Source organism: Rattus norvegicus, chromosome 4 (genome assembly GCF_036323735.1).
Source record: "Rattus norvegicus strain BN/NHsdMcwi chromosome 4, GRCr8, whole genome shotgun sequence".
NCBI lineage: Eukaryota > Metazoa > Chordata > Mammalia > Rodentia > Muridae > Rattus > Rattus norvegicus.
The window spans coordinates 107,507,514-107,579,602 of NC_086022.1; the positions used below are offsets into that span (position 1 = coordinate 107,507,514).

General features: G+C 39.2%; 1 long non-coding RNA gene and 1 pseudogene across 1 annotated transcript; both read left to right on the forward strand.

The window, feature by feature from the left end:
• The first annotated feature begins 7,913 nt into the window (after positions 1-7,913).
• LOC108350866 (uncharacterized) lies at positions 7,914-32,411 on the forward strand. The gene is made up of 5 exons (XR_001837824.3): positions 7,914-7,999; positions 18,386-18,593; positions 30,121-30,190; positions 31,311-31,387; positions 32,298-32,411. It is a non-coding gene; the product is annotated as an uncharacterized LOC108350866 (long non-coding RNA).
• A 7,521-nt stretch (positions 32,412-39,932) lies between these two features.
• Positions 39,933-42,470, forward strand: Shc1-ps1 (SHC adaptor protein 1, pseudogene 1; annotated as a pseudogene).
• Positions 42,471-72,089: the final 29,619 nt, after the last annotated feature.

The following is a 72,089-nucleotide window of genomic DNA, read 5'->3' on the forward strand; positions in this document are numbered from 1 at the left end:
ACACCTCCCGAATGTGCCCTTGCTAAGGTTGTGGCAGTCAGCACTGTCTGCCTCAACAAACTTCACTTTCCCACTGCAGACCTCAATATGATCTTACAGCCATATTAGAAATGGAAATTATTGTCCCCCTTTAGTGTCTTTATTTATATAAGCACAGGTTTTCTTTTCTTTCAAGCTGGGCACAGTAATACACACAGGAGCAGGTGTTCCACTGAAACTTTTCATGCGGTATTCAAGCCCTGAAGCCTATTTTACATTGTAGCACCCTGAAACTTCCTGACCTTGAGGGCAAGTATTCATGAAGTTTCCACCAAAGTTGCTTGCTAAACTTGAATGGAATTCATGTTTCATTATTCCTGTTTAAATAAACTGAAAGTTTAAAATCCTAGGCTGCAGAAAAGTTATAAAAAACATCTTCTAGGTAGAAATGCCTATAAGCAAGTCCCCACACCAGGTGGAGGTGGGGCTGTCAGTGTGAGTTTGTTGGTAACTGACCTTGTGGAGGCTCCCAGGCTGCACCAGAGTCTTCAGAGTGAGACTAGCTATTGACTTCACTGAAGGAAATCTCAGGCTTCTTGTGATCAAGGTGAGCTGCAGCTTCTTCCCCACCTTGAATCCAAAGTTTATTTGTACTGTGATAGGAGTCACTAATATTAATTTTTTTGTTGTTTTCGGTTTTGCCAAGAGCAGATATTGTAGAAAGAACTCAAAATAAGCAATCTATGCTAATGTTCACAATATCAATTTAAATTACACATTATTATATATTTTTATGAATGAGACTACTGTTTTCTACATGAATTAATGAGTGAGACTATTTCTTTCAGGGTGAAGAGTTAAATTTCAAAGAGTTAGTCACAAAGTCCGAACATGCCTGAGAGAATTTGAGATAGGGCTCACCGGCTGGAGCCACCCCCTCCCCTTCCTTCACTCCCTGAGGATGAGTCATCCCCCTGCTGAGTGTGATAAATCATCCCACCCCACATTGTTAAGCAGCTAGATAGCACGTTCTCTTTGCTGATGTAGTCCCTCGCCAAAAGTAACTGTGAGTCCTTTGAATTAGCCAATCCTGTGTAACCGCGCGAAATCCCCTGGCTTCCCCTATATAAACCCCTGCCTGAAGAGGCTCTTGGTCGGCTCCTCTATCTCCTTCGTGAGATGTGTGTCGGCCCGAGACCTCGGTGTTGGCCCGAAATCTCGTTAATAAAACTACCTCTTGATGTTACATCAAGATCGCCTTCTCGAGTTTCCTGGGGCACGCCGCCATCCCGAGACTGGAGCGAGAGTCTCCCCAAATTTTGAAGTTCTTTCAAGGGGAATCAATGATCTACTCACGAGGAAAGCGGGTAAGCAATAGTGTCAGGATCCATGTCTGCTATGTCTGATTCCAGACCCTGTACTCTGAACAATATATAGGGTAACTTTGTTTCCTATGAACATTGTGGCTCAGATTTTGAGAGAGCTGAAGCAGCAGGAGTTACTGAGCACCTGAGAGAAGACATGAGCTCCTATTCTGCTATTTATAAAAGTACCCATGTTCCTTCCTGAATCAGTGTTGCTGACCCTGACTCCAAGGAGGGCAGGTAGCCTATTTTTTCCCTCTAGTGTTGGCTGCAGAAAGGGATGCTCATGGATTTCTATTGTTGGTGCCTCCCATTCGCTCCTCCCTATAACCTCCCTCTCTCCCTCTGTCAACCACAAAAGCAGGCACTCAGTGTGGTCAGCAATCCACTTCTTCATCTCCCAAGTGAGTGACTCGTCCAGATTCATTAAGACTAACAGTGGCTCTTCTCTTATTTAATGAAATGATTAACCAAGGAAGACTTATTTTTTAAATGACTACACAAGACAAACGATTCACTTCTAATTTCTGAAAGTTTTCTACCTCTGAAATGGACTACCCTATCTGGATATCTCTGTTACTCAGAAGAAGGCAACAGGGAAACAAATATAAATTACAAAATAGGTGGGTTAGTATTGTGTGATGTACATATTTATTTTACTTTCATGAATTTGTATAAACAAATAAAACCAAAATACATAGAGCTGCTTGACACAATTATAAGAAGAAACAGGTGATTGCAGAAGCATAGAAAGGTATTTAATAAATCTTTACTGAAATTAATGCATTACAACCAAACAATTACAAAGAAATAAGAATATTTTAAAATAATTGTATAAGCACTCAGTTGTTTGTGCTCATCATATTTTTACTGATTAGTAAATATAAATTTTATTTTTTATGTTACCGAAGATAGATTTTTTTTCATACACTATATTCTGATTGTGGTTTCCCTTTCCCCTACTCCTCCCAGTTTCTCTCCACTTCCCTTCTCTCTTTTTTTTTTTTTTTGGTTCTTTTTTTTTTTCGGAGCTGGGGACCGAACCCAGGGCCTTGCGCTTCCTAGGTAAGCGCTCTACCACTGAGCTAAATCCCCAACCCCTCCACTTCCCTTCTCATCCAGACCAAAACCCTTTCTGTCTCTCCTTAGAAAACAATAATAAAATAAGGTAAATAAAAATACATAAATCCGAGTACGTCGAAACAACCCAACAAGAAAAAAAGCCAAAGCAAAAACAACATGGTTAAGGAGGTATACACATTCACACACAGGAATCTCAAAAACACAAAACAAAAGTCTTAGTATACATGAAAGGACATAAAAGAGAAAAAGAACTCCAAATTGTCACTGAGTTCATTTTGGGTTCCAGCTACTGTTAGACATGGGCCTAGCCTGAAGAGTGGTTTGTTTCCCCAGTGAGGCTTCCTTGGAGAAAACAAGATTTTAATTTGCAAGTGTTTATCAGTTGGAGGTGGCTTCTGGGTTAGGGATGGGGATATGTGTCTCCTTTTTTCAGCTCTAGGACAACATTTGGTGTAGACCCATGCAGGTCCTGTGCATGTTGCTACAGTCTCTGTGGTTCACATGTGTACCAGCCCTGGTGTGTGTAGAAGACCTTGATTGTGTGGGGTCCTCCATCCTTTCCAGCTCTTACATTTCCATCTGCTCTTCTCTGAGGCCTGAGAGGAGATATTTGATGGAGACATCCCTTTGAGTGCTGAGTGTTCCAAGGTCTCTCCCTTTCTGTGTATTAGCAGCCTCTGGGTCTCTGTATTTGTTCTCATTTGTTGCAGGAAACTTCTCTGATGATAATGGAGCATGGACACAGAACTACAAAAACAGTAGAATACTGTTAGGATGCTTTATTGCGACACCGTTTAGTAGAACAGTATTCGCTGTCCCGCTATGTTCCTTTATCTATATAGTTTCAGACTCTTTGGCCAAGCAACATTGGATTTTGGTTCTATCTCATGGAGGGGACCCTAACTCACTCAGATATTAGTTGGCTACTCCCACAAGTATGTGCCATGCTTGCATTAGTGTACAGCCAGGTCACTGTTGTTGACTGAAAAGTTTGTAGCTTGGTCAGTGTTTATTTCTCTCCTTCGGTAGCATTCACACTAGTTCATAGGGGTTAAGGCTCCATGTAGGTACCATACTGATCTGTGTTCAATGACTTATGTAGATGCTGTCTTCAGGAATAGGGGAGTAAGTTTGGGGAGGGTCACCAATAGCCTTGGCAGTAGTCTGGGTTGTTTAGACACCCATAGGATTGTTTGCTAACAACTTCATTAGGTTTAACACAGTTTTGAAATAGGAAACTTCATTTGGTGATGTGAGATATCCAGTTAGGAACTCTGTCTCCCTTGTCATTTGATAATTTCATTTAGATCACCTCCCTATATGCATACATTTAAAAAGGCTTCTATGGCATTATGTTTCCATGTGACCCCTCACATGACCCTTAGTTCCTTCACTTCCCTTGCCATCCCTGTTGGATTTTCTCATTCTAGTCTAACCACCTCACCATCCATAACTACCTATTCTCTTTCCTGAGGAGATATATATCTCCTTGCTAGTCCCTTACTATCTACCTAACTGCTGTGGTTATATGGGCCATAGCTTGCTTATCTATGACTTAACAACTAATATCCACATATAAACAAATATATACCATATTTGTCTTTCTGGGTTGAGTTAACTCACTCACGGTGATTTTTTCCAGTTCCATCCATTTACTTCTATTTTCATGATTTAATTTTTTTTAACAAATGAGTAGTATTCCCATGTATACATGTACCACCTTTTTAATGCATTTATCTATTAACAGCCATCTAGGTTGCTTCTAATTTCTGGATTTTATGAATAGAGCAGCAAAAGAATTCAAGAGAAGATAGTGATAATTTTTCATGCCAGATTCTTAACTGAAACTTTAACAATGAAAGTACAATTAAGTAATACCTTTAAGTACTGGAGAAAACAGATGACTGTTGATAAATAGATCAATGAATCAAATCATCTGTGTCTAAGGAAAATTTTGACTCAGTTTTGGTTTGTAAACCCTGTGACTAAAGGGACAGGGTGAGGGGAGAAAGCAGAGCCTTAGTACTGCAAGCATGGAGCAGTGGGAAGGTAGAGAGGATCCTGTTCTGGGCCCCGAGAACCACAGGCACAAACAATGAGGAGGAGCGGAAGAAGGATGGAAGGGATATTTATCTGCCTCATGTCTTTCCCAAGAGGAGGCAGATCCTTTAGGTTCCTGGGGAACATCTGCTTCTGTGTTCATCTTTTTGGACAATGCTTCAATATGTATCCTGGATGGCCTTGAACTTCTGGCTTGATGCCCAGATGTTGGTAGTGTATGTGTGTGCCCCATGCCATAATGCCGTGTGTGTGTGTGTGTGTGTGTGTGTGTGTGTGTGTGTACACACCCAGAAGGTTTCAAGTTCATGGCCTACCTACAGTAGAGCTGCTCTAAATCAATGGGTTTCTTAGTGGGTCCTGTGTCAAAATAGAAAGTGAAGAGAGGGTTGGAATTCTAGGTCAGTGCTTGCTTAGCATGAATAAGAAATAATTAAATTTTCTTTTAAATGTTCACAATAAATTCAATTAAAAAAAACAAATCATGCAAGTTCATACTTCCTTTCTGAACATAAAAAGAATTTAGAGTGATTCCTCATTGATTTTTTTTTTTTTTTTAGTTTGAAGGATTTGGGGTTTGTTTGGATTTTCATATCTGAGGACTGAATCCAGAACTTAATCATGATATATAAATAAATGTTTTCAAGTTGTTCAGCGAAGAGCTGGAAGAGACAAAGCTGCATCTTGGCAAGTGCAGATTATAAGGTAACTGCATGAACACATTTAATTCAGGGGTAAGTCTTAGTAAGAATCACATATAAAACCACCTAGTCCTATTAGGCATTTGGTAGCAAAGTCATGTGAATGACCATCCTTTAGACAAAATTCAATTAGATGTTTTATATTGAAAGTCTTAATTTGTGTCATTCAGTGTCATGTTTCTCCTCAGTCCATTTAATTTTCTGTTACTCATAACTAATGCATATTTTGGGAGGAGGTACCATGAGACCTTATAAATGTCCCATTCTTCATAAAAATTCTATTCACTATTTTAGCATTCAACCATTTAAATAAATCATTACTCTCTCTGATTGTCAAACTAAAATTTCCTAATTCACCTATGCCTTCTATTTCACTTCTTAGTATTTATTCAAAAACATATTGACCCGGTTTTCTTTATCTATATGAGGATGGACTCATACCTTAACAGATAGGTCGTATTTTACTATTGCCCTGTTTCTCAGTTTGTAGATCAAACAATTTCAAATGTGCTTACTGGGAGATGTACTGACATGGTGAATTAAATTCTAGATTTTTTGATATGCTTCATTGTTATAAACACAGGTCTTCATTTTGATCACATGACTTTCTTTCTCATAAAATGTAGAATGCAGCCATTTTTCACAAAATTCCTTGCTGTTAAATAATTTAATTGATAGAATGAAGAAATGCATGTGTATGTGCATGTGTGTGTGTGTTTGTATATTTACATGTCTTAGTAAAGTTTATTAAAACACAACTAGTTGATTTTTTACAAAACTTTCCAGTTTTCAACATACAAATTATTTACTCTGTTAAGATTATCCTTAAAATAATTTATTATTTATTATTTTTATTATACCTGCAATTTGTTTCTTTTTAGTTTTTCTTAGTAAAATTTTATTGGTAGTTGTATAATAATTTAAGGTCCCACCATGTGCCCAGGTGTCTCTTTACTATCAGGAAAAATGACAGAGGATAAAGAAGAGGCAGGATAGAGTCATGTTAATCTTTTAGGACATGCACCCTCTTCCTAACTGCTGTCTCAGACTGAGACCCAGATATGGGGCAGAGAGACTTACACACACACACAGGTACCACTTGCACAGGGAGTTATCGCTTCACCTTGGAGTCCTTACAGTTCTGCTAGCAGTTCCTGCTCTGGTTCTGGTGTGGGAAGTGGCTGGCAGAGTAGTATTTGACTCTTGATGTCTTTAGTCATGATGCTGACTCCTGAAGACAGCCCTGGAGCAGTGAGGAAGTTCAATGTTTGGTTTCTTAATTTTATCCTGATCCTTTATATCAAATATGTATAATTATGATTAATCATATACTTTATATATCATATATGTTATATATTTACATATATTAGATATATATTTAAATAAGCAACTAATTTAGCAAGCAGATTGTAGGATATATATGTATATATATTAAATTAGTTACTGATTTTAACATTTTAGCTGTTCTTCAGGACTTTTTACATTGTGTAATTTTCTGGGTTAATTTTGTTTCTTTCTTTTAGATCCTGATACTTCTTTCTTCTTTTCTTTCTTTCTTTCTTTCTTTCCTTCTTTCTTTCTTTCTACAATTTCTCTGACTAGGAACAATAAATTCAGCAGAAAGTAACCATTATTTTCCATTAAGATGCATAGTAAGCTATGTATGCATTTATGTAAATTATGCCTGTATATATGTACATATGAGTGTGAGTGCCTGTGGAGGTCAGATGATAGCATAGAATCCTCTGAAACTGTAGTCACAGATGGTTGTGAACTGCAGAAATGGGTGGTGGAAGTAGAACTTGGGTCTTCTGGAAGAGGAGAAAACACTCTTCGCTTCTGTGTCATCTCTCATTACATAATTCTAATATATACATTATAAATAATATAATACATATAAATGTTATATATACATATTAAATATATTATATAGACATGTATAAATATTATATATTTAATGTACTCTTATATAATTGCAATTATGCTTATACTTTACCATGGTGGAAGCTATTTGTCTTAGTTACTGTTCTGTTGCTGTGAAGAGCTACTGGTCAGGAGACTGTGATAAAGAAAAGCATTGATTTGGGGCCTTGCTTCAAGTTTGAGACAGTTATCTCCTGGTCATTACAGCAGGAAGCAGATAGGTACCATGCTGAAACAGTAGCTAAGGATTTCACACGGTGACCCATAAGCCTCTGGAAGAGAGAAAGCCATGCCACTAGGCATGGGCTCTTGACACCTCCAAGTTCCTTCCTAGGGACATATGTCCTTCAGGAAGACAGCTCCTCTTCTAGCAAGGCTGCACCTACTAATCCTTCCCAAACAGGTCCACTAACTGTGGGTGGGAGGAGAGGGTGGCCAGGCATTCAAATATAGACGCTATGGGGCCATCCCCATTCTCATTCAAACCACCACACGCCACTCCTTGGCCCAAAAGGCTTGTAGCCACAACATCATGCAAAATGAGTTCCATCTTAATGTTAAAGGGTCCTTCACAGACCAACACTGTGTTAATGTCCAAAGTCTCTTCTGAGACTCAAGGCAATCTCTTACATGTAATCTGTAAAATCAAAAGGCAAATTGCATCTTTCCAACATACAATGGCACAGAATATATAATACCATCCGAAAGGGAAAATAAAGGGAGTCGCTTGGGAACAATGGACCAAAGCAAGATGAAAAAAACCAAGGAAAACTCTACATTCTGTGTCTTGTGTGATGTCAAAGCACTCCAGATCTTTTCAGCTCTGTTATCTACGACCCAATTCTCTCTCTTGGGTTGGTTCCATACCCAGTCTGCGGCTCTGCTTGGCAGGTATTCTATTTTTCTGAAATCTCTATCATCTCGGGGTCTCATTGCAATGCAGGCTTCACCTTACCACCTTCAAGCAATGGCCTCTCTGGGCCTCCACACAGGGATTACCATGCCATGTCTGGCCTCTGAAGCTTTCCTTAACTATAGAGGAAGATTCCACAAAACCTTTCCCGTATCCTTCTTGACTCCAAAGCTATACACACATGGACAAAGCTCTGCTACAGGGGTTATACACTGTCTGCCTCCTTGAACTCCATTTGTAAAACAACTTTCCACTGTTTTGGCCTTTTCCTTTCTCAGGTTGCACAGTTACGTGGGTGGGGCAATGCCCTGAGGGCAATACTTCCTTTATTCCATTTAACACCAGATCCTTCTTCAAACTTTTCATTTGTTTAAGCAAAGGACTTGGCCCCACTATTCCATTGTCCTTTTCTTCTCAGATTGTACATTTTATATTTCCTTTGCCCAGCTTGCTGTTCTTCATTGTAGTGACAAAGTCAAACTAAATTGTCTTAAAATCTCCTTTGCTAATAACATTACTCTAAAACTCTTCAATTTAGCCTCAGGCAGATTTTTAGGATAAGGGCAAATTGCAGCTACATTCCCAACCAAACTATTACAAGAATGGTCTTTATATTGGCTGCTAATATTCTTCCCTTTGAAACCTTTTCAGCTGGTCCCCCACAGTTCACATTTCCTTCAGCAATATTGCCTTCCATGCTCCCACTAAAATGGTCCATTATGCTCCACTTAAATTGTTCAACTGCTTTTCTAGTCCAAAGTTCCACAGTCTTCTATATTCCTCCAACAGTGTGGCCAAGCCTGTCAGTAATACCTCATTCCCTTTACCAACATCAGTCTTAGTTTCTGCTTCATTGTTGTGAAAAAGAAATAATTTTGCTTACAGCTTTAGAGGGTTAGTTTATGATCACCATGGCATGAAGTAGGCATGTCCCTGAACAATAGGTAAGAGGGTTAGGTGGGTAAGGGCACCCTGTCACAGATTTTTGAAACTTTAAAGCCCATTTCCAGGGGTATATTTTCTCTAGCAAAGCCACATCTACTAATTCTAACTCAGGACAAATCATTCAAACACATGACCCTATGGGACCTATTTGTATTCAAAACATAAGCAAGCTTTTATGTGAAAGAGTATTGGATATTTGTTGTCAAATGTATTTTCAGTCTCTTTGGAGATGATCCTGTGACTTGATTTGTATTGACATCACTTATTATGTTAATTAAATTCACATACTAAATTAATCTTGCACTATAGAAATAAATCTCATACTGTCTTCACATTTTTTATTACATTGTTGCATTAGTGAGAGTACACACACACACACACACACACACACACACACACACACACAGAGTGAATAGAAGGAAGAGAAGTAGGAAGGTAGAGCAGAGAAAAATTAGGAGCAGTAGATTCTTCAAGTCACATGATAGGGAGGTCCACCATGAAAGTTCCTGGTATAATTCAGTCTGTGTTTAAAAGCTTGAGAACCAAGTGCTGTAACATGGATAAGGCCTTCTTCATGTTCTATAAACCAAACTTCTGGGTTTGCACATGGCTAGTATTTGGATATTGAACTCTTAGATGGTAATTAGGGCTATACAAAAAATCCCACGATGCAGTTGGAGTCTTAAGAAAATGAAGTGAGATCTGTACATGAGTTTGCATCTTCAAATATTTTCATGTATATATTTTATATACAATATTGTCTGTCTATCTATCTATCTATCTATCTATCTATCTATCTATCTATCTATCTATCTATCTACAATTCCTTTTTGTGCCATTCATTGTCAGTGATTTGCTTAATTTTGACATGGCTTTGAGTTTCTGAATTTATTTTTGTTCTTGATTTATATTTTCATTTAATTATGATAAGAAGACAAAAGTTTGATTATTATATTGTATCCAGTACTTATGCATGTTTGTAGCTTAATATAACTGTCTCTCCTAAGGAAGACTCCTGCTGTACTTGAAAAGATTATATATGGTGCCTGGTATTTCTGTCTTATGCGTTTTTGTGAAACTCTTGCTTCACTTGTTCCATCTATTATTAAAAGTGAAATCTGAGGACTGGAGGATGGCTCAGTCAGTGAGAAGACTGGCAGTTATTGCAGAGGGTCTGGGTTTGAGACCCAGCATACACATGGCAGCTCACAGCTATCAATAACTCCAGTTCCTAGGGATCTGGAACTGTTCCCCATGGGCACCAGGTATGCATTAACATATATGTGGGGAAAACATCCATACTCATAAAATAAAATCGTAGAATATAAAGAAGATCTTGGGTTGGCTAACTGTTCTCACTGAATGGTTCATTTTCTTTCATTCTCATGGCTTCTTAGGCTTGTTCATCTGCTGCTAGATATACATGTATTTATCATGTGTATTCTGGGTCCTGCTTTCTGAGAGGTTAGCTTACACCTGGAGTACCAATTTTGTTTTATGACTATATTAGCTTTATACCAATATATACATTAAAACTTTCTTTGGGAATTCATCCTATTGATAATATTTCATTTCCCTTTATTTGTATTTGAGTGTAACGCTCATTTTCTTAAACAATATATAGTTGGGACAATACTTTGAAATCCAGTTTGGTAATGTGGGGTCTGTGGTTGGCTTGTTTCATCCATTCAATTTAACATAGTATCGATGCAATTCACCTTGCACCCAAATTTTTCTTTTTTTTATCTTTATAAATTTTTAATTTTATTTTTCTTTGATTACTGCTATATGTGTGTGTTTATATAACCACATATGTATGTATGCATGTATGTATATATATATATTGTTATCAGAGTCAGATATAGATTAACAGTAACTTACTCTAGTGACATAGATTCATTATTGTTACATCTCTGTTTACCTTTTTTCTTCTGCTTTCTATGGTATAATCTGCAGTACAATGTGTGTTTAAAAGTTACTAAGCCACTAAAATATCCAGATCACTGTAAGTATTACTTCACATAATGACATCATGGAAAGACTCTAATAGAAGAAAACAGGACAAAATGTATAGGTTGTATCATAATTATTAATAGGATTATGATTGCTTATCTGTCCTTCTTCTAGTGTTTTGTGGGTTCTAGTTACCTCATGGAATGCCTTCCTTTTCCCATTAGTTTTGTGATGACTCAACTTTTAATTACTACAATAGAAGAACACTATTTACATTTTTACATAAGCCTGAGTTCAGCAGTGAGAAGGGATATGACAGCAAAACTGCAATATTTACTCTTTTTGATGTTATAGAAAGAAATTGTTTTGTTTTGTTTTGTTCTGTTTTTTTATCAGTACTTGCTTACTAACCAGATCTATTCTGTGGAATCTCCATGGGTTGGAGAGGGCCCATTGGACACTGGATATCTATCATTGTGCAATCTTAAGAGCTTATGCTTTGGGACACAATGTACTTCACTTTTTGTCCTTGCCACACATTATATAATCCTCAAAATAATTCTAAATGATGGATGTCAGGGCTCACCTGTAATAAGAACTCATTTCTTTCAGAGGGCAGGAGTTGAGTTCCAAGCACCCAGGTCAGAAAGCTCAGAATGTCTAGCAACTATAAGTCTTGCATATGCAACTTCCTCTTCTGGGCTCTACATGCACATGTTCACATAGAACTACACATAATTAAAAAGAAAAGTAATTTTTTAAAACTTATTAATCATTATATTTGTTTTACATTTCAAATGTTATCCCCTTTCCTGGTCTCTCCTCCACGAGTCCCACTCCATCCCCTCCCTTTGCCTCTAAGAGGGTGCTCCCCATTGCACCCACCCACTTATGCCTCACAACTCTACCATCCCCCTTCTCTGAGCCATCAAGCCTCCACAGGACCAAGCAACTCCTCTCCACAGATGCAGAGGCCATCCTCAGAAAATAATTTTTAAAAGATGTATATCATCCTATAAGTAGATATTACAGAGTGCAGAGGATCTTAGAAATATTTTGGGTTGAATTTCTACTTTAACATTACCTTTGAAGCCACAGTCATGACTGGATGACTTTTTGAGCTTGGTGCAAAATAAGGGACTATCTTTCTCAGCAGGACTTCTGTCTCTGCCATGTTTGTCTGGAGAGTGTCTCTGAATACAGGCGGCTGGCCTTGTCTGAAAAGTGACCTTGTACAGAGCTCTCTGTAAGGTTGCATAACTCGGCACACCTTTCACTCTGGCTTCCTACCCAGATGATAATTAGGTGCTGTACTATGACTAATCAATCCTTCCCACCTGCATGATAATTAGATATTATATTATGGCCAGACTTCATAGCCCTCTCCACCCATACCCTTAAAAAAGCCTTATACATCCTACCCCTCAAAAGATGAAGTAGATGTGTCTCGCTGCAGCAGTCTCCAGAGGTCATTCTCGCCATACTCACAACTGCTGTTTGAACCCTGCTGTCCACCTCTGCTCCCTCTCTCAGCTCAGGCTGGTGGCTAACAGCCTTTCAGGAGAAAGTGGGGAGCAAATCAAGGTATTTATTAACAGCAGTTTTCTTTTCTTTTCTTTCTTTTGTTCATGCTTTGGTTCACTTTTTGCATTGATGTGAAGTTTAAGTAAGTTAATATATGTAAAACACTTAAATCAGTGCCTGGCTCAAAGAACTATATAAATGTTATAATTACTTCGAAGACAGGAAGATGTGAAGTCATAAAATTAGATCATTTACTTCACGTAATTAAACTAGAAATTGATGTCTTTGATATTGCAAAAGAGATCTGTGTTCATGCTCCCAATAGCTAGACTTCCTATCTACCCAGATGCTTACTTAGATCATTAATTTTGTTGTTTTATGGGGAGTTGGTGATGCTTGCCTTGAAAAAATTTCCATCAAAACTCTTTCAGTTTAGGGCCCATGAGATGGCCTGCTGGGTAAAGGCTCTTCCTGCATGGTACCCAGACCTGATTCTGCAAAGTTGTCCTCTGACCTCTGCACACATACACATACCAGGGCATGTACATCTAAACAAATATATCATATGAGCATGCATAGACACATACAGATACACTAAATGTACTTTAAAATCAATTCATAAGTTTCAGAGGGGGACTCAGGAGTTGAATGGAGAGGGAGGGCAGGAATGTATATAGATGCAATGTTCGTGTATAAAATTCTCAAAATAAAATTAATAAAAAATAATTGTATACTTAAAATTTATAATCACTCCTAAATAAATGTCTTTCACAGATGTGAATTAAAAAAGAATCTCAGTTCCATCTAAATGATCAATAATGTCTTCAAGGCAATCAACAACAGTTACTGTTTTGTTGTTGTTGATTTGTGTGTTTTATTTTGATGTTGTTTTATTTGTTTGCTTTTCCCCAGAAATGCGTTGTTGTAGGATTAAGGTGCTAAGTCGAGGAAGGAATTAAGTCTTCTATTTATTTAGTTTGTACATAATGAAGCAGTATGAAATAAGCCTTTACCATGTTGGGAAAATATCATTAAAAAGAGAACTATTAATTAAAAACTATCAGATTATAGGTTCTGCAGAGATGGTACAACATTTAAGGGCACTGGGTGCCCTTCCAGAGGACCTGAGAGTTTGATTCCCAGTACTGAGAGATTATCTCACAACCATCCTGTAACTCTAGTTCCAGGGACCCATCCCCTTTTCCGGCCTTTGTGGGCACTGCATGTATGTGGTGCACAGGCAGGCTTTCAGGCAAACAGCCATGCATATAGAATAAACAAAATCTCAAAATAATCAAATCAAAAGCTGTGAGGAAGAATAACTTCACCAGAAGTGTCTTCATGGGGAACTCCAGGGCTTATCCCCTATAAAAGTAAACAATGAACTCCCCAAAATATCAGAATTAATTTTGTGGAGGCATGACAGAAGCTTATAATACCCACTTGAATGTTCAGGTTAAACTGAAGTTGCTGTATTTATCGAGTGTCCTGAGGTATCTGAAAGTTTTGGTTTTGTCTCTCCTGTACCTGCAGATCAGCAGTGGCTATGAAAAAGCAGTTTATATTTGTGGCAGGGTCTTTAGAGATAGAGAAAAGCTGGTGTACAGTACCCTAGTCCTTCCTCCAGGTCCTACATTCTTTCAGCCATTTGCTTAGCAATGATCCCTGAGCCTTGGAGGGGGTTACTACAGATGTCCACTTATGGCTCCAATTAGGCCATGTGTTGTAGTTACCTTTTAAGAGGGACCTCACCAGTGGTTATGACAACAATGGTGAACTATAGGTGTAAACACAAATATTAGAAGGCAGTTTGACAGACACACACATCACACCCATTTAGTAAAAGGATAGAAATTGCTTTTCTATTGAGACCTATGATTTCCCCAGCCTAAAGCCTTTGTCCAGGCTTAAATATTTAAATTCCTTTCTAAGTCTAACTGAAAGGCTGTTGGTTTTAACCCATGATAACTGATCCACAAATGCACAAGCAAATACATTCTGCTTGGCATGTCAGTATTTTAGCATCTGGACTTCATAGTCAAGCAGGAATGCTGGTGACAGTTCTCTATCACCAGCCTGTATGGCCCCTTCAGGTAGTACAAAAGCCAGCCAGGAGGGTGGAAATTTCCCATTCAGTTCTAGCTTAATTTCTATATGTTCTACATTCAAAGAATTACCTACAACTATCTGGTTTGCACCATTGTCTTATCATCTAGTTGTGGTATATTATCAACAGTACTAGTAATTAATGGCTTTAGTGGTTTGTGGGGTCTTAGGGGCTCCTTGGGCCAGCAATCCACAAGTTTTTACTTAAATAACATTATGGCCTATTTCATAAATGTAATGAACATTTTGGCTTTTTTTTAATTTTATTTGGCACAGCACCAGTAGGACTATAAGACAGGTAGGTATAATGTCTGGTCAGTGTTCTATTACTGTGAAGAAACACAATGACCAAGGTAATTCTTATAGAAGGAAACAGTTCAGTGGAGGCTGTCTTACAGGTTCAGAAGCTTAGTTCATTATCATTATGGCAGGGAGCGTGGTGAAATGCAGGCAGACACGGCATTGGAGAAGAAGCTGAGAGTTCTACATCTAGATCTGCAGGCAGCAGGAAGAGATAGCCACTGGGTTTGTCTGGGGCTTGTAAAATCTTAAAGCCCACCCTTAGTAATACACTTCCTCCAACAAGGTCCCATCCCCTCCAGCAAAGCTACACCCCCTCATCCTCCCCAAGTAGCACCACTCTTCCTGATGACTAAGCATTCAAATATAAGAGCCTAGGGGAGCCATTTCTATCCAAATGTATAAGCTGCTTGCCATGCTTTTAGACTCTCCTATGGATTGCATTTTCACTCTGCTAACTCTCTTGGCATGGTGGACTGAGTCACTGAGATCTACTAAACCTTTCCCACTTTATAAAGATTTTACTACACCGAAGAGTTCAGGAAACTAACTAGAGCTTCATATCATTCTTTATGTTCCCATTGGATCAATCTTTTCTTTCACTTCTCATTGAATATAATATATTTGGCCTGATAAATTGGTGTTCCAACACAGATTCTGTGTTTGACCTGGAAATAGTTTAGACAAACTGAGCCACTTGGAGAAACATTCTCCAGCCTGTGAGCTGCCTGCAGATTGTTCAGTGTGTTCCAGGTTCCCAGCTATTGGGGTAAGCTTTGGTGATGCAATTGTCTTTGAATTATCTCTGCTCTTATAATTAACCTATTTTTCCTATAAGTGACCCCAATAAAACTCACTAATCATCAAGTTGGACTTTAGCATTAACTCTACTTTGTCTGTCCAGGGTCCATATCTGAGATGAATACCATGTGTAGCATCTCTCCAGAATGTAGGACCGTGAACAGGGTTGACTTTTAAAAGTTTGGCTCATGGTACTCTTGGGCTTAAAGCTCCCTGGGGCATTTAATGGGAACTTCTAAGGATTACCCCAAGGAGAACATTCCACAGAAGAAATAACCTAGAATTTCAGGAAAGGCAGGGCTAGGGGAGTGCCTACACTAAGGATAAAGGCTTTTCCAGAATTCAAGTGTACACTAGAGAAAAAAGGACATATATGTGCAAAACTCTATAACCATCACAAAATGTCTGAGAAGATCACAAGATTTAATCTCTTGTTAACTCTATGCAAACAGGACTATAGAGTCAAAGCAACTTGTAAATGACTTATCTAAGTGTCAGGAATGTCCAAACAAAGAGCCAAGCTGTAAAACCTGGGTAGGGATTCTTTTCTTTCTTTTCTTTTTCATTTGATTCCATTTGGTTTACAAAAGTTCTCCTGAAAATATTTAACCATGAAGCAAATAGAATAGCTATCAGTGGTCATTTACAAGAAGGACTATAGAATGCATAAGGTATAGGGGCATCTGTTAGGAATACATATAATCTTTCAGGAACCATATCTTGAAATAAACCTGATTCTGCCACTCTAAGAAACCATAGTGCCAAGCTAGGAGTGGCATTTTATGAGCTCTTCCACCATTCGTGCCAGGATTTTGGCTGGCTTGATACTGTGCTGAGCTGTGTCTGTAGTCACAGATGCTGTGAATTCATGTGTGCAGCAGCCCTGCAAGTGTCCAGAGCACTGTTTGGTTATAGATCTACACTAAACAGACAAAATGAATTTAAAAACAGAAGCAGAGAGAGGGGAGAGGGAGAAGGAGAGGGAGAGGGGAGAGGGAGAGGGAGAGGGAGAGACAGAGACAGAGACAGAGATACAGAGAGATACAGAGAGACACAAAGAGAGACACACAGAGAGAGACAGAGAGACAGAGAGCACATATGAAAAGTTTGGAAGAAAAGTAGTGGATATAAATGAGGCATTGGGGGTATGTTTGATCAAACCACATTATATCCATATACCCATTTCTCAAATGATGATAAAATTGAAACAAAAGTTAAGTGAAGCCACTAAACAAGCAACCAACAAGCCATAACCAACAGCAATAACTTATAGGAAGGGTTGATCACTGAATATAGTGCTGTCCTATTTATCATATTAAAACATGCTACTTAAACAAAGCACAAACCACATTTAATAAATCAAATAAAAATGAATTTGTATGAATTTAAAAGAGCGTAACACAAACATTGAAACATTCCCCAGGATTCCCAAGGGGTAGACTCTTTTCAAAGTCTTTGAATCCACATTGTGAATGGGCTCAAAATCCCCAAATAAAACATGCAAAAAGTAACAGTATAGGACAGTATGTCTCATCAAATGCATGGTACAATTAAAGCAGACTTGTAGAGATAGGTATCTCCTGTTAAGAGGTCCCCATTCTACAGCTGAAGGATGGCTGTGAACTGGGGTTGGAAATCAGAAGGCCCAGCTTCGAACTCCCCTTGCTCTGAGCTGAGGACACCTAGAGAGGGAAGGCCCCAGTCCCAACAGGTTTGAGAACTAATGGTCCTTACTGTGCAGATGTCAGTGGAGATCACAGAAGGTTGGCTTTGGAGGACTTCTGTAAGAATTTCTCTAATTCATTCATTAGACAGGGAGTAGTTGAAATTATGTTATCATATTGAAGTCTGAGCCAACAAAAGGTCATTGTAAGGGGCTCTTGCTCATTTCAGTATTAAAAAATAATATTTTTCTAAAAATATTTTCTATTAAGTCTTTTCATTGAAAACCATGTTATAGGACATTAGGAAATATAACCAGAATTGTGCTTCATTCCTACCAACTATGACAAATGATTGATATATTCCTTGTTATCTTATTGAGTTTACTCCTCCATGTATATGTGTCTTTTTTGGTTCTCTCTCTCTCTCTCTCTCTCTCTCTCTCTCTCTCTCTCTCTCTCTCCCTCCCTCCCTCCCTCCCTTTCCCTCTCACTCTGTGTGTGTCTGCCTCTCTCTTTTTCTCTCCATCCCTCTGCCGTGTGTGTGTGTGTGTGTGTGTGTGTGTGTGTGTGTGTGCAGTGTGCATGTGTATGTGCAGATGCATTTGCCTGTCCAGCCCCACAATGCTGGGTTTGCATGTATATATCGGACCACACAGGCTTTTGAAGTGTATTGTAAAGGATTAAAGACATGTCCTTCTGATTTCACGCAAGTACTTTACTAAATTAGCCAAATACCCCTCCCCTTTGTATTAATTTCTTAAATAACAGGTTTGTAACTCTTAGTTTTCTCTTGTTTCATTACAGTATTTTGACAATTGCTATAAGCTCAAATTCAATTTGGGGATTAGTTAAGGAATGAAAGGCTTTATATTATTAGTACCCTTTCGTTGACACTCCCAGATTATGCTCATAGGATACATTATCTTGGGTGTTCATGTGTGACAAATACTTTATTTTAAAGCTGTCTCTTCTTATGCATATATTCTTACATTCTGTAGAGCAGTGTGCTCCTTGAAATATACGCTGGAAAATTTCTGTCTTAGCTGCTTGTTCTCTGTTGTGTCTCACCAGATTCCCTAAGCTGCCAAGACACCTTTATCACCAGAGGAAGGGCGAAGGACCTCCATCAACAGAGGAAGTGATTCCACATGATTGTGATGGTTTGTTTCAAAGCAAGAGAGTGGGGCACTTGACACCCAGGAACACTTGCTTCTCTTACAGCTCAAGGCTTCATATGTGGCATTTCTCCACTTTTACATTTTTGTTTAAAGCAGAATATGTAAGTAAGAGAACAAAGGTAACCCATGGCCTGAAGGTTAATTACCTCTTGAACAGAAGCTGAAATGAACAAACTCGAAGAACAAAACAAAACGAGCACATTAGATGCTTAGTAGAAAGAATGCAAAATATTACCAAGTAATATAAAGCTATAATTTTCTAAAGCAAACTACTTTTTTTTAAAAGTGTTCATTAATTTGAAAGAGAACAAGGAGAGACATATGGGAGAACGTGGAAGGAAGAGAGGGAAGGTAGAAATGTTATTATATTAAAATGTCAACAAAAAATTAAGTAGGAATGAAAAGCTAACATGCTAATATTCAAATATACATTGGTGTGTGTATATGTTTATAGATAAATGTCGGTAGATGATGATCAATCATTCATTTACATTTTCTTCCTGTAAAATATGCATTGTATTAAACATGACTTATAAAATATGTAATTATGAAAAATGACTATTTCATCATTACTTATAGATTTAAAGTTTATTTATATATAAGTGTCTGTGTGAGTGTATGCCATGCGTACTAGTGCCCATGGATATCAAAAGAGACAGTGGAACCTTTCTTTTTTTTTTTTTATTTTTTTTATTAACTTGAGTATTTCTTATATACATTTCGAGTGTTATTCCCTTTCCCGGTTTCCGGGCAAACATCCCCCTCCCCCCTCCCCTTCCTTATGGGTGTTCCCCTCCCAACCCTCCCCCCATTGCCGCCCTCCCCCCATAGACTAGTTCACTGGGGGTTCAGTCTTAGCAGGACCCAGGGCTTCCCCTTCCACTGGTGCTCTTACTAGGATATTCATTGCTACCTATGGGGTCAGAGTCCAGGGTCAGTCCATGTATAGTCTTTAGGTAGTGGCTTAGTCCCTGGAAGCTCTGGTTGCTTGGCATTGTTGGACTTTTGGGGTCTCGAGCCCCTTCAAGCTCTTCCAGTTCTTTCTCTGATTCCTTCAATAGGGAACCTATTCTCAGTTCAGTGGTTTGCTGCTGGCATTCGCCTCTATATTTGCTGTATTCTGGCTGTGTCTCTCAGGAGCGATCTACATCCGGCTCCTGTCAGTCTGCACTTCTTTGCTTCATCCATCTTGTCTAATTGGGTGGCTGTATATGTATGGGCCACATGTGGGGCAGGCTCTGAATGGGTGTTCCTTCAGTCTCTGTTTTAATCTTTGCCTCTCCCTTCCCTGCCAAGGGTATTCTTTTTCCTCATTTAAAGAAGGAGTGAAGCATTCACATTTTGATCATCCGTCTTGAGTTTCGTTTGTTCTAGGGATCTAGGGTAATTCAAGCATTTGGGCTAATAGCCACTTATCAATGAGTGCATACCATGTATGTCTTTCTGTGATTGGGTTAGCTCACTCAGGATGATATTTTCCAGTTCCAACCATTTGCCTACGAATTTCATAAACTCGTTGTTTTTGATAGCTGAGTAATATTCCATTGTGTAGATGTACCACATTTTCTGTATCCATTCCTCTGTTGAAAGGCATCTGGGTTCTTTCCAGCTTCTGGCTATTACAAATAGGGCTGCGATGAACTGTAAAATATGCATTGTATTAAACATGACTTATAAAATATGTAATTATGAAAAATGACTATTTCATCATTGCTTATAGATTTAAAGTTTATTTATATATAAGTGTCTGTGTGAGTGTATGCCATGTGTACTAGTGCCCATGGATATCAAAAGAGACAGTGGAACCTTTCAAGCTGGACTTACGTAGTCTCCAGAGCAGCAAGCATAATTAATCCAACAGCCTTTAAATTTCATTGTTTGGGGGTTACATGTATTACCATAAAGGGAAAACATTATCTGTCCTGTTCCAAAAGTCTTGCTGTATTTTTATGTTATACTGATGCGATAAATTCCCACTAATAGAAATTCTAAGTTAAAATACATGGGCATAAAAATAATCGATATCTTTACACATAACAGAAGCAAAAGTCAATATAAACACATAAATAACATTGAGGCACATTCACTTTCACACAGCAAAGGAAACAGCTGGCAGAGCAAAAGTCTGCCCAGGGAACAGGAAGGAACATTCTGGAAACAGATATTCGATATGAGGATAATGTTCAGAATAAATTGGTGTTTGCAACAACTCAACAGCAAGAAAACAAATAACCTGATTTTACAAATGGCAAAATAGTGGAAAGCATAGTACTACCTCAGAGAATATGTACGTGTCCAGCAGTAAATGGAAACATGTTGAGCATGTCTCATTCACAGGGCAATTCAGATCACTGACACATGTTAGGACAGCTACTGTGAAAAATCCAGGAGATGAGAACTGTTGGTGAGAATGTGGGCAAAAGGGAATCCTGGTGTGAAGAAATGGCTTAGTGGGTAAGAGAACCGGCTGTTCTTTCAGAGGACCTGAGCACCCAGATTATGTGGCTAACAACAACTCAGGCTACAGAAGATCTGATACTGTTTCTGGCCCCCATGAGCACTACAGTCATGTGGTATAAATCCCCACACAAATGCATAAATAAAAGTTAAAGATCTTAAGAAAAAATTAGACAAACGAGTCTTCATATATTATTGGTGCAAATGTAATTTGATATAACCATTATGAAAAATCTAACACAAACCTGTCATGTGATCCAGAAATTTCTATTATGAGTATCTTTTCATGGAATAAAATCACATCTGCATATCAAGCAGTTATCTTCACTTCCTGTCCATTAGTCAGAAAAGACAAAATTACCTAAGTAAATGGATATGAATGGAAAAGCAAATAAGGAATATGTAGTACTATACACAATGGAATATTATTAAAGCATAAGAATATATAACAAGGTTATTTTCAACCCAGGGCATTAAGCTATGTCAAGCAAGATAGACGCAAATGCTGTGGGTTATTAATCATGTGTATAAAGTGTCAAATTCAGATACTACACAATAGAACAATGCCTGTTCATGGGCAGTAAAATTACAGATGGTAGTGCAGAGTTTTAGCCAGACAGGAATAAATTCAAACCATCTATGTACCTATTACATTAGTACTGATGTATTACGTACTGGAAAATTGCTTAAGAGTGTTACTTTTCTATGTCTTCACCTCAAAAGAGATTATGATAGGTGCATCTTGAGTTATTCAGGTTTTATCTTTTCTTCAAAGTGTGTGTATATGAGAAAACATCTTTTAATAAACATTTACAGTTTGTCAATTTAAAATGTGATGGAAAATTAAATAAAAACACCAATTTCACTATGTGCAAAATGAAGTAACTCAAAGTATATTGTACTAAATAAATAATGACTCCCATTGACACATCGCCTAAACATATATATAAAAATTGCATTTATTTGAAATCTGTCATCACGTTTAGAAGAGATACTGTGAAACCACTTCACACTTTCCAAATGTGCTGAAAGCTTAAGGAAATAAGACCACACAGAAGATAAGCTTGAGGTGTTGATTCTCATGCTAGAAAAGGTAACATTTTACAACCTTGTCTTAAAGTATGAATGAAAACAGGCCAATGTTTGTTAATTTCTTCTGTAATTTACTTTTCTTTCTTTTTGTTTGTTTTTTTCTGTTGATATTTTTTATTTTTTCCCTTTTTATTAATTATTTACATTTTGAATGTTGTTCCCATTCACAGTCTCCTCTCTGCAAACCCCCACCCTTCCCCCTCCTCTTTGCCACTAAGAGGGTGCTCACCTGCTGGAGTCTTCAGGCCTGGAGTGGGTAGTGGTAGGGCATAGAGTAGGACTCTGGTATGGTTTTAAGGTCTGAGGATCTCCGGAATTCTTAAAAGTTCTAAAACCTTTCTTGCTCTATCTGAGGGTAAAAGGCTTAGGCAATTGATACCTAGAGCCTAACAGCAGGGGATGTGGAGGTGGGATTAAGTAATGTGGCCTTTGTTTTATCTCAGCAGGAACTGTGCAGCCCTAACTTTCAGCCTGCTAGTAGGAAATTGCAGGGAGAAAAATGGGACACTTTGAAAGTGACTATAGAGTTTATTACTAAGTTGTAAAAAGTTTCCTATGAAAGCTACCTAAGGGGGAAAAGGGCAAAGATCTTGAATGGGAAAAGGGAAAAAATTCTTCTAGGTGGGGAAGGAAAATTTTCTACTCTAAGCTGGAAAAGGCAAAAAAATTCTCTTAAGGGGAAAAACATTTCTTTCTCTTCTCTTTGTCCTCAGTATTTATACATCTTTCAGAATACATGATCACATGTTACCAAGTTCATCGTAAGTTTACACAAAAAATCAAATCATAAATTAAAGTGGAAGTTTACAACAGAGAATGTTTACATGTCTACCCATCAGGAGTAATTATCTGGCTAAACATCCATCACCTGTCACAGCCCCACAGGTTCACTGAAGGTTTAAAACTATAACTATTAGTGAAATTTTGCATAGATAAACCCAGTCAATATTTCATCTTCTGTCCTAGAACCTGTAATAAATCATCAGTTCCCTTTTTATGACCTTTGGTTAATTGTTTTACAACCTCTTGGCATGTGCTCTGAATAGGAGAATGTCTGCTTACTATCTAAGAGCAATTAACTGGTGACACATGGGAGACTGGCAGAGTTCTCATCGCAGGTTTGACTATCAGAAAACTACCTAATAGCTGTCCCACTATAAAAGAGCTTAGTAATCACTGATGTAATTTTAGGAATTTTTATAAGATCATCTTTAAGACTTAAGAAGTCATCTATTTGAATATATAGCATCATTACAAGATAGTACATCTTCGTTAATCTGCAGAGATCTGCTCCAAAGGGTGGGCTATTACTTAGTGATTGTTATATATGTTTAATAATAACAGGAAAAGCATATTAATAGCAGGAATCTTTCCTAAAATGAACTCTCCTATGGCCTTGCCAACAAGAGGAAACCTGGCACATTTATATAATAATCAGAAGCAGGCCATCTCAAGAAGATCACCTGCTAGTTATTAGTTTGTCCCATTATGGCTCCTGACACTCACCACCCCCAACTCCTGCCTCACCCCTCTAGCATCCCCATTATAAATAAGGCTGCTATGAACATGGTGTAACATATGTCCTTGTTATATGTTGGAGCATCTTTTGGGTATATGCCCAGAAGTGGTAAAGCCAGGTCCTCAGGTAGTGAAATGTCCAATTTTCTGAGGTACCTCCAGACTAATTTCCAGAGTGGTTGTACCAGTTTGCAATCCCACAAACAATGGAGTAGTGTTCCTCTCTCTCCACATTCTTGCCAGCATCTGTTGTCATCTGAGTTTTTGATCTTAGTCATTCTGACTGGTGTGAGGTCGAATCTCAGGGTTGTTTTGATTTGCATTTCCCTGATGTCTATGGATGCTGCATATTTCTTTAGGTGTTTCTCAGCCATTTGAGATTCCTCAGTGGAGAATTTTTTTGTTTAGGACTATACCCCATTTTTAATTGGGTTGTTTGGAATCTAATTTCTTGAGTTCTTTGTATATATTGGATATTGGCCCTCTATCAAATGAAGGGTTAGTAAAGATCTTTTCCCAATCTGTAGGTTGTTGTTTGTCCTATTGACAGTGCCCTTTGCCTTAAAGATGCTTTGCAATTTTATGAGGTCCCATTTGTTGATTCTTGATCTTAGAGCATAAGCCATTGGTGTTCTGTTCAGGAACTTTTCCCCTGTGCCTATGTGTTCAAGGTTCTTTTCCACTTTCTCTTCTGATAGATTCGATGTATCTGGTTTTATGCAGAGGTCCTTAATCCACTTCAACATGGGTTTTGTGCAAAGAGATAAGAATGGGTTGATTTGCATTTTTCCATAAGTCGACTGCCACTTGAACCAGAACCATTTGTTGAAAAAGCTTTTTTCCACTAGATAGCTTTGGCTTCTTTGTCAAAGATAAGGTAACTGTAGGAATGTCCGTTTATTTCTGGGTTATCAACTCTATTTCATTGGTCTACCTGCCTGTCTCTGTATTAAAGGCATGTAGTTTGATCACTATTGCTCTGTAGTGTAGCTTGAGTTCAGGAATGGTGATTACCCAAAAGTACTTTTATGGTTGAGAATTGTTTTCACTATCCTGTTTTTGTTTGTTTTTTTGTTTTGTTTCATTTTGTTGTTGTTGTTATTCCAGATGAAGTCGAGAATTGTTCTTTCTATTTCTGTGAATAACTTAGTTGGAATTTTGACGGGGATTGTGTTGAATCTGTAGATTGCTTTTGGTTAGATATCTATTTTTACTATATTAATCTTGCCCATCCATGAGCATGGGAAATCTTTCCATCTTCCGAGGTCTGAAATTCTTGTCACACAGATCTTTCACTTGCTTGGTTAGAGTCACACCAAGGTATTTAATATTATTTGTGAGTATTGTGAATGGAGTCATTTCTCTAATTTCTTTCTTAGCCATTTTATCCTTTGAGTAGAGGAAGGCTACTGTTGTTTGAGTTAACTTTATATCCAGCCACTTTGCTGAAGTTGTTTATCAGCGCTAGGAGTTCTCTGGTGGAGTTTTTGGGGTCACTTATCGGTAGTATCATATCATCCACAAATAGTGATACTTTGAATTCTTTCTTTCTGATATGCATCCCTCTGAACTTTTGTTATCTAATTTCTCTAGCTAGAACCTTGTTCACTATATTGAATAGTTAGGGAGAGAGTGGGCAGTCTTGTCTTGTTTCTGGTATTAGTGGGATTGCTTCACTTTTCTCTCCATTCAGTTTGATGATGACTATTGGCTTGCTGTATATTGCTTTTATTATATTTAGGTATGTGCTTTGAATTCCTGATATTTCCAAAACTTTTAACATTTTATTTTTGTATTTTGTTGAAGGCTTTTTCAACATATAAGGAGATAATAATGTGATTTTTTTTTAGTTTACTTATATAGTGGATTATGTTGATGGATTTCCATATGTTGAACTGTCCCTGCATTGCTGGGATGAAGCCTGCTTGACCATGGTAAATGATCTTTTTGATGTTTTCTTGGATTTGGTTTGTGAGAAGTTTTTTCTTTTTTAATTGGATTTTTTATTTACATTTTTCATCAATATTCATATGGGAAATTGGTCTGAAATTTTCCTTATTGGGTCTTTGTGTGGCTTTGGTATCAGAGTAATTGTGGTTTCATAAAATGAATTAAGTAGTGTTTCTTCTGTTTCTATTTTGTGGAATAGTTTGAGGAGTATTAGTATTAATTCTTCTTTGAAGGCTTTGCAGAATTCTTCACTAAAGCCTTCTGGCCCTTGGCTTTTTGGGGAGACTTTTAATGAATGCCTGCTTCTATTTCCTTATGGGTTATGGTACTGTTTTGATAGTTTATCTGAACTTCCTTTAATATTGGGACATGGTATCTGTCTAGGACATCATTCATTTCATCTAAATTTTCCAGTTTTGATGAGTATAGGCTTTGGTAGTAAGAGCTGATTATTTTTTTTGAATTTCCTTAGTTTCTCTTGTTATGTTTCCCTTTTCATTTCTGATTTTGTTAATTTGGATACTGTGTCTGTGCCTGTTAGTTAAGTTTGGCTAAGGGCTTATAGATCTTGCTGATTTCTCAGAGAAACACCTCTTGGTTTTGTTGAGTCTTTGTATTGTTCCCTTTGTTTCTAATTGGTTGATTTCTGCCCTGAGTTTGATTATTTCTTGCTGTCTACTTTTGGATTTGTTTGCTTCTTTTTGTTTTAGAGCTTTCAGGTGTGCTCTTAAGTTGCTTGTATTGGATCTTCTCAATGTCTTTATGAAGGCACTTAGTGTTATGTATTTTCCTCTTAACACTGCTTTCATTGTGTCCTATAAATTTGGGTAATGATATATCTTCATTTTTATTGAATTCTATCATGTCTTTGATTTCTTTATTTCTTTTCTGACCAAGTTATTATTGAGCAGAGAGCTGTTCAGTTTCAATGAGTATGAAGGCTTTCTGATGTTTTTGTTGTTATTGAAAACCAGCCTTATTCCTTGGTGATTTGATAGAATGCATGGGGTTATTTCAATCTTCTTTTATCTGTTTAGGCTTGATTTTTTGGGTGTTTCCATGATCAAATTTAGAGAAGGTTCCATGAGGTGCTTAGAAGAAGGCATATTTTTTTTTGTTTTATGGCAAATACCTGTTAAATCCATTTGGGTCATACCTTCTGTTAGTTTCATTGTATCTCTGTTTAGTTTTTATTTCCATGATCTGTCTATCAGTGAGAGTGGGATGTTGAAATCTCCCATTATTATTATTATGTAAGAACCAATGTGTGTTTGAGCTTTAGTGATACTATTTTACAAATTTGGGTTTCATTGTATTTGGGGCATAGATGTTTAGATGTTCAGAATTGAGAGTTCATCTTGGTGGGTTTTCCTTTGATGAGTATGCAGTGTTCTTCCCCATCTCTTTTGATAAGTTTTTGCTGGAAATCTAATTTATTGAATATTAGAATGGCAACTCCAGTTTGTTTTTTGGGATCATTTACTTGAAAATTATTTTCTAGTCTTTTCCTCTGAGGTAGTGCCTGTAATTGTCAGTGAGGTGCATTTCCTTTTTGCATGAAAATGCTGGGTTCTGTTTACATAGCTATGTTTTTTAATTGGTGAATTGACTCCAGTGATCTAGAGAGATATTAAGGAGCAATGATTGTTGCTTCCTGTTATTTTTGTTGTTAGAGGTGGTATTGTGTTTGTGTGGTTCTCTTCTTCTGGGTTTGTTGTGGGATGATTAATTACTTGGTTTCCCTTGGGTGTCATTTCTCCTCTTGTGTTGGAGTTTTCCTTCTATCGTCCTTTGTAGGGCTATATTAATGGAAAGATTATGCTTGGTTTTGACATGTAACATCTTGTTTTCTCCATCTATGGTTAATCAGAGTTTGCTGAGTAGAGTAGTCTGGGCTATCATTTGTGCTCTCTTATGGTCTGCATGTCCAAGATCTTCTGGCTTTTAGAGTCTCTGTTGAGAAGTTAGTGTAATTCTTGTAGATTTGTCTTTATATGTTAGTAGGCATTTTTTCTTACTGCTTTTAAAATTATTTCTTTGTTCTGTCTATATAGTGCTGTAATTATGTGATGGGAGTGATTTCTTTTTGTGTTCCAATCTATTTGGTGTTTTGTAGGCTTCTTGTATATTTATGGCCATCTCTTTCTTTGGGTTAGAGATGTTTTCTTCCATGATTTTGTTGAACATGTTTTCTGGCCCTTTGAACTAGGAATCTTCACTCTCTTCTATTCCTACTATTATTAGGTTTGGTCTATACATTATGTACTGAATTTTCTTGATGTTTTGGCTTAGAAGATTTTGCTCTTTGTATTTTGTTTGACTGGTGTTTCAATATCCTCTATGGTATTTTCTATGCCTGAAATTCTCTCTTATATCACTTGTATTCTGTTGGTGATGCTTGCATTTTTAATCCCTGCTCTCTTTCCTAGTCTTTCCATGTCCAGGGCTGCCTCCCTTTGTGTTTCCTTTATTGTTTCCATTTCCATTTTATTTTCCATTTTTCCATTGTAGATGTTTTTCCTCAATTTCTTCATCAGTTTGCTTGTGTTTTCCTGTAGTTCTTTAAGGGATTTAAGTGTGTCCTTTTTAAGGGTTTCTATCTGTTAACCTGTGTTCTTCTGTCTTCGTCTTCTTTTTTTTAAAAAAGGGAGTTATTCATGTCTTCCTTAAGGTTCTCTATCATTTATTTGAGATGGGATTTAGGTTAAAAATCTTAGTTTTCCCATGTGTTAGGGTATCTAGAACTTGATGTTGTGGGAGAACTGGGTTCTGATGTTGCCAAGTGGCATTGATTTATGTTGCTTATGTTCTTGCCCTTGCTTCTCGTCATCTAGTTATCTCTCATGTTAACTGACCTTGCTGTCTCTGAGCCTATCCCTGCTGTGAGCCTGCAATTCTGGTTATGATAGAACTCTTGGGAATAAAACTATTTCTGGTTGTGAGCTTTGTGAGGGAGTGCTAGAACCGTGATCTGCCCCCATTGGCAGTTGTGAACCAGAAGGATGGTATGTTTCCTGCAAGGCTGATAATTCCTTTCTCCAGTGGACCCTGTGGTGGTCCCAGTTAGGCTAAATATTTGGAGAGAGGGATTACCTGTGCACCTTCTGGGAGTTAACCTGTCTCTGGGTATTGGAGGGGGTCAGAGCACCAGCAGATTTGTGGGACAGAAGGAAGACCCCATTATTTACTTTTCAAGAAAAAATAATTGTTCTAAACTTTGCCTCCCTATTCCCTGCCAAGGGTATTCTTGTTCCCCTTTTAAAGAAGGAGTGAAGCATTTACATTTTGGTCATCCTTCTTGAGTTTCATGTGTTCTGTGCATCTAGGGTAATTCAAGCATTTGGGCTAATATCCACTTATCAATGAGTGCATACCATGTGTGTTTTTCTGTGATTAGTTACCAGTGAACATGATTGTTGGGGGGAGGGTGGTAATAGGGGGAGGATGGGGAGGGGAGGGGGAGGGGTTAGGGGGATGTTGGCCTGGAAACCGGGAAGGGGAATAACAATAGAAATGTAAATAAGAAATACTCAAGTTAATAAAGATAAAAAAATAATTGCAACATGTTTTCTAATCACTGAATTTTAGGATATTTAGAAAACTATTACATATAGTTAATGATGAACTATCTATTATGGTTCTTCTATAATTATCAGGTTTTTTACTCCAAGTTGACAGGTTGCCTAGTTATATCCCTTTAATCTTCAAAGACTCTTTTCTCTATTTTTTTTAACTTCCTTTGGAATGGCCAATGTTTAAAGAGGATTAAAAGAAACCATACATGTTTCACTCTCTAAAGACCAGGAGGTGGACTCTTATTCTTATTTCTTTACAAACTTAGAAGAAAAAGAACTCTGATGGATGGCTCTGATGGCAGAGGTGGGGGTTGTGGTAAAAAGTGTATAAAGAAAAGCACATTTTATCTTTTTTTTTTTTACTTTAAAGGAGTGACTAGACAGGCCTTGGAGTTGATCTCTCTCTCTCTCTCTCTCTCTCTCTCTCTCTCTCTCTCTCTCTGTGTGTGTGTGTGTGTGTGTGTGTGTGTGTGTGTGTGTTCTGGCAAGTGAAGGCATTTGTGTGGAGGTATGCAGAAAACATGTAACCAGAAGTCAGTGAATGTGGAAACGATAGGTGACTCAAGGCTAAAGTTGAGTTTCATAGATTGGACTCCTGAAGACAAAAGTCACTCATTACTTAACTACTTCTGCAGCTAGGTGGTAATTTTCTCACCCTATCCACATTTCCTTATGAAGCCAAGCAGAATTCTTCCCACAATTTCTAGCCCAAGGTTAGAAGTTTGTCCTTATGTAAGAACAGGGGTAAGAAGATTCACAAACCGGCTCAAGAACAGCTGAGTTTGAAAGTAAGATCAGGTTTTATCACCTGCCTTTCCACAGTGGGGTTAAGGTGTCATAGGGAACATAAAAGCCATGAAAAAGAAATAAGGAACAATTAAGTGTAACAAGCAAAAATTTCAGTTCTTTATGGCATTACATGTTGTAACCTTCATGACTCATGGTGGCATAAACATTTTGAACTCTCAAAAGCAACATCTCTACTGCTCTCATTTTATTGGAAACCGGCAAAGCCATTTTATTTGTTTCCCTTCAGAGACACTTCAATGTTTCAAGAATGAAAGTGAAAATACAAGAGAAAAGCTATATCACAAGTTAAACTTCAGGTGGGTTACCTTGGATGAAGGGTTTTGAATTCACATGGAGGGTGTTTGGGGATGTTAGCTGTGAAGGTTGTGATTCACTTACTCTCTTTGCCTACTTCTGTTTGCTGCTGAATTCTTACTCAGTAATGCTCACTCAAGAGTAAAACTTTGAAAAAAGTTACCCCGGATCACAATCTACTTTTGATGGACCTGTTTTATGAAGCAGTATATTTAAGAAACAAAATAAAGGGGTTGGGGATTTAGCTCAGTGGTAGAGCGCTTGCCTAGCAAGCGCAAGGCCCTGGGTTCGGTCCCCAGCTCTGGGAAAAAAAAAAGGAAAAAAAAAGGAAAAAAAAAGAAAAAAGAAAAAAAGAAACAAAATAAAAATTCATTTCCATTTCAAGAAAGATGTAATAGGCACTCACTCTTTGATTTAAGTAGTATGTATACCTTAGGCTTTGAATGTGAATCCTCCTTTTTTGACATAAGAAAACAGAACTCAGGACATGATGACTGATACTGACAATAGCATTGACTTATCTGATATCTCAGCCTGGTTCATAAGGGTTACAAATTCACGATCTTTCACTTATAGTTTCATAATCCTTGAGACATTGTCTATTCTACAATGCTCAACAACATAAAAATAAATTTTCTAGGGTCACATCATGCAGGAATATTTCCAAGATCAAGGATTTTTCTCATACATTTTATATTTGTTGATGTACCATTAACATATTTAACTCAGAGATTTTTGAACTTGGTCTTAGTAATGTTTCTATTGCTATGATAAAATACTGGGACAGTGGCCCAGCTACATATGTAGCAGATGATGGCCTTATCTGGCATCAGTAGGAGGGGAAGTCCTTGGTCCTGTGGAGACTCGTTGCCCCAGCATAGGGGGATGCTAGTGAAGTAAAGCAGAGTAGGTAGGTGGGTGGGGAAGCAACCTCTAAGAGGCAAAGGAGAGGGCAGATAGGATGGGGGAAGGGTTGCAGAGGTAAGACCTGGAAAAAGGGATATTTGAAATGTAACTAAATAAAATAACCAATTAATAAACAAACAAAATAACAAAAAAATACTGTGGCAAAAAGCAAATTAGGGAGGAAAGGATTAATCTGACTCCACTTCCCCTTTACAGTCAGTCTTGGAAGGAGGTCAATGCAGAAACTTACGGCAGGAATTGAAGCAGAAATCATGGAAGAATGCAGCTTATGGGTTTGTTCATGTTGATTTCTTATAACTCAAGACTATCTGCCTCAGAGATGGCACAGTCTATAGTGGGCTGGGCCCTCTCACATTGATCATTTAAAAAAGATCCATTTTATGTAGTTTTTCCTCAGTTTGGAGTCCCTCTTCCAAAGTAACTGAAGTTTGTGTCAAGCTGAAACACAAAAGCAAAAACAAAAACAAACAAACAAGCCAGGATAATGTAAGATGTAATAATATATATGGACAGAAAGGCAGATCCAACAAGAGAATGAGTGGTAGCAAGTGTCCTGTTTGATCATCCAGTGCCAGGCCACTTTTGCTCATGTCCATATGATCCTTGATAGTACTTTGTTCAAGTCCAGTGATTCATAAGTGCTATGCGCTTCCCTTTTTGCATATCTCTTCTTCTCCTAAGTGGAAAGGGGAAGACAGTAAACAATGAAGAGATAGTTGAACCTCATAAGGGAAAAATATCATTTTTTCATCCTACTGCATATAAAATATTCTGCTAGAATAGTATCTATACTAATTACTTTCTCCTTGTGACAAAATACCTGAGATAAACATCATCAGCTTCACCACAGAAGACTTTATTGTAACTTATTATTCAAGGATATAGTCCATCGTGGCAGAAAAGCACAGCGGGCATAAACACCAAGTATCTGGCCACAGTGTATACAATGCCTGGAAGCAGAAAGCAGTGTTTATCTTATATTGTCCTTCCATTTCTTTGAAGATCACCATCAATGGGATGGTTCTACCTGTATTTGGTAGGTTCTCCCACCTAACTTAACCTCACCAAGAAATTCCTTCACACACATGCTTGCCCAGATTTTTGTTTCAATGGTGATTCTAAGTCCCATCAAACTGACTTTCAAGGTGAACCACTATAATAGCTCAATTTTTTTATTTATAGGTTTTCCAGTTCTTTGAAAATATACAAAAGTTCTCCTCGTTCACTGTGTACAAGAAATTTGATAAAACTATGAAAAATTGAAAAAAGGAAAAATAAAAACAGAAACACTAATGACTAGCCATGGGTATTATTTTTAATTATTGTTTTATATTATGGTATAATTATGTTATTTATTGTCGTCTCCGTCTCCGTCCCGCAGAAAGGAGCAACACCACAACATTCTTCCCAAAGCAGTTTATTCAGGAACCTTTCTTTCTGCATGCAAGCAGCAATCTCTCTTTTCTTTTCTTCTCTTCATCCTCCCCCCAGCCCCCAGCACACTCCCTTATATCCTCTCTCAACTCTACCTCCTCCGTCCAGACTGCGTAATCTCAGTTCATAGGTCCATGTCACATGGCCTGATCTTGCGTCATGGTGCGCCTGCGCAGCTCTCACAATGGACATGGCTAGTTTCAGGTGTGTGAGGAAGTCAGGTACTAGTCATGAGACTTAGCTGCAGTCCCGGGCGCCATCTTGGGACTGCCACCACACCTGCTCCCCACATCCTTTGTGACTGTATAGCTCAGAATGGCTCCCTACAATTTATACCCTCTCTTTTCTCCTCCAAATCCTGTCTCTCCAGTTTTATTCTGTGATATTTCCATATTAAAGTCCCAAGTGTGGTAGAATTTGTCATACACAGTTGCTGTGTAATGTATTTGTTTCCAAATAAAAGATGGCTTAAACTGACACATTTTGTTTTTATCCAAAGAAAGAATATTTATTTCCCACTTTAAAGAACATTATTTATTCGTTTTCTACCTGCAATGCAAGAAGGGTGAGATTTAAATTTTGTTGTTATTGCTTATAATGTTTCCAACTATTAATTAATTTTATCAAGTAAATCTGCATTGCCCTTAAATTTTTGTCCATATGTTGTGAAGCAGTAATATATGAAAAAATATGCTACATTAGCTATGCCCAACAAAGGAAGAACTAATCCACAACAGCCCTTTCTTTTATTATGCTGTTTCTTCTGTTATCAAGGTTAGAGTTTTCGTCCTGATTTGTAACATGTTATAATAGTTGCTGGATATAAATTTATGTTCCTGAAGGAAGAATAAAGAAGTGGTAAATAGGTTTTTTCATTGTCTGACAGCTTGATTTATGAGAACAACATACTAGTAGAGAGTTATTTAGAAACTCATGTATCCTTTAACACATGCATACACCCACACCCACGCCCATACACACCACCCTACACACACACACAGACACACACACACAGACACACAGACACACACACACAGACACACAGACACACACACACATACAGACACACACTCACATTAAAACAGTCTTCTCTTACATCAGATGTGAGGTCATAACATCACCTAGATATAACATTCTAAAACGCAGGCCAGGCTTAATTTAGTAGACAAGGGACATCATCTTTTGAGATTAAATTTGATTGATTCATTTTGGGTCTATGTTCTCTGCTAGGCACTTAGAAATCTGAGGGCAATTCCTCATTCATTATTTTAGTGTGGGTTCCCATGGCACCCTTGATCTACCCATACCTCCATTCTAAGTATAGTCTATTTCCAGGTTAGTGCTTCTGGCCCTCGAACTTTCCAATCTGCCTTTTTCCTAATTATCATAATAAAATGTGAAGGCCCAAATGTACTTCCTTTGCTATTATTTTATTGTCTTGCTCGTCTGATGGATTCAAATAACAAGACTGGTTGATGTCTTACTGCTAATATGAAGCCTTTGTGAACAATCCATAGAAGGCTAACCTCAATAATGAAGGAAGGTCACGACTGGGTATATGGCTCAGTGGCTAAAGTGCTTACTCTGCAAGCATGAAGATCTAAGCTCATCTAATCCAATACGTAAAAGCTGCATGTGGTTGTGAATACCTATAATCCCAGTGCTGAGGAGTGGAAGCACAAGGATCTCTGGAGCTTGTTGGTCTGCTAGTCTTGTCAAATCAGCGAGCTGTAGATTCAGTGAGATGCCCCATCTCAGGAAATATGCTGAAGAACATTATAGAAGAAGACACTTGAAATTGACTTTTGTCTGCCACATGCATACACTCACATATGCATGTGCAACCATTCACATCCATGCATGTGTATAATGTTTATAACACACACACACACACACACACACACACACACACACACACACACACGATCTCACCCAAGTCCTGCCTTTCCCTCTAAAAATCTAAACATATAAACAATAACAAAATGAGGGAAAAATGCATCAAACATATGATCAAAAATGTTCCTGAAAGGAGCAGTATTTTCATCTTAATAGTGGCTTGACGAGATGATTTTTATATTCAAATAGTAATTAGGCTTATAGTTTCATCATCAGGCAACTCTTATGGGTAAAATAGCTGGATATTTATCAGAAGGGGCAAATGAGTTGCCTGACAGAGCATATGACTTCAGATAACTGCTTGCTTTGGTCTGTTATTAAGAGTGCTCTTCACAGTTGTATTAACATAATCACAGCACCTGCAGTTATCCATGAAGCACACAATGGGGTCCACCACCTTCCATCATGCATGAGATGGAAGCTTATAAGAAAGACTACTGCTCCCTAAGGTGCTCAAGAGCTACTGAGGAGTGTCAAGAGTGTCACATCTTCTTCAGTGTTGTAGCTCTGGCTAGCTGAGTGCTCTGGCTGATAACCCTTCAGTCACGATCAAGCAAGCAGCCTTAGTTAAACTTGGTATGTCACTAGACACTTAAAAATATGAGGCTTAGTGCAAAAGGGTATCTAGTTTGGAAGAATGGGCTCAGGAGAGTGTGGAGTGAGACAGGAGAAAGTGATGGGGATGAATGTGACTAATACATTGTATATATACATGTGACATTGTAAAATTACTTAAACAACAATTTCCAAATTTTACTTGAGATATTATGTCTTCTAGAAAAAGTGTTGTCAGATCCAATCCAGCATTACTGATATTGAAACAAATAAAATCATTTTTCCTTACATCCATATATGGTGGCATACACCTATAAATCTAGTACCTGTAAAGTAGAAGCAGGAAGATTTCAGTTAGTTCAAGGCTAGTGTGGTCTACAAAGTAAGTTCTAGGCCAGCCAGCCATGTATCAGGAAACTTTTTTAAAGAACCTCTGTGTGTGTGTGTGTGTGTGTGTGTGTGTGTGTGTGTGTGTGTGAGAGAGAGAGAGAGAGAGAGAGAGAGAGAGAGAGAGAGAGAGAGAGGCAGAGACAGAAACAGAGACAGAGACAGGGAGACCTATAGTCAGTTTATTCATTACCTGGCTTCTTTTTAGTTCCTTCACTAAAGTCAATATCAGGACCAAGATGCTTGGATTCTCTAAAAAGTTTCCTGAATCCCAGGGCCATGGGTGACACTTCTGTCATTAACACTTCTGTTATTTCTAAGGTAAAGACAGAACAGAAGGGCTGCGGCAGCAGGGCACCATGCTATGGACTGTGATCTCTGCCCCTTGTAGAGAGATATAAACAAAGCTGTGGGCCCAGGCCTCAACCTTTCCATTCATCTATGGAAGAACAAGCAGTCCTGAAACATCCTGGACCCTCTCCAGCGAGGCAGCTGTGCCTCTCATTGCACAGATTGATGCCAGCCATGAAATTCTTGACAAGATATTTTTCTGCCATATGGTCTGGGAGTGCCCAGGGCATCAGGCTTGCAGAGACAAGGTAATTTAATGGCTTAAGACTATCTTAACCATATTTTCTAGCAGAATCTCCACCTTGGGAGATGAAATCTGCTTATGAATACTGGCTATTTATTTACTCAAACCATTCATTACCTGCTTCTGTTCCATACATAGTGCTCACTTGGGATCCTGATATTTCTGAGTTATTTTATTTCCTTAGACAGTATGACATAGAGTATTAATATGCCTATTAACCATCCCTGCAAAAGTAAAGTGAAATGGTAGAGAAAGAGAAATACTAGAGTTGCATATATCACTGCCGTTGCTTTGTTTGTAAAAGACTATAGAATGTAAGGATGGGAACATGTCAGCCCTCAGTTACCACATATGGTAGGTCTTATCTTCTGTCCTTTATCTCCTGAGATTTATTTCCTGAAATTTTGACAGTACATTTCAAGATAATCATAACCACGGCACCGTCCTCTGTAAGCACTTCTAATGATCCGCTCTAGTAGAAGTTGAATAACATTCTCACCCTGTTGCAGGAAATACATGATGGTACTCGATTGGGACAAAAACGTCTTCTGACATGCCTAACTCCATGTTCCTTCTTCACATCACATCCATTAGGATGTTCCGTCACAGTTCTCTTATCTTTATGCATTTGCTCACAGCCTTTGTTGAAACGTGTTTGCCTGATGATCATTTTGACAGCATATATGGTAAAGTGGAAATAATGCAGAGATCAGCATGGCTTCTGTGGTAGAAAAAACAGATTCATGAATTGTTCCATATCCCGTTGAATGGAATAAATCAGTCTTAAGAATGTAAGTATCAATTTTTTCTCTCATATGAAGTTCAGTGGAAGTAGACTACCAGACTATAGAAGGATGAAAGGGGGAGTCAAGAAAGGACAATAAAGAGGGCTAAGAGGAAATTATAGTACATTCAAAAATGACAACGTTAATGAACCTCATTATTTTGTACAATTAGTGTGTGAGAAAAGAGACACATTTTCCTACATATCAGACTAATGAATGGATTTTTTACAAAATAATCTCACAGTCCCTCAGTCACCTGAATGTCTTCCCCACCGACTCTCCCTGTTACATACTCATAATTTATCTGAATTAATTATTTGTCCATGGGAGGGCTTTTGGGAATTGCTCAATGGAACAGATGCCTCCAATAGAGTCTTATGACTGAAAGGCTCACTCGCTGGGGAGAGAGGATTAATTCACAGGTTAGGCTACTCCAAGAGCAATAAAGGATGATGTATCTATAAGACAAGGGGCTAAAATGCGATAGAAATTAAATGAATAAAAGACCTGGTAGAATTATTTCAGACACCCTAATTGATCAACTGAAATATAGTAAAGAGTATTGTGCTATATTTTCTATGAACAAGAATTTACATGCTTATTAGTCCCAAGCAGTGCAAAAATCTGATTAGCTCTTCAAAATCTGAAAAATTATTATCAAAATAGAGCTGCAATATAATTCTTTGAATATAGTTATATAGCTTACATGTACACCAAAATGTTACTAATTTTATATTTAATAAAGTTACTTTAAGAATTAAAGTACGTATCAGTCATTTGCAAAATTCAAAACAAAGATGTAAAAGAGTATGGTCTTGCTGAACTCTGGCTCCAGACCAGAGAGAGTTTTAAAGAAATACATTTATATGTATGGGATTCTTCTTATAGGTGTTTCTGGTTTGAATATGAGATGCTCTCCGCAGACTCATGAATTTGAGAACTTGGTCCCTATGCACCATTTGGGAAGGTTATAGACTCTTTAGAAGGTAGACTCTTACCTAAAGAAAGTACATCATTAGAACTGGGGTTTGAACATTCATAGACTGACTCCATTCCTGCTCTCACTCTCTGCTACCTCTGCGTAGATGAAATGTGACTGAGGTTAGCCTTACACTCCTGCAGTCATGCTTTCTCTACTATGGTGGACTCTATGCCCATCCTCCCCACAACTGTGAGCACTTTTTACTTCTCTAAATTGCTTTCTGTCAAGCATTCTATAACTGGAACAGACAAGTAACTACAATAGTGATAAAGGCCACAAGCTACAATATTATAAACATCTAAGCACCCAATAAACAATGGCTTATTCACAAAAAAACCCTAGCAAACCTATAGGTAACAAGAAACATGGAAGAAGTATAATATAAAAAGGTCTGTCATATTCCTTTAGATGCAACACACTTATAAAGGCAAGAAAATGTGAGACCTAAAGCACAGTGAATAAGGACATCATTTATTATATATTAGTTTGTGATTAATATTTTGGATTATATGAAATGATTGAAAATATAGCTATGTTCATGTACATGTAAAAACTCTAAAAGATGATTACATGTTAGGAAAGATAAATAAATATTTAGAAGCTCAAAAAAGTAGACTTATATGTAACACCATAGCTATAGTGTTATAAAACTAGAGTCAGAAACAATGCCTCTTATACCTTAATATATAAAAAAACTTTTTTTTATTTGTTTAAAAAATTATTTTGTTTATGTGTCCATGGGAGGGAGGAGGAAGGAGGGGGAGGTAAAGCAAGAGGATAAAGGGAAAGAGAGAGAAGGAGAAGGGGAAGTAAGAGGGAAGAACGGTAGGAGACAAATGAATATATTTGCATGTGCATGTGGAACAGTGCGCATGTAGGAGGAAAAGGGTCAGAAGAGTCAGAAGACAGCAGGTGAGAATCAGAATCAGGTCTCTCCTTCTATGTGCATCCTGGGAATTGAATTCAGGTCATCAGACTTGGTGGCAAATGTCTTTATCCAGTGAACTATTATTGTTCCATCCCCCAATGATAACTCTTCACTTCAAGGAAAGATTTAAGAAAATTTATGCAAGTTCTAAGGATAATGACATAATTTGTGTCTGTGATAGTTTTTTTGGTTAGCAACTTTCTAATTTTTACTTAATACTATAGAGAATATGATAGAGTCATTTCTTTTATTCAATTATTGTAATGCAGCCAAGTTTGACACAATGAAGCTGTTGAATGCCACTTACCACATTGTATTCAGGTTTTATTCTGTTCTGAACATTGTATGATTAAACAATGATGTATCTATTCCTCTCCTGATTTTAGATTTGGAGTTTTAGGATGTTTCTGAAAGAGCTGTTATTGACACTTGCCCAGGAACTTTGTTTATGGTAATTCCTTGAACTGAATTTTCATCATAAAATTCACTATATCCTGCCTACTTGATTTCCAAAATTACTGTTATGCTATTACCATTTGACCAATGAAACTTGGAATTTTCCATTTTGCCTCAATTTCAGCACACTTATTAATAAACACTAACATTGGCTAAACTGCAGAGTATGAAGTAGCGTTCCCACTGGAGTATGCATGTGTCCTTTCCTTATTAGAATGTAGACTCTGTACACAGCATTACTGATAGCTTAGGCACAGGTTGTTCATCCAAAATCAACTTCCCCCAGTTAGTCCTTGTACTATCTTGGCAGGGTATTTCATGTCACTGTGCCTCAGTTTCCTTACTTATAAGTTCAGGATGGTTATTACACCTGACTGCTAAGACTGAGCATGGATTGCAAGAATTAACTGAAGCTGATACTTAAAACAGTGCCTCCTCTAGATTAAAAATGCATAAAAGAGTGTGTGAGCTACACATCTTTCTCATAATTTTCTTAGTGCAACAAAAATTCAAACATTTCTAATGTGAATCATTTAGTTGGTTTGCCACTAGGGTTTGCTTATCCTGGCACAGTTTGGATCAGATTTTTGGAAAATCATATCATATTCACGTTTCTGAAGAAGGAGGTCCATTTACATTTCAGGCTACTCATGAATTTGGGGAAATCTAATGGACTCATAGTTACTTTCAGAATTCGAAGCTGGGCTTGAGTTTGGCATTTAAAGCTTTCTCTTGAGTGTAATAAAATTTGTCTGGGGAGGCCCAGGCCGGGGTGAAAGTTGGGGCGGTGACTTAAGCAGACAGTTGCATGACCCGGAACCAGATCGGCCCGCGGTGTGATGCGGAGATTCCATGAGACCCTGTACATGAGTTGCGTGGAGGTCTTACAGTCAATGCGAGCCCTTGACTTCAATACCCGGACTCAGGTCACCAGGGAGGCCATCGGTTTGGTGTGTGAAGCTGTGCCTGGTGCCAAAGGGGCGACGACGAGGAGAAAGTCCTGCAGCCGCCCACTCAGCTCTATCCTGGGGAGGAGTAACCTGAAGTTTGCTGGAGTGCCGATCATTCTCACTGCGTCTACCAGCAGCCTAACCTCATGGCAGCAGACCGCAAGCAGATCATTGCCAACCATCACATGCAATCTATCCCATTCGCGTCTGGTGGGAATCTGGACACAACTGAGTACGTTGCCTATGTTGCCAAAGACCCTGCGAATCAGAGAGCCTGCCATATCCTGGAGTGTCCTGAAGGACTTGCTCAGGACGTCATCAGCACCATCGGGCAGGCCTTTGAGTTGCGCTTCAAACAGTATCTCAGGAATTCACCCAAGCTGGTCACCCCCCATGACAGGATGGCTGGCTTTGATGACTCAGCTTGGGATGAGGAGGAAGAAGAGCCCCCTGACCATCAGTACTACAATGACTTCCCAGGGAAGGAACCCCCTCCTGGTTGGAGTGGTAGATATGAGGCTTTGGGAAGGGGCTGCTCGACCCACTCTGCCCAGTGCCCAAATGCACAGTCACTTGGGAGCTACACTGCCAATAGGGCAGCATGTTACAGGAGACCATGAAGTCCGTAAACAGATGCTGCCCCCACCACCGTGCCCAGGCAGAGAATTCTTCGATGATCCTTTCTATGTCAACATACAGAATCTAGACAAGGCCCGGCAAGCTGGTGGTGGGGCCGGATCCCCAAATCCTTCTATTAATGGCAGTGCACCCCGAGACCTCTTTGACATGAAGCCCTTTGAAGATACACTCCGTGTGCCGCCAGCTCCCCAGTCCATGTCCATGGCTGAGCAGCTCCAAGGGGAGTCCTGGTTTCATGGGAAACTCAGCCGGCAGGAGTCTGAAGCGCTGCTGCAGCTCAACGGTGACTTCTTGGTGCGAGAGAGTACAACCACACCTGGCCAGTACGTGCTCACTGGCCTGCAGAGGGGGCAGCCCAAGCACTTGCTTCTGGTGGACCCTGAAGGTGTGGTTCAGACAAAGGATCACCGCTTTGAGAGTGTCAGTCACCTGATCAGCTACCACATGGACAATCACTTACCCATCATCTCTGCAGGCAGCGAGCTGCGTCTACAGCAACCTTTGGATCTGAAAGTGTGATCCTTCTCAGCCTCTCCTGGAGGACGCTCTTCACTCCCTTCTACCATGTACTCTTCTACCGTGTACTCGTGGGGCTGCTGCTTGGTGGGAACTGAGCAGCGAGGACACGGCTTTAGTGCCCACTTGAGAGAGGATTTTTTACTAGGAGCCTGGGGAAGCATCCTTCTTCTGCCCAAACCTCACCAAAGCATTAATGTGCAGAGTGGTCCCTTGTCTGGGCCTTGCCTGTGCCAACATGATGCACTTCCCCCCAAAAGGGTGGGTTTTATAATGGAAAATTCCCTGTGGTGTTAGACCCAGTGGAGTAATTGCCCTTTGGGGGAAGGGAAATAATCATACCTCTGGTTTACTCCTGGTCTTCAGGGTACCCCAGACCCCTTTTAACATATCCTACTCCCTATGCATCCCCTTAAAACTTTGTGCCTTCGACTATCATAGGTCTGCAGATACTTTATGCAGAGTTCTCAGGCCCTTCAGATGTGGACAGGAGTTACTGACACCTTGACTTCTGGAACCCTGTTCTGCTCAGCACCCCTTCCTGTGTCTGGGGAGAATAGGGCAGGAGTGGCCGTTATCTCCTCTGCTTTTGGATGTACAGCTCTTTAGAGGTTGCTCCAAGCCAGGATGTGGTGGCACATGCCTTTAATCATTGCACTCAGGAGGCAGAGGCAGGAGGATTTGTGATGCTACCCTGGCCTACAGCAGTGAGTTCCAGGACAGCCAGGGCTATGGAGAGAGGACCTGTTTCCAAAAAACCAAAAAGAACAATTATCTCCAGAGCCTTGGGGAGGGGCAGGATTGGACCTGTCTTGCTCAGTGCCTCCTGACCTCAATGCCTTCCCTCCAAGGGGTCTATATATATTTCTTAAGCCCGCCCCTCCCATGTTTGTATGTGTGTTATAGTCTACAGCCAAAGTGTAGCCGTTACTGTAACCCCATCAGTCTCCCTCTTTTGGGACAGGTGTGTGTTGCTGATTTGGGCCTCCAGTATGTGTGCAGTCCAAGTGGGTTTTATGGAAGCCTGAAGACTGAAGCAGTAGACAATCCCCAATACCATTTGCAGGTCTGGAACTGCACTCTCTTTCTCTCTCTCTTTTTTTTTTATATAAAAAATATACATTTTAGGGCTGTAGATTTATTTACCTGGTTTTGTTTTTCATTGCTGACTTTTGAGCACAGAATTATGATAATCAATTACATTTATACATCACCTCGTTGACTTTTCCAAACTTTTTAAAATATTGTTTTATACATGTTTTTATTTATATATATATTTGTATCTTTAAAAATATGAATATTACTTGAGTTCATTTTGTTCTGTTTGTGACTATGGTTTCCACGATATACAGTGTGTATTAGACAATCCATATACAGGTCATTTCTGGAAAAATTAATATTCTGTCAGTTATAATTAGCTGCCTATAACTTTTGACAAGTGAAATTTTGACCATTGCCTTAACACTGCCTTGACATTGCTATTATTGTGATTTTGCACCTATTTTTATGAGAGGCAATTTCTTTTTTTTTTAATCTTTATTAACTTGAGTATTTCTTATTTACATTTCGATTGTTATTCCCCTTCCCAGTTTCCGGGTCAACATCCCCCTAACCCCTCCCCCTCCCCTTCTAAGTGGGTTTCCCCTCCCCATCCTCCCTCCATTACCACCCTCCCGCCAACAATCACATTCACTAGGTGTTCAGTCTTGGCAGGACCAAGGGCTTCCCCTTCCACTGGTGCTCTTACTAGGCTATTCATTGCTACCTATGAGGTTGGAGCCCAGGGTCCGTTGAGATTTTACTCCCTGGCCTAACTAGGACAGGGTCCTGTATCTCCCCCAACACCAACCCGCCCCTGCCCCCTTCTTCCTCAAGACACCTGAGCAGAAATTTGACTGAACGGTGTTGTGGAATTATGTGATAGCTTTAGATCCTCCCTTCTGCTTGAGGGCAGATGCGGCCAGGCCAGCACAGAAACCTTGCAAGCTTACTCTGAAGGCTTTCTGGACAAGAAGTGGTTGACTGGATTTCAGTTTGGGCTATCACCTATTTTTGGTTTGGATGTCTTATACCAAAGGGAAATAGTCTTCATTAAAGTCCGTATTTCTCCTTTAAAAAAGCTTTCTCTTTTGGGTTGAAAAGGCTATTTTATTCTAACATCCATACACCTTCCCCAGATCACTGAGCAGGTTGTCTTAGTAATGAATGTGACTCCAAGTAAGGCACTTTTCCAAATGTGGTGTGGTGCTAACCGATTTCTATATGGATACTCAAGTACATTATCAAGTACAAGTATTATTATTAATATCTAAGCTTGAAGTCTCCCCAGTCAGGAGGGAGGTACAGAGAAGCATATTACATCTAAACCATATAAGTAATGAAAATAAAGATGAGTAGGAATTATATGTTCTACTTTATAGAAAATATTAAGATAAGTAAAACACTATCATATGCCATCCCAATCACTTGTACAATAAAGCATTCAATCTAGATTCCTTGTTATATCTATGAGTATAAATATAGCATCTGGTAAATAGAATAAACAGTGAGGAATTTCTTTTTGTTGTTTTTATGAGTCTTCATTCAATGGAGGGAGAAAAAAAATCTCAAATTTTTCTTAAAGATACTACCAGGTGTAATTCCTCAGAGAGCATTTGTAATTGAATAAATGTATTAGTTTGTATATAGTGCCAAAATACTTGACAGAACTACTTAAAAGGTGGGATTTCAGTTTTTTTGCGCATGATTTCAGAAGTTCCAATCACAGGGTGGGGTTAGGATGGAGCAGATTAAGTCACATGTTATATGCAGAAATAAGAAGTGGGGAGACAAAGAGAGGACAAAAGTTGGGAGGGATAATGATGATGACAAAGATGATGATGATGATGATGGTGGTGATGATGATGGTGGTGGTGGTCATATGTGTGCATATGAGAGATGATGATGATGATGATGATGATGATGATGATGATATATGTGTGTAAGATGATGATGATGATGATGATATATGTGTGTAAGATAATGATGATGATGATGATGGTGTTGGTGCTGTGTGAGTATGTCAGAGAAATGATACTGATAGTGATGGGGATGGTGGTGATGGTGGTGGTGGTGGTAGTGGTGTGTGTGTGTGTGTGTGTGTGTGTGTGTGTGTGTGTATGAGAGAGAGAGAATAACTGAGCTTCATACCTTCTCCATTGTCTTCTTTTAGTCTATCCATCATGTTCACTGTTAATTGTGCTTGAAAACATTACACGCATACCCTGAGGTGCACTCTCTAATCTCCCAGGCACATCTTGTTTTGATGAGCTTGATAGACACAATCATCCATAATACATCAGTCTTGGAAGAACCTAAGTTGGTTTGATTGAGATGATTTATGTCTATCTTCATGAAGTATCTTAAAGGAACTGGGTGCAAGAGGGGATGGGAAGGGAAATGGGGGTGGTTCTGGATCAGGTGTGGGGAAAGACAGGAAAGATGGCCAGATGGCCATGAGAATGATGAGAAATCTGCAACTAACTGGGGTAGACAGAGGGGGCATCTTGAAGACATGACAGGGACTTCAGATAAGGGAGGCACTTAAGTGTTTCTGATGATCTTGACTCTTCTTTTTTAATTTTAATTTTAATTTTAATTTTTAAATTCATTTTATACCTTAATCTCTGTCCCCACTCCTGGTCATGCACTCCCACAATCCCTCTCCCTGCTCCTAAGGGGATATAGAAACTGAATAGAAACCCCAGTAGAGAAATAGGGACACCAACCCACCCATTAAACTTTGGACTCCAAATCTATCCTGTCTACAAGAAATCCAGGGAATGGTCCCTGAACTTTTTTGTAGATTTTATTAATGAAAATGAAAAACAAAGTCCTATGCTAGTCATTTTTAAAAAGTAATGCTGACGTGTGATCTTCAAATTGAAATTTGTTTAAAATACACGTGGTCTGTATTTTGATGGGAAACAACCGATGTCAATATCAAATACATTTCACCATTAATAGAAAAATCCATAGTCATATAAAGCTGAGAAGTCCAATCATGTTGTTTCCTTATGAATGAATTAGGCATGTTGAAAGTTGGGGGACAGTCTAAGAGGATCATCTGGCATGCTGAACTGTAGGTGTGTCTCACAGGTTGTTGCTTGAGCTTGTATACAGCAAGCGGTTGCCTGAGCTAGAATCAGGAGTATTTGCTTTGCTTCCATGGGCAATAATAAGACATGTTGAAAATTACAAGAATCCAACCAGTGACTTAGTACTAGGCCAAAGTTTGGATTTAGATGTTTAATTAGAGTGGAGGGTTGCTTTCACAAAAAGCTGCTGCCTGCGTTGGTATTAATCACCTGTTACATTTGTTTCTTGCTTGTTCTATCTTTGGGGGAAAGAAAGCCTTAAATCTCTTGCTGATTGTAATTGTGAACTCTGCAGTGACTGATTTTATATTTCATGCATAATTATCCTTCAAGTGCCTTGGACGGAATTTCATTTGAACTATTCTCTTTTCCAGCTGTGAGGGTGTTAATTACTGCATTGTCTATAGGCTAATTGGTCAGTCTTTTAATGAGCATTTCTGTGAGTGGTGTGTGTAGCCAGATGTGTGTTCTATTTTTCTGCTCATGTGTTATTGTGGTCTTACAAAAATCTGGCTGCAGCCATCTCTGAAGTGTCTAAAGATTTCGGAAATTCGAGTAGCTCTTTCCCTTCCAACATGTCAGAACATTTTCAATGTTCTTTGTAACCCACTACTTTTTTTATTTTTATTTTTATGTTTTTACTTATTCACTTTACATCCTGCTCACTGGTCCCCTTTCCGTCATGCCCTCGCACAACCATTACCCCCTTCTCCTCTGAGCTGTAACCCCTTGAGTATCCCTCACCCCAGCACTTCAGGTTTCTGAGAGGTCAGGCACTTCTTCTCCAATTGAGGCCATTCAGGGCAGTCTGTCTAGAAAAATACAGGCAGGCAACAGCTTTTGGGATAGCTTCTGCTCCAGTTACTTGAGACCAATGTGAAGACAAAGCTGTACATCTGCTACGTACGTGTGGGAAGGCCTAGGTTCTTTGGATGGTAGTTTAGTTTCTGAGAACCTCAAGAGTGCAAGTCTATAGGTCTTCCTGTGGAGTTCCTATTTCCTTCAGGTGCTGAAATTGTCTCTTATTCTTCCATAAAACTCCCCAATCTCCATCCACTGTTTGGCTGTGGGTGTCTGCATCTGTCTGAATCAGCTACTGGGTGGAGCATCTCGGAGGACAGTCATGCTATACTCCTGCCTGCAAGCATAACAGTATCATTAATAGTGTTAGGGATTGGTGCTTGCCCAATGGTATAGGTCTCAAATTGGGGGACCAGTTATTGGTTGGCCATTCCCTCAGTCTCTGCTCCTCCCCCTTGCCTGCATTTCTTATAAATTGGCTAACTCACAATTGAAACCACTATTCTTGGAAATGAACTAGCTTAAATATTTTCCATTCCCCGGGTCTTCATGATGAATATAGCACAAAGAAAAGCTTCTGACCAAAGAAAACAAACAGTATCGTGTGAATTGCTACTTACATGACCATGTCAGAAGTGGTAATTCTCTGGCCAGATTTAATCCACCCACCTTGTTAGAATTAGGTAACCTGAAGTTTCTCCCAGTGGAGTTGCCAATGCTTGAACAGCATAGGAAATGATTTCTGTACATAGGGAGAATCAGTTCTCTTATTTAATCTGAAGAGAAGCTGCTCTTGTTTATAACCTCATGGAAGATGTCTTATGATTGAACCATTTAAAAAGTGAAAACAATGTATCCAAAGCCTCCAAAATTTCCTCGGGCCCTTGATTAGATGGGTTGCTTCCCTCACAAAATTCTAATCTTAAAGTTGGAAAAAATTCTCTTATTTCTATACTCATGACTCTGATGGACATGAAGTGACTGAATAAATAAGGTTCTTTTAACATCCATGTGTGCAACCCCCAAGTGAAATCACGTCCTGAATATTTTGCTTTACGGCATTCTGTGATGTTTGAAGATCCTCTCGTACATACTCTTAAATAGCCCACTCAACATAGCTTGGAGGGATAGTTCAGAGTTATAAATATTATGTATCTTGCAGAGAACCCTAGTTTTAGTCTCAGCTTCAGCATCAGCACCTCAAAATACCCATTTCTAGCCCCAGCTCCAGGGGATTTGGTGCCCCCATCTGTTCTCTGCAGGGACTCCTACATGTGTTATCCATCCATTCCTGAGAGAAAGAGAGGGGAGATGGGGGGGGAGAAAGGGGGAAGCGGAAGGGGGGTGATAGGGGGAGAGGGGAGAGGGAGAAAAATCTTAAAAATCTCACTCTAAAGATCCTCCCACCATCAAAGGGAGCATTATGGGCAAAGAGCAGGAAGAATCTATGAGTTTGAACTTAAGCAGAAAGGCAGTAAATGCTACTTCTGATCATGAAGTCACTAATCCAGTTTAAAAATTCATCACAGAATAGGGATAGGCTCTAGAAGATCTACCTGTAACCAAGAAGCTATTGGTAGTTGATGGTTGCTAGTGGAGGGACAGTAGCATTTTTTTACTTGGAGCCATTGGTAGGTAGTCCATGCCCTAGTGAATGACCCCATACCCATTCGTATATAGTCAGCAGTAATTAGACTTGGGGGCAATTGATAGCAATAACAACATTATAGGGTTTATTTATGATATATATTATATAGTATGATAATAAGGAAAGGAATCTACAAAGGAGATAAGTTGGTGGATCTTGAGTTTGAGAGAGATAGTGGGGAATTATAATTGATCCAAACATCTTGTATTCATGGATGAAATTTTCAAAGAATAATGTATGTTCTTACAGAAAAAACAAAATATGTTAAAATGCTATTAAAAATATTACCCTAGATTTTGCTTAGACATCGAAATTCTCTCTTCCTTCAGCTGTCTTGGCATGAAATGAAACCGGTCATTCTTACGGCTTGATTTTGTGAAATCATCTATGTCCATGGCCTCCAATTAGTGAGGTACAAAGTGAACAACCCCACTGTAAGAATTCTAGATAAGGCAGCTCTTCAGTCCTGGCAGGACCATGTCAAATCGAGCCAATCCACCATTGCTGTAATGCATGGACCTTGAGGGGGACTGTTCTGGCTGGTTATGTGTGCCAACTTGATACAAGCTGGAGTTTTCAAAGAGAAAGAAGCCTCCCTTGAGAAAATGCCTCCATGAGATACAGCTGTAAGGCATTTTCTAAGTTAGTGGTCAAGGGTGGATGGTCCCATTGTGGGTGGTGCCATCCCTGAGTTGGTAGTCCTAGGTTCTATAAGAAAGCAAGCTGAGCAAGCCAGGAGAAGCAATCCTGTAAGCAGCCTCGCTCCATGGCCTCTGCATCAGATCCTGATCCAAGTTTCTGCCCTGTGTGAGTTCCTGTCCTGACTTCCTTTGTTGATGAGCAACAATGTGAATGTGTAAGCTAAATAAGGCATTTGTTCTCCAACTTGCTTCTTGCTCGTGATGTTTTGTGCAGGAATACAAACCCTGACTAAAACAGGGACAACAGCTAAACATGTCTTTAGATTCAAAGATGTGGAAAACAGATTTTCTCTAATCATTTTTATTGGCTTGTGCAAGATTTTTCTCTACTTCCCTCTCTAGCATTCTCTTAAAGATCACAAGTAGTGATCTATCTGTAAATATAGAACAACTGGTTTGTCTAGAACGAACCTGCTATCATACATTAGGATGAAGAAACAGAAGACATCAGGATCATTTGCATGAGTGCATATTTTGTTGTGGGGTGTGTAGTAGAGTTAGAAGCAAATATTATGGGAAAAAAAACCTAGTCTCTTGAGACAGTGGGTACACTTTTCATTAGATAGTGAAGTAATTAGACACGATCCATTAGGATTCTGCAGCCTCTGTTTGCACAGTTGCAGAAGTGGAATAAGATTCGAACCCCAGGTGTTTGTAGCAGTATTTCGTTAAGTCTCCTAGACTTCTGCTACAGCATTGTCCATAGTCAGCTGCTTCTCAAATTCTATGCTTCTTCCATGGCCACTGAGGTTTATATGCTTCCCTCTGCTTAAAAATCATCTTTCTGGACTGGGGTTGTAGCTCAGTTGGTAGGGTTCTTGCCTAGCATGCACAAAGCTTTGGGTTCAATCCAAGACGACTGTATCCTAGGTATGCTGATGTGTGTATGTAATTCCAGCACTTTGGAGGTAAAGGCAGAAGAAACAAATATTTAAAGTCAACTTTGGCTACATACTGAATTCAATGTTAGCTGGGACTTCTTGAGACCTTGACTCAAAACAAATAAAATAAATTTTCACATTTTCAAATGTGGCTGTAGCCACTGAATTCTGATGCTTGTCCCCATGTCAGCTCATCCATAGCTCAACCCTCACACAGACTCTTTCCCTGTCTGACATGACCTCTTGTCTTTCTGTGCTGACTCCTAGTAGTTATTTTTAGGCCCATTGAGAACATTTTTCTATTACTTCAAAATAAACTTTCTCCTTGATCAAAAAGACTGTTATTTTCTTAGAGTCTTGGAGTCAGGTCAATTTTTCTACTGATCAGAAAATAGCTATATTCAAACCCTATGAAATTACTCATCCTTGATGATTAATTTTTACCTAAAAAGAAAATGTCTATTCCATATTTTAAAAGGAGTATGATTATTATTCACGTTTTATTGAGTTATTTATTGCAAACGAATGGCCATCATTCAAGCTCTCTATTGATGACTGAGGAGGGTGGACGCAGAAGTCTTCTGTGTGACATACAAGAGTAAGGACTGAGAATTTTACCCTTGGACTTTTGAAAAGTCTTGCTTTGATTTCGCCTCAGTCACCTTCTTTAATTGATAATCTCACTTCATTTATAAGTCAGTACACCTGGGGCTGGTAGAAAAGCATTTGTAGTAAAAAAGTATTAAAAATTCTGGCCTGGGGCTTCCTTCCTGCCTCAGACCATCTAGGTTCCCAGATGAAAGACCCACACAGCTTTTATATTTTTAATATGCCGTAGGCAGTGTAACAGCTGGGCAGCTGCCTGCCCTCCATGCTCTTAGAATCTATTATCCTATCGATAACCCAAGATTTTACTTACTATGTTTCATCTGGGCTACTCTTAGCTCCAATTGGCCAGCCCACATGACCGACCAGATTTATTATAGCCATAATAAATGATAGCTAACCTATCATGGCTCTCCTTTCTCCTTTCCTGCACATTCTTTTTCTTCTGTTCCATGGTGCTTCCTTTTTTTCTTCCCTCCTCCTGGTCCTCTCTCTCTCCAAACCTTAGAAACCTCAACCTGACCCACATATCTTCTTTCCAGCTATTGGCTGTGCCATCTTCATTTACCAATCACGATTAACTGGGGCCTAGGGGGGCAGGTCACATGGGCTATGTGCAGATTTCAGGTTTTGAGGCCTACACTTAGCATTACAATAGATAGTAAAAGACAAAAATCTTAAGAAGCATTGACTGCCAACAGTGTGCACTAAGGGGTTCCTTTTCATTCCACTCCCTAAGGCACCTGAGGAGAAGACCTGCTAATGAAAGCACCTGTGCTGAAGAGTGTAGCTTGCCCTTGACTTCAACTCCCCTTAGAGATTTTCATGTACAGACTGTGAAGTAAATCTGGTGAACATGTTTTGTGTGTGTGTGTGTGTGTGTGTGTGTGTGTGTGTGTGTGTGTGTGTGTGTTGTTTGTGTGAGAATCTTCTTAGATATATTGGGGAATAAACTTGTTCCAAGTTTTAACAATTGCATGGTTTTTTTTTTTTTTTTTCTTTTTTTTTTTTCTTCTTTTTTTTTTTTTTTTTTTTTTATTTACTTGAGTATTTCTTATATACATTTCGGGTGTTATTCCCTTTCCCGGTTTCCGGGCAAACATCCCCCTCCCCCCTCCCCTTCCTTATGGGTGTTCCCCTCCCAACCCTCCCCCCATTGCCGCCCTCCCCCCATAGACTAGTTCACTGGGGGTTCAGTCTTAGCAGGACCCAGGGCTTCCCCTTCCACTGGTGCTCTTACTAGGATATTCATTGCTACCTATGGGGTCAGAGTCCAGGGTCAGTCCATGTATAGTCTTTAGGTAGTGGCTTAGTCCCTGGAAGCTCTGGTTGCTTGGCATTGTTGGACTTTTGGGGTCTCGAGCCCCTTCAAGCTCTTCCAGTTCTTTCTCTGATTCCTTCAATAGGGGACCTATTCTCAGTTCAGTGGTTTGCTGCTGGCATTCGCCTCTATATTTGCTGTATTCTGGCTGTGTCTCTCAGGAGCGATCTACATCCGGCTCCTGTCGGTCTGCACTTCTTTGCTTCATCCATCTTGTCTAATTGGGTGGCTGTATATGTATGGGCCACCTGTGGGGCAGGCTCTGAATGGGTGTTCCTTCAGTCTCTGTTTTAATCTTTCCCTCTCCCTTCCCTGCCAAGGGTATTCTTTTTCCTCATTTAAAGAAGGAGTGAAGCATTCACATTTTGATCATCCGTCTTGAGTTTCGTTTGTTCTAGGGATCTAGGGTAATTCAAGCATTTGGGCTAATAGCCACTTATCAATGAGTGCATACCATGTATGTCTTTCTGTGATTGGGTTAGCTCACTCAGGATGATATTTTCCAGTTCCAACCATTTGCCTACGAATTTCATAAACTCGTTGTTTTTGATAGCTGAGTAATATTCCATTGTGTAGATGTACCACATTTTCTGTATCCATTCCTCTGTTGAAGGGCATCTGGGTTCTTTCCAGCTTCTGGCTATTATAAATAAGGCTGCGATGAACATAGTGGAGCACGTGTCTCTTTTATATGTTGAGGCATCTTTTGGGTATATGCCCAAGAGAGGTATAGCTGGATCCTCAGGCAGTTCAATGTCCAATTTTCTGAGGAACCTCCAGACTGATTTCCAGAATGGTTTTACCAGTCTGCAATCCCACCAACAATGGAGGAGTGTTCCTCTTTCTCCACATCCTCGCCAGCATCTGCTGTCACCTGAGTTTTTGATCTTAGCCAATCGCACTGGTGTGAGGTGAAATCTCAGGGTTGTTTTGATTTGCATTTCCCTTATGACTAAAGATGTTGAACATTTCTTTAGGTGTTTCTCAGCCATTCGGCATTCCTCAGCTGTGAATTCTTTGTTTAGCTCTGAACCCCATTTTTTAATAGGGTTATTTGTTTCCCTGCGGTCTAACTTCTTGAGTTCTTTGTATATTTTGGAAATAAGGCCTCTATCTGTTGTAGGATTGGTAAAGATCTTTTCCCAATCTGTTGGTTGCCGTTTTGTCCTAACCACAGTGTCCTTTGCCTTACAGAAGCTTTGCAGTTTTATGAGATCCCATTTGTCGATTCTTGATCTTAGAGCATAAGCCATTGGTGTTTTGTTCAGGAAATTTTTTCCAGTGCCCATGTGTTCCAGATGCTTCCCTAGTTTTTCTTCTATTAGTTTGAGTGTGTCTGGTTTGATGTGGAGGTCCTTGATCCACTTGGACTTAAGCTTTGTACAGGGTGATAAGGATGGATCGATCTGCATTCTTCTACATGTTGCCCTCCAGTTGAACCAGCACCATTTGCTGAAAATGCTATCTTTTTTCCATTGGATGGTTTTGGCTCCTTTGTCAAAAATCAAGTGACCATAGGTGTGTGGGTTCATTTCTGGGTCTTCAATTCTCTTCCATTGGTCTATCTGTCTGTCTCTGTACCAATACCATGCAGTTTTTATCACTATTGCTCTGTAATACTGCTTGAGTTCAGGGATAGTGATTCCCCCTGAAGTCCTTTTATTGTTGAGGATAGCTTTAGCTATCCTGGGTTTTTTGTTATTCCAGATGAATTTGCAAATTGTTCTGTCTAACTCTTTGAAGAATTGGATTGGTATTTTGATGGGGATTGCATTGAATCTGTAGATTGCTTTTGGTAAAATGGCCATTTTTACCATATTAATCCTGCCAATCCATGAGCATGGGAGATCTTTCCATCTTCTGAGGTCTTCTTCAATTTCTTTCCTCAGTGTCTTGAGTTCTTATTGTACAGATCTTTTACTTGCTTGGTTAAAGTCACACCGAGGTACTTTATATTATTTGGGTCTATTATGAAGGGTGTCGTTTCCCTAATTTCTTTCTCGGCTTGTTTCTCTTTTGTATAGAGGAAGGCAACTGATTTATTTGAGTTAATTTTATACCCAGCCACTTTGCTGAAGTTGTTTATCAGCTTTAGTAGTTCTCTGGTGGAACTTTTGGGATCACTTAAATATACTATCATGTCATCTGCAAATAGTGATATTTTGACCTCTTCTTTTCCGATCTGTATCCCTTTGATCTCCTTTTGTTGTCTGATTGCTCTGGCTAGAACTTCCAGAACTATATTGAATAAGTAGGGAGAGAGTGGGCAGCCTTGTCTAGTCCCTGATTTTAGTGGGATTGCTTCAAGTTTCTCTCCATTTAGTTTAATGTTAGCAACTGGTTTGCTGTATATGGCTTTTACTATGTTTAGGTATGGGCCTTGAATTCCTATTCTTTCCAGGACTTTTATCATGAAGGGGTGTTGAATTTTGTCAAATGCTTTCTCAGCATCTAATGAAATGATCATGTGGTTCTGTTCTTTCAGTTTGTTTATATAATGGATCACGTTGATGGTTTTCCGTATATTAAACCATCCCTGCATGCCTGGGATGAAGCCTACTTGATCATGGTGGATGATTGTTTTGATGTGCTCTTGATTTCGGTTTGCCAGAATTTTATTGAGTATTTTTGCGTCGATATTCATAAGGGAAATTGGTCTGAAGTTCTCTTTCTTTGTTGTGTCTTTGTGTGGTTTAGGTATAAGAGTAATTGTGGCTTCATAGAAGGAATTCGGTAGGGCTCCATCTGTTTCAATTTTGTGGAATAGTTTGGATAATATTGGTATGAGGTCTTCTATGAAGGTTTGATAGAATTCTGCACTAAACCCGTCTGGACCTGGGCTCTTTTTGGTTGGGAGACCTTTAATGACTGCTTCTATTTCCTTAGGAGTTATGGGGTTGTTTAACTGGTTTATCTGTTCCTGATTTAACTTCGATACCTGGTATCTGTCTAGGAAATTGTCCATTTCCTGAAGATATTCAAATTTTGTTGAATATAGGTTTTTATAGTAAGATCTGATGATTTTTTGAATTTCCTCCGAATCTGTAGTTATGTCTCCCTTTTCATTTCTGATTTTGTTAATTTGGACACACTCTCTGTGTCCTCTCGTTAGTCTGGCTAAGGGTTTATCTATCTTGTTGATTTTCTCAAAGAACCAACTTTTGGTTCTGTTGATTCTTTCTATGGTCCTTTTTGTTTCTACTTGGTTGATTTCAGCTCTGAGTTTGATTATTTCCTGCCTTCTACTCCTCCTGGGTGTATTTGCTTCTTTTTGTTCTAGAGCTTTTAGGTGTGCTGTCAAGCTGCTGACATATGCTCTTTCCTGTTTCTTTCTGCAGGCACTCAGCGCTATGAGTTTTCCTCTTAGCACAGCTTTCATTGTGTCCCATAAGTTTGAGTATGTTGTATCTTCATTTTCATTAAATTCTAAAAAGTTTTTAATTTCTTTCTTTATTTCTTCCTTGACCAGGTTATCATTGAGTAGAGCATTGTTCAATTTCCACGTATATGTGGGCATTCTTCCCTTATTGTTATTGAAGACCAGTTTTAGGCCGTGGTGGTCCGATAGCACGCATGGGATTATTTCTATCTTTCTGTACCTGTTGAGGCCCGTTTTTTGACCAATTATATGGTCAATTTTGGAGAAAGTACCATGAGGAGCTGAGAAGAAGGTATATCCTTTTGCTTTAGGATAGAATGTTCTATAAATATCCGTTAAGTCCATTTGGCTCATGACTTCTCTTAGTCTGTCGACATCACTGTTTAATTTCTGTTTCCATGATCTGTCCATTGATGAGAGTGGTGTGTTGAAATCTCCCACTATTATTGTGTGAGGTGCAATGTGTGTTTTGAGCTTTAGTAAGGTTTCTTTTACATATGTAGGTGCCCTTGTATTTGGGGCATAGATATTTAGGATTGAGAGTTCATCTTGGTTGATTTTTCCTTTGATGAATATGAAGTGTCCTTCCTTATCTTTTTTGATGACTTTTAGTTGGAAATTGATTTTATTTGATATTAGAATGGCTACTCCAGCTTGCTTCTTCTGACCATTTGCTTGGAAAGTTGTTTTCCAGCCTTTCACTCTGAGATAGTGTCTGTCTTTGTCTCTGAGGTGTGTTTCCTGTAGGCAGCAGAATGCAGGGTCCTCGTTGCGTATCCAGTTTGTTAATCTATGTCTTTTTATTGGGGAGTTGAGGCCATTGATATTGAGAGATATTAAGGAATAGTGATTATTGCTTCCCGTTATATTCATATTTGATGTGAGGTTATGTTTGTGTGCTTTCATTCTCTTTGTTTTGTTGCCAAGACGATTAGTTTCTTGCTTCTTCTAGGGTATAGCTTGCCTCCTTATGTTGGGCTTTACCATTTATTATCCTTTGTAGTGCTGGATTTGTAGAAAGATATTGTGTAAATTTGGTTTTGTCATGGAATATCTTGGTTTCTCCATCGATGTTAATTGAGAGTTTTGCTGGATACAGTAATCTGGGCTGGCATTTGTGTTCTCTTAGGGTCTGAATAACATCAGTCCAGGATCTTCTGGCCTTCATAGTTTCTGGCGAGAAGTCTGGTGTGATTCTGATAGGTCTCCCTTTATATGTTACTTGACCTTTTTCCCTTACTGCTTTTAATATTCTTTCTTTATTTTGTGCGTTTGGTGTTTTGACAATTATGTGACGGGAGGTGTTTCTTTTCTGGTCCAATCTATTTGGAGTTCTGTAGGCTTCCTGTATGTCTATGGGTATCTCTTTTTTTAGGTTAGGGAAGTTTTCTTCTATGATTTTGTTGAAGATATTTACTGGTCCTTTGAGCTGGGAGTCTTCACTCTCTTCTATACCTATTATCCTTAGGTTTGATCTTCTCATTGAGTCCTGGATTTCCTGTATGTTTTGGACCAGTAGCTTTTTCCGCTTTACATTATCTTTGACAGTTGAGTCAATGATTTCTATGGAATCTTCTGCTCCTGAGATTCTCTCTTCCATCTCTTGTATTCTGTTGGTGAAGCTTGTATCTACAGCTCCTTGTCTCTTCTTTTGGTTTTCTATATCCAGGGTTGTTTCCATGTGTTCTTTCTTGATTGCTTCTATTTCCATTTTTAATTCCTTCAACTGTTTGATTGTGTTTTCCTGGAATTCTTTCAGGGATTTTTGCGATTCCTCTCTGTAGGCTTTTACTTGTTTATTAATGTTTTCCTGTGCTTCCCTAAGTGTGTTCAGGTCTTTCCTGAAGTCCTCCAGCATCATGATCAAATATGATTTTGAAACTAGGTCTTGCTTTTCTGGTGTGTTTGGATATTCCATGTTTGTTTTGGTGGGAGAATTGGGCTCCGATGATGGCATGTAGTCTTGGTTTCTGTTGCTTGGGTTCCTGCGCTTGCCTCTCGCCATCAGATTATCTCTAGTGTTACTTTGTTCTGCTATTTCTGACAGTGGCTAGACTGTCCTATAAGCCTGTGTGTCAGGAGTGCTGTAGACCTGTTTTCCTCTCTTTCAGTCAGTTATGGGGACAGAGTGTTCTGCTTTCGGGCGTGTAGTTTTTCCTCTCTACAGGTCTTCAGCTGTTCCTGTGGGCCTGTGTCTTGAGTTCACCAGGCAGCTTTCTTGCAGCAGAAAATTTGGTCTTACCTGTGGTCCCGAGGCTCAGGTTTGCTCGTGGGGTGCTGTCCAGGGGCTCTCTGCAGCGGCAGCAACCAGGAAGACCTGTGCCGCCGTTTCCGGGAGCTTCAGTGCACCAGGGTTCCAGATGGTCTTTGGCTTTTTCCTCTGGCGTCCGAGATGTGTGTGCAGGGAGCAGTCTCTTCTGGTTTCCCAGGCCTGTCTGCCTCTCTGAAGGTTTAGCTCTCCCTCCCACGGGATTTGGGTGCAGAGAACTGTTTATCCGGTCTGTTTCCTTCAGGGTCCGGCGGTGTCTCTGGCTGGGGTCCTGCCGCTCCTGGGCCCTCCCCCACGGGAGCCCAGAGGCCTTATACAGTTTCCTCTTGGGCCAGGGATGTGGGCAGGGGTGAGCAGTGTTGGTGGTCTCTTCCGCTCTGCAGCCTCAGGAGTGCCCACCTGACCAGGCGGTTGGGTCTCTCTCTCACCGGGTCTGGGAGCAGAGAGCTGCTGCGGGCCGGGATCCGCGGGTGTGGGACTTCCGGTAAACACAGAACGTGCCCGGTTCTAGAGAAATTCTGCTTCCGTGTGTCCCAAGCTCACCAGGCAGCTTTCTTGCAGCAGAAAATTTGGTCTTACCTGTGATCCCGAGGCTCAAGTTCGCTCGTGGGGTGCTGCCCAGGGGCTCTCTGCAGCGGCAGCAACCAGGAAGACCTGTGCCGCCCCTTCCGGGAGCTTCAGTGCACCAGGGTTCCAGATGGTCTTTGGCTTTTTCCTCTGGCGTCCGAGATGTGTGTGCAGGGAGCAGTCTCTTCTGGTTTCCCAGGCCTGTCTGCCTCTCTGAAGGTTTAGCTCTCCCTCCCACGGGATTTGGGTGCAGAGAACTGTTTATCCGGTCTGTTTCCTTCAAGGTCCGGCGGTCAATTGCATGGTTTTTAATTTTAAAGATTTATTTATTTTCTGTGTGTGGGTGTTTTATCTGAAATCATGTCTATACATGATATGAATGCCTGGTATCTGCTGAGACCAGAAGAGGGCATCATATCTCTTGAGACTGGAGTTCCAGGTGCTTGTAAGCAATTATGTAAGCGCTGGGAATTGTACCCTGTTCTTCTGTAAGAGCAGCCTGTGCTCTTAACCACTGAGCCATCTCTGTAACTTCACTTGGATTCTTTTACTGAACATTGATGGCTTCATTCTCTGTGGCTCACTCCAGCTGCTCCTTTTCAAGAAACCCTTCGCTTGTTTTCAGAGGTTCTTTTCTGCACTTGGTTTACAACTTTTATAACCTTTTCTCTAATGACCTAGAAATGTGGATACCTAGAAATTCCTGCATGATGTTTTATTTTTGTACTGCTATTCACACAGGAAGCTCACAATAGCTGTTCATATCCTCCTCCTGTTTTGAAGCTTCTTGGGGTTTCTACTCAAGGTCAAGTGTCTCAAGAAATTTTCCCCTTTGGCCTTGATGTGGTTGGAAATTACCCATCTTTATTCCCAATCCCCTCTCACATCATAGTATACCATGGTACTGGGATTCTTGCCAACTTTTTTCTCCTTTCTCTAAACTCTTATAGAATCAGATTTTATAGCTGTGAGGTGAGTACAGGCTCAGGAATATCAAAAGCACACTTGGGAAAAGCCTGCATAATTGGTTTCAAACATATCACTCTGATTTGGATATTTTTAGATTTTTATTAACTGTTTTAAGTGGCCAAATGATATTGTAATGTTTCTAAAATTCAGTTTAGAAGGAAATAATGTCATTATTTCATACTGAGTTTTAATAAATTATTAACTAATGTGTCTGTATGGGGTGTACATGAGCTCACCATGGCAACTCACAGGAGTGGCTTCTATTTTTCTAACAGATGGGTTCTTGGAATCAATCTCAGGCTGTCCTACTGAGACCATGCAGCTTTATACTACATTGACTTTTATCACTGACAATTGTAAGCCCCAATAAGTTCAATAACACTTATTGGTGATATTATGAATTTTATCAGAATTTTTGAGACAATTATTTTTCAATTTATGTGTTTTTATGCATATGTGTGTTTTGCCTGTATATGTGTATATATATATATATATATATATATATATATATATATATATATATATATATATCTGTGTACCATATGTGGGTTTTGTATCTAAGGAAGCCAGAAGAGAGTGCCAGGTGCCCAGGAATCAGAGTCAGAAGTGGTTGTCTTTATATGGGCATTAGAACCTGAACCTGAAAGCTAGAAAGTACTTTTAGTTGCTGAGCCATCTCTCCAGTCCTCACTTAATTATTATTTAACTTCAGTAGCCATTTTGACAATAGCTTCACTTATAGTGATTTAGAAGAGATGAAAACTATTAATTTAACCTACATTATTGTTAGAATCAAATTAAATAAATAAAGTCACCAGAAAGAGCCTGAGCTATCCTGGGTTTCCAAAGGCACAGTCCAGGTCTTCCTTATTTTTCTCCTCATTCTCAAATACACACATATTTCTAAAACTCTTTTTTAGTTAACAAATTTGTTTATTTACATCCCAAAGACTGCTCTACTCAGTCTCCTCTCACAAAGTCTCTCCCCCACCACATCCCTTCAACTTAGAGGGTAGGGCGCTCTGGGTGTCCCATCCTGCAGGACAGTCAATGAGGGTCCAGAGGGTACCTGTAAGAGAATGGGGAACAAGAAACACAAAGAAGGATGCCAAGACAAAAGTCTGATCAAGGTGACAAATTTTATTTTTTCTCAAGGCTGAATTTATACTGTTGCAGGGGTAACAGAGGGAGGGGAGAAGTGGAAAACATCTACTTAAGCCAAGGATACTGGCTCCTGTGGTCAGGCAATTGGCTGACATCAACAGGATATTGGTTTCTCAGAAAGGTCACAAGTTTGTCATATCACTAGGCATCCTATCCACCAGGTTTGCATTAGTCTTCTGCAGCTGGCTGGGGATTTTCCATGAACCCAGTCATACTTAACTCTAACTATAATATTAACATCAATAATGGAGGGTTGTAAGGGCATTGCTCTTGACATCTGGGTATCCTCCCACCCTGGCACATCAACTCTCTCCTCCCCTCTCCCACTGAGGCAGGACCAGGTAGCCCTCTGCTATATATGTGTCAGAGGTCTCAGTTCAGTCCTTATATGCTCTTTTGTTGGTGTCTCAGTCTCTGAAAGCTCACTGAGGTCCAGGTTAGTTGGCACTGTTGGTCTTCCTGTGGGGTTTCTATCCCCTCCAGGGCCTTTAAACCTTCCCCCAACTCTTTCATAAGGATCCTGACTTCTGACCATTGTTTGACTGTGAGGACTGTATCTGCATCTGTTTCAGTTTGCTGCTGGGTAGAGCTTCACAGAGGACAGTTATGCTAGGCTCCTGTTTGCAAGCATAGCAGACTCAGTAATTGTGTGAAGGATTTGTGCTAACTCATTGGATGGGTTTCAAGTTGGGCCTGTTATTGGTTGGCCATTCCTTCAAACTTGGCTCCATCTTCATCCATGCATTTTTTGTAGACTGGATAAATTGGGTCAAAAGTTTTATGGGTGGATTGGTGTCCTTATTCCTCCTCTAGGGATCCTGCCGGGGTACTGTAAGTGGCTTTTTCAGGTTCCATGTCCCCACTATTAGACATCTTGGCTAAGGTTCCCTAGATTGACTTCTGGAAGACTGCCCCATCACAGGTTTCAGGGACTGCCTAGAGATACCCCTCACCCTCCAACCCTGGCAGCTGCAGATTTCTATTTATTCTCCTGGCTTTCTGGGTCTCTCTCCTGTCTCTTCCCATACCTGATCCTATCCCAACTCCCCTTCCCCTCCCCTCTTCTACACCAGTCCTTCCCTCCTCTTTCTCCTGTGGTTATTTTCTTCCCTCTTTTAAGTGATTCAGACACCCTCACTTGAAGATGTTCTTGTTTAACTTTTTTGGGTTTGTGGGTTGTATAATTGGTTTTGTGTACTTTATAGCTAACAGTCACTTATCAATGAGTACATACCATGCATGGGTCTGCATTTTCTCACTCAGGATAGTAGTTTCTAGTTTCATCCATTTATCTGCAAAATTCATGATGTCCTTATTTTTAATAGCTGAATAGTATGCCATTGTGTAAATGAAGCACACTTTCTGTACCCATTCTTCAGCTAAACAACACCTGCATTGTTTCCAGTTTCTGGCTGTTACAAATAATACTGCTATAAACACGGTAGAGGAATCACCATGCCTAACCTCAACCTGTACTACTAAGCAAGAGTGATAAACATGCGTGGTATTGGTACAGAAGCTGACAGGTAGGACAATGGAATTGAATTGAACACTCAGAAACAAACTAACACACATATGGACACTTAGTCTTTGACAAAAACATACAATGGAAAAAAGAAAACATCTTCAACAAATGGTACTCGTCTAACTGGATATTTGCATGTAGAAGAAGGCAAGGTTCTTTTCCCCTAACAAAATATATATTTATTCTACATTTATGCTCTGCTTCTAAGTATTTGGGGCAATGAACCACAGAGGAAAGACAACATGTAGCATTTGTCCCTTTGGATTTGGGTTAGCTCATTCAATATACACTTTTCTGGGTCCATCCACTTGTCTGAAAATTTAGGAATTTAACTTTTCTTTAGACCTGAATAGTATTCCATTGTGTATATATGACACATTTTCAGTATTCGTTTGTTGGTTATAGAACACTTAGGCTGTCTGCATTTTTTAGCTATTATAAAAAGAACAGCAATGAACATTGCTAATAAGTATCCGTGTAGTAGGATGTTAAGTCCTTTTTGTATATCCCAAGGAGTAGTATAGGTGAGTCATGTGGTAGGTTTAATCATATCTCTTGAGGATTTTCCATATTTATGTCCAGAGTGGCTAACTAATTAGCATTCTCTTCTACAGTGAATGAGGGCTCCTCTTTCCCCATAACCTCACCAGAATTTGTTGTCAGTCGTTCTGTTGACCTTAGCTATTCTGACCAAGGTGAGATGGTTTCCCAGAGTTGTTTTTGACATGCCTTTCCCTAATTGTTAAGCTAAAGATGATGAACACTTTTTGAGGTATTTGTTAGTCATTTTGTTTTCTATTGAGAATTCTTTGTTTAGATCTCTAGCCCATTTTTCTTAATAGGTTCTTTATTTCCTTCATTATTTTTTCTTTGTATATTCTGAAGATCTAAAGATCTGACAAAGATAATCTTTGTCAGATTTGTAGCTGATAAGGTTATCTCCCATTCTGTGGACTGATTCTTACCTTACCTGATTGTTTCCTTAGTTGTACAGAAGCTTTTTAGTTTTATGAGATGCCAGTCATAAATTATTGGCTTAATTCATCTATTTTTTAATTAATTAATTTACATTCCAAAATCTACCCTCTTCCCATTCTCCTTTTCCCTTCTCCTCTGAGAGGATGGGACCCCCGTGCTTATTCCCCCTACCCTGGCAGATCAAGTCTTTACAAGATTAATCTATCCTTTTCCCACTGAGGCCAGACAAACCAGCCCTATTGGGGAACAGATACCATAGTCAGGCTACAGATTTAGGGAGAGCCTCCACTCCAGTTGGAGGTCCTCATAGAGACTGAGTTGCACATCTGCTTCCTATGTGTTCTTTGACTTGTGGCTCAGTTTCTGAGAACTCCCAGGGGTTCAGGTTAGTTGATTCTGTTGTCATTCTGTGGGTATCTCATATCCTTTGGGGCCTCTAATCCTTTTCCCAACCCTTCCATAAGAGTCCTGGAACACTGTCCAATGTTTGGCTGTGGGTATCTGCTTCTGTTTCAGTCAGCTTCTGGATAGAGCCTTTCAGAGGAGCATTATGATAGGCTCCTGTCTGGAAGCATAGCAGAATGTCATTAATAATATCAGAGATTGGTGCTTGCCCATGGGATGGGTTTCAATTTGGGAGGGGGTTATTGTTTGGCCATTCCTTTAGTGTCTGCTCCATTTTTTTTCTTGGTAAGTTTGGGGTCAAAAGTTTTGTGGGTTGGTTGATGTCCTTATCTGTCCACTGGTGGTCATGCCTGGTTACAGGAAATGCCCTCTTCAGGTTTCATGTCCCCACCGTTAGACATCTTGGCTAAGATTACCTGCCTTGACTCCTGGTAGTCTCCGCATCTCAGGTATCTGGGATTTCCTGAAGATTCCCCACAAGCTCCCAACCCTGCCAGCTGCAGATTTCCATTCATTTTTATGACTCTTTGGGTCTTTCTCTTCTCTTTCCCCACACCTGCCCCCACCTCATTCCCCTCCAACTCTCCCACCTACTTCCTTCCCTCCTTCTGCCTCCTATGACTATTTCGTTCTCCCTTGTAAGTGTGATTTAACACCCTCTCTTGGGTCTTCTTTCTTGTTAACTTCTTTGGGTCTATGGGGCTGTATTATGAGTTTGTGAGGTGTATCTTTGCTTTATGGCTTATACCCACTTATTAGCGAATACATACTATGCATGTCCTTTGGGGTCTGAGTTACCTCACTCAGACTCCAACAAGCAATAAAACCCAATTTAAAATATCCAATTAAAAAATAAAAAACCCTTAAAAATGGGGTACAGAGCTAAATAAAAATTCTCAATGGAAGAATCTTGAATGGCTAAGAAGCACAAAGAAATGCTCAATATCTTTAATCATTAGGAAAATGCAAATCACCCCCCTCTCCAGATTCTACCATACATCAATAAGAATGGCTAAGATAAAAATTTCAAGCCACAGAACATGCTATCAGGGATGTGGAGAAAGGGGAACACTCTTCCATTGCTGGTAGGATTGCAAACTTGTACAAACACTCTGGAAATCAATCTGCTGGTTTCTCAGAAAATTGGAAATAGTTCTACTGGAATAACCAACTACACCACTCCTGGATATATGTCCAAAGATGCTCTACCGTATCACAAGGACATGTGCTCTAATATGTTCATAAGAGTAAAAAACTAGAAACCACCAGATGTTTCTCAACTGAATAATGGATTCAGAAATTCTGGTTCATTACTCAATGGAATACCATGCAGCTATTAAAAACAAAGACATCCTGAATTTTGCAGGCACATGGATGGAATTAGAATATATCATCTTTAGATCATTTATTTTCATTTGAGATTGGTTTTCATATGTACTTCCTGTTGTAGTGAAGCTACTAGGACTAGATATAGATGACTGAGGTGGCAATGAGACAGTTACATTTTGATAAAAAAGAAAATGCCATAAATATTCTTTGATAGTATATGACATGGTGTAATAGGGGTGTAGGGCATAAAGGTGTGGGAGACTCTTTACTTTTTATACTTTAAGATAGAAAGTTGGCATTAAAGGGGATACAAGTATTTAAACAGCACAAGCATAGGTATTTGGATATATGCATTTGTCTAACATTGAAAGAAACCCCAGAATTCACTTACTACTCTGGAGGTTACCTGGGGGCTCAGAATACACCTTAGTACTGAGAAGTCTTGTTCAATCTGTCAGGGATGAAACCTACAGAGGTACGAATTGTCAAGGATGGAGGGAAAGGATCACAGGGTTGTTTGCGAGTTTGTGACCTTGCACAACTACTGATTTATTGATGAGCAATGTTTTCTTGCTAAGTCAATGACTAGTTGAACACTAGTCTCTGGTCACAGAGTCACAAACAGGGGAGGAAAGGGACAGTATTGCAAAGATAGCAAAAGACTCACTATATACATGTCAAATGCATCAGTGGCTGTGATACAAAAATGGCACCATAACTCATTCTCATTCAGTGGGTGAAAACTTTGTTTCTTGATTATCAAGTATGTATACCCGCCATTGGAAGGGGAAGACAAGTTTTTCTTTTGGCTCTGGCATTCTTGCTGCCAACCTGTGGAGAAGAGATTTTGTAAGAATTACTGCCTACTGGGAAATTTCAGGCTTGTGAAATACTGAATGATCTTCTAGGAAGAAAATGCAATTCCACCGTAAAATTAATTCTGAGCTGGTGTCACCCCTGGTCCTAAATTCTTCCCCAGATGCAATTAGGCACATCAGGAAGTGCTAGCAGTAGCTTCTTCAGTTGCCAATTTCTTTGTCTAGCCTCCATCAAATACCTACTATTAGTCATGGTAACAGTACACTATATCTGGCCTGTTTGCTGTCTATTACCCACCATCAAGTGGCTTGCTGTTTTGAACTGCTTCATTTCCATAGATTCCTCCTTGTTCTATTATTTGTTATGAGATTCCCGTGGAGACCAGAGAGACCCAAGGCCTGATTTGAAGATCAATTATTGAACTAATTTGATACTAGGTATGCTTTCTTATAGGAAACCAGCGGTATATAGAATGAAACCTGTACTCAATCAGTCCTAGAGGCTTCATGGCTAGGCGGTGTTGCTTGGTTCACAACTGATTTCAAATAAGAAGCCACTCACAGTAGCTTTGAAGTGAAAGTTTAGGAAGAGACTTTCTGCTCTAAGATATCAGATAATCTGGCTGTGCTAGCAGTGGCCACCCAGTGGAAGTCTGAACCCTTTTGTTCTTAGGCTCTGTAACCCCCTCCTGTGTACTAGGTCTCAGCTGAGTCCTTTTCCTTTAGGCACCTTTGGTGGCTGTCCAGTTTATTCCTTGGGAGCCAGAGAAAGCAAAATTCAGCAAGCAGAATGCCACATTTTTCTTTTCCTACAAGACTACCATAATCATTAAAGGCATTTGTGAAATCATCGTACTCAGCACTAAACACGCTGAATAGATGTAGTTCCAAGTTCCCTCACTCCAGGCATTGCAGATGATGAATGTGAGCATTCCTGAAGGATGTTTACAAGGTGATTATTTGTCTACTTGTTCTAATGTAACTGTCTGCTTGAAGAAACCTGAAGAGAAAAACTGGACTTTAGTGTAATAAATTACAGTACAACGGGGTAGGGGGTAGCATAGGCAGCAGGTGAATTTAAAAAGTAAGGAGAAAATAAAATAAACCAACTGCAAAGAACATGAAGTGCCCCTGGAGACCTATTCTACTCTAAATAAAACATTTTTGTTTGATCTTTCCATGTTGTCGGTTGCAGGTTTGCCTCCTATCAGAGTGTATTCACTTGAGCCTGTTGCCATTGGTAACAGTCACTGAAGTATATTGCAGGGACCTCAACACCCACACAGACGAACACTGCTCCCTCCATAGGTTCCTAGAGTTTAAATTTGATGTGTTTGTACCTCTCATTTGTCTCTGCCCTTGGGTCTCACAGATATCATGGGAAAGAGTTAGGATATGTGAAAGAAATGTGGCATAGGCAATCCTTCAACACTATGAAAGATAAAATTTGATTTTTTATATTAGATGGGATTTTAATAAGGGTAGGTGAAACATTATATCAGGAAGATCAGACAAAATGCTTAATAATATCACTATGAAATATTCTTTTTTTTCTTTCAGCTGGCACTTATGTTTCGGGTGTTAAATCTCTTTGGATTATTTTGAAACCAGATCCTCTGGAGAGTGTATATTTTTTCTTTCAATGTTTTACTAATAGAATTTGTTTAAGTATTTTCTAAGAGGGTAACCTGTGATTCAAAAATACCTTATACAATGAGACATAGTTTCTTTTCTAAAACAAAACATGCAGTTCTAGGGTGCTGTCTATCATGGCTGGGAAGTCAGAATGACAGGAGCTTGAAGTAGCTGCTCATGCTGTATTTTCTGGAAGAAAAGAGGCAGGAGCCCTCATGCTTACTGAATCTTGTCCTTTCTATACAGCTCAAGACTCAAGGGAATTAGGCTATGCATCTTCAAAGCAGGTCTACCTACCTACTCAGGATAAGCTCTAAGAGGCACAGAGGCAATAGTGATTGGCCATCATGCAAGGAAAGAACAGATATTTATATCTGAAGGAATTTTATATTGGATATTTTATGTATTTATGTTTTGATTGTTATCCAATTTCCAGGTTCCTCCCTCTCCCATGCCCCTTCCTTCTGCTTCTATGAGGATGCTTCCCCTTGTACCCACCAACTCCCACTACAACACCCTGGCATTCCCTACACTGGGAAATTGGGCCTTCACAGGATCAAGGGCTTCTCCCCCTATTGATGCCAGATGATGCCATACTCTGCTTCATATGCAGCTGGAGTCATGGGCCCCTCTGTTTGTTCTCTTTGGTTGGTGGTTTAGTCTCTGGGAGCTCTGGGGGGGGTGTCTGGATGACTCACATTGTTCTTCCTATGGGGTTGCAAACCCCTTCAGCTCCTGAAGGAATTTTTTAGGAAGCAGTTACACTTTGTGTCATCTTTGTGTAAATAAAACAAAATCAAGTCCCAAACAAATGAAACAGCAAAAAGTACCCTGTGCTCTGGTTTTCTTGTCCTGTTCTCCACTATTATTTTCACAATTCAGATATAATTGTTATCTTGAATTCCAACATTTATTTTTTTATGATTATAATTTAACTACCACAGTTCTCCTTTCTCTTTTGTCCCTTCGAAACTTCCCATCTACCCCTTCCCACTCACCTGCAAATCCATGAACTCTTTACCTTGCTGTTATCTGCATTTATGTGTACATATATATTCTAAACTATAACAAGTTCGGTACATAAAATGTTACTGGTATGTATGTTTTTAGGGCTGATCATTTTCAGTTAACCTATTTCTAACATGAAATTACATAGTATTGACTTTGTCTTTCATTCTGTTTCTTTGTCACTGGTTCTGATTCTGATTCAGTTTCTAACTCCCCCCATCTCTCTCTCTCTCTCTCTCTCTCTCTCTCTCTCTCTCTCTCTCTCTCTCGTGTGTGTGTGTGTGTGTGTGTGTGTGTGTGTGTGTGTGTATGTTTGTGTCAGTGTGTTCGATATGGACAGAAGTGAGTACTAAGTAGAAATTTTAACAGCACTAATGAGGCATAAACATGGAAATTTCAGTAATGTTTAGGACAAACACAAGAAATAAAACTAAAACAGTGATACGAACTAGACTTAAAGACTAAACTCACATATTCGTAAAGTTATTTTTCCAAGAATAAACAATATTTTAGGCTACTAAACAAATTTCAATTAACTTTTAAAAAGTGAAATTATAGGGTCAGTGAGATAGACTGAAGGACCTGCTTCCAAGCTCACTGAACTGAGTTCAAACAATGGGTCTCACATCATGGATGAAAAAACTGACTCCTGCAAGTGGTCCCTTGACTTCCATACACATTCTGGGCACATTCACATAAACACAAAGAATAAATAAATGTAATAATTTTCAATTAAAAATATCTCTGTACTTTTTTGGTAAACTTAATCAAATTTAACCAGAATTCAATGACAGAAATAAAGATGGAAAAGTGCAGATTTTAAACACAGTCAGTCAAAGAACAGAGGAAAGGGGGTCAAAGAAACAAAGACGTTTTCTCCCAAAGAAAACTATAAAGTTTTGAATATATAAAATATGATCATAACACAATCAAACTTAATTATTGAAAAGGAAGTTGTGGTCAGAGACAAAACAATTTTTAAATCTGTCTGTCTGTCTGTCTGTCTGTCTGTCTGTCTAGTATATGTATGCCTGTGAGCACATATGCATGTGCCTGCATTTGGATATCAGAAGACAAGATGCTGTACATGGTTTACCCTTCCCACCACGTAAGTCTTAGGGATTGAACTCCAGTCCTCACACTTGGCAGCAAACACCTTTACCTTCAGAGATGCATCACTGGGCCAGAATTGTGGACATTTGTAAATCTCACTTCAGATTCAAAAGTCATTTCTAATATTCAGTGTAATAAAAACTAGTTGTACTGTGAGAACTGATCAAAGCTGCTCTAACTTGGGTGATCTATTATTTCTCTCTCAGCAATGTTGAAATTCTTCTCCTGAAATAGATACTGAGGACACAAATTCCAAATTTGGGATTAGCTTCAACTAACAACCATTATCAATCTCATTTAAAGATAAAGGTACACAGCATACAACACTTAGACATTTATATTAACTTCTAAAAGTGTCGTCTATATGTTTGCCCTAAGGTAGCAGTGAATTTCCAAATCAGAAGCAAGGGCGGAGTACACAAAGGTTATGGTCCTCAGAGCATGCACGTTTTAGTACAAACTCACTGATATGCATCCAGCTCTTGCCTGCCATCAATAGAATGAGAATGGAGGGCACAGTGGGCTACTGAACAGAGCTTTGCTTTATTGGCATACTTTTTTTGTTTTGTTTGTTCAAAACTCTAGTGTACTCTAGGACAATCCTTAGGTTGGGGCGTGGTGGCAGGAAAGCACATTGACTGTAGCTTGCTGAATAAACATTGACATTTTCAAAATTAGATTCATGATAGGTTCTGACATAGTTCTTCCAATCCTCTTATTCTATTGTAGTGACACTTTGTTGAAGGTAGAAATGCAGATCGTGTTCACTATCATATTCCCATATGCTCAGTAAGATGGGAAGTCAGACCCAGAGTGAGGAATGGGTTTGCCTTTCAGGTGACTTGATGTATGTGTTGACTCAAAACCTAGTATGGTAGTCCAGGGTGAAGACAGTCTTAGTGTCTATGGGTGATCCAGGCCTGGGGCATTTTATCTGTGACTGTGAAGTGAAAATGCATGTAATATGATAACTAAGATAAATTGCAGCTTTTGTCTTGAAACAAGATGATGCATTTACATAAAAGTTTCATATTAATTTGCCATCCCAACACTTTCTTTGTTAAATCCTTGCTAGTCCTGGGAATAAGAGTAACGATTTTCTTCTTTTTTTATTGGATATTTTTTATTTACATTTCAAATGTTATTCCTTTTCCTGGCTTCCTGGACATAAGGCCCCAATTCCATCCCACTTCTTCTTCTATAAAGGTGTTCTCCTCACCAACCACCCTCCCAGCCTGTCCCTTGCCATTGCCCTACACTGGGGAGTCCATCCTTGGCAGGACCAAGGGTTTCTCCTTCCATTGGTGCCCAACAAAGCCATCCTTTGCTACATATGCAGTCCATGGGTAGTGGTTTAGTCCCTGGGAGCTCTGGTTGGTTGGCATTGTTGTTGTTATGGGGTTGCAAGCCCCCTTTCAATCATTTCTTTAATTCCTCCAACAGGGATCCTGTTCTTAGTTCAATGGTTTGCTGCTAGCATTCACCTCTGTATTTGTCATGCTCTAGTTGTGCCTCTCAAGGGACAGCTATATCATGCTCTTGTCAACTCGCACTTCTTAGCTTCATCAATATCATCTAGTTTTGGAAGCTGTATATATATGGGTTGTGTATCAATGTGGGGCAGGCTCTGAATGGCCATTCCTTCACTCTCTCCTCTAAATTCTGCTGCCATATCCCCTCCTATGAATATTTTTGTTCCCCCTTTTAAGAAGGAGTGAAGCATTCACACTTTGGTCATCCTTCTTCTTGAGCTTCATGTGGTCTGTGGATTGTATCTTGGATAATTTGAGCTTTTGGACTAATATTCACTTAACAATGAGTGCATACCATGTGTGTTTTTCTGTGATTGGGTTACCTCACTGAGGATATATTCTAGTTCAATCTATTTGCCTATGAATTTCATGAAGTCATTGTTTTTGATAGCTGAGTAGTACTCCATTTTATAGATGTAACACATTTTCTGTATCCATTCCTCTGTTGAAGGGCATCTGGCTTCTTTCCAGCTTCTGGCTATTATAAATAAGGCTGCGATGAACATAGTGGAGCACGTGTCTTTTTTATATGTTAGAGCATCTTCTGGGTATATACCCAGGAGAGGTATAGCTGGATCCTTAGGTAGTGGAATGTCCAATTTAATAAGGAACCTCCAGACTGATTTCCAGAAGGGTTGTACCAGTTTGCAATCCCACCAACAATGGAGGAGTGTTTTTCTTTCTCCACATCCTTGGCAGCATCTGTTGTCACCTGAGTTTTTTATCTTAGACATTCTGACTGCAAAGTTTTAAAATTTGTTATATTTTCTTATTTCCAAGGTGTCTATGATATTAAATACAACTCTTCAATAGTAAGAAAATTTAAAGTTTTAATATAGTCTTTCAGGAGTAAAATATGTTCTTGGGAGAAAAGTTAAACTGTTCATTCCTAATAGCAATTTTTTCTTCCTCACTACCCATTGTATCTCCAGGGTTTTTTTGTATGTATTTGATCGAGTATATTCTACTCCCTATGATTTTGGTTAATATCAGTGGTAGTAAAAGGAAAATATTAATTGAAATTATAATGTGTGATGATACTTGTACAAATAATTGAATACATAGTACAATTAGAAGGAATTTGATAGTGATCCATCTGTTTCTATTTTGTGGAATAGTTTGGATAGTATTGCTATGAGGTCTTCGATGAAGGTCTGATAGAATTCTGCACTGAACCCATCTGGACCTGGGCTCATTTTGGTTGGGAGACCTTTAATGACTGCTTCTATTTCTTTAGGAGTTATGGGTTGTTTAAATGGTTTATCTGTTCCTGATTTAACTTTCATACCTGGTCTCTGTCTAGAAAATTGTCCATTTCCTCCAGATTTTCCAGTTTTGTTGAATATAGGGTTTTGTAGTAGGATCTGATGTTTTTTTGAATTCCCTCAGATTCTGCTGTTATGTCTCCCTTTTCATTTCTGATTTTCTTAATTTGGATATATACCCTGAGCCCTTTGTTTAGTCTGGCTAAGGGTTTATCTATCTTGTTGATTTTCTCAAAGAACTAGCTCCTGTTTTGTTGATTCTTTGTATAGTCTTTTTTGTTTCTACTTGGTTGATTTCAGTTCTGAGTTTGATTATTTCCTGCCTTCTACTCCTTTTGGGTTTATTTATTTCTTTTTGTTCTAGAGCGTTTAGGTGTGATGTCAAACTGCTGACATGTGATCTCTCCTGTTTCTTTTTGCAGGCATTCAGAGCTATGAGTATTCCTCTTTGTACCACTTTCATTGTGTCTCATGAAGCCACAATTACTCTTACACCAAAACCACACAAAGACCCATAAAAGGAAGAGAACTTCAGTTCAATTTCCCTTATGAATATTGATGCAAAAATACTCAATAAAATTCTTGCAAACTGAATCCAAGAACACATCAAAACAATCATTCATTATGATCAAGTAGGCTTCATCCCAGGGATGCAGGGATGGTTAATATATGAAAAACGATCAATGTAATCCACTATATAAACAAACTCAAGCATGATCATTTGATTAGATGCTGAGAAAGCATTTGACAAAATCCTACTCCCCTTCATGATAAAAGTCCTGGAAGGAACAGGAATTCAAG